The 72,089-nt window shown below is 43.0% G+C and overlaps 1 pseudogene; it reads right to left on the reverse strand.

Moving 5' to 3' along the window:
• Positions 1–3,328: 3,328 nt before the first annotated feature.
• On the reverse strand, positions 3,329–52,661 carry LOC147728370 (uncharacterized; annotated as a pseudogene).
• Between the last annotated feature and the right edge of the window lie 19,428 nt (positions 52,662–72,089).

Genomic DNA, 72,089 nt, shown 5'->3' on the forward strand with positions numbered 1-72,089 from the left:
CCCCTGGGCGGGAACCTCCATGGGATGATGCCCGCCCCCTCAGACCTTAAAAATAGCTGCTCACCGGTCATGACCTGACCGCCACAGGCCAGCATTGTTACCCGACGATCTGGCCTCCCCTACTCTAGACCTAACCTGGAGCGTGTTCACCCAGCGAATCCCTCCAACCAGGCCCAGACATTATTAGACCATAGGACGTTCCCTGCCTCCGTCAAGTGCACCCCATCCCCCAGGTAAAATTGCTCGCCCCAGATACACCCACGTGGAATCATCTGCAACCGGGGGGCTCGAAATAGTTTGTACAACTGTGTGTTGATCCTCTTTACTGAGTGATTCAACGCCCTGACCGAGTCCCCCCCTTGACACTGCCACCGAGGGATAAGTTGCGACCATACTACTGTGCAACCCGGGCACATCCTGGCCACCCACCCCGCAGTGGAGATGATCTCTTCAATGAGAATGCGCCTCCCCAGTTTGGCCAGATCATTCTCCCCTAGGTGAAGTATCACCACTGACGGGGAGGCGGGCTGCTGAGCTAGGAGTCCCTGGAAGAAGTTCCTAAACTGGCTGAGGCATAGACCCCCTCTCCCGAAGAATGAGATATCAAACCCCTTCAGCGCCGCCCTTTTCTTACGGTCTCCTGAAAGAAAAACATGTTCAGCACGCCTCACATAAGAGTGGCCTACAATCCAAGTCACCAGTGTCCTGTGTCCTCCACGGTGCTCCTGCTGTGATGTTGTAAATCGTTGACTCCCGGTAGTTAGTTCCTCCCCCGCGTCACAGGTTTGAGAAACTGCAAGAACCAGAAACATACCAGGCGTGAGAATCATCCTATCACAACATGTCAATTCGTACGTAACGTTTATAGCACTCAGATGACCATCTCCCAATTCTCTTCACCTTCTCAGCCAAGAGGCCCCCTAGCGCTGCTTCAGTTGCAGCCCCTATCCTAAAGGAGTGAGTGCCAAATTCTTTGGGATCCAAACCTGCCTGTCTGACCGCCAGCCCCAGAACCCGCCTAAACTGGTACCTAGTCAATGGTGTCCCATCGGCGTGACACAACAGTGCCCCCCCCCGCCGTGCCCTCCCGCTGCCTGTGGACAACCTCCACATGACTAACCGGGCAGCAAGGGTTGACCCGGGCCCGGTGTAGCACTATGGTGTGACCCCGAGATTCCTGGTCAGTCTTTGACCTCTGAATTGTCACCCACATCGTATCCTCTCTGATCCTGACGCTAGCCCGCTGTAGGCCGCTCAACTTATCTACTTTGGACCCTGCCACCAACTCTCCAATTCTCAGGGCCCCATAGAAAGCCAGGTAAAATGCAGCTTTGAACAAAAGTATCTCCCATTCAGAGCTACAGACCTTGTGCAATGCCAGCAATAAGGCCGTCAGCCGCGCCAAACCTATGGGCCTTCTCGTATCCACAGAGTGGCCCTGTAACCGGCGCCATCCCCTCATAGCCTTGCGCACCATAAAGGTATTAGTGGGGTCTCGCATGCCCTTCGCCTGCGCAAAGAAGGATACCGCCGCCCTATGTCTGCTTGCGGCTGCCACTGAGCGCCCATCCCTGTGCATCCATTCTAAATAAGCCGCAAAGCTGTCCTCGTGTGCCCACCTAACCTCCCATTCCTGCCCCAAGAAAGCACAGTAAGACAAAAACGCCCCTTGTTAAGCTGTCTTGGTCCTGGGGGCTAAGCTAGCAACCACGAGGTCCTGTAATCTGGGGCACCAATCCGCCAAAGTACTGCCGGGAAGTGCGCTGGCGAGGGGTCTGCTGCAGGAAGATGTTCCCTGAAGACCTGCATTTTAAAGCGAGAAAGGGAGTCAGCCGCATTGTTGAGGATGCCTGGGACATGTTTGGCTCTGAAAAGTACATTCCACTTTAGGCACTGCAACACAATCTCTTTTATCAGGCGCAATATGAACGGACAGCGTGCCCCCTGTTGGTTTATGCATTCCACCACTGTCATGTTGTCCGACCAGAACACCACTGATTGGTTACATAGGTGTTCTGGCCAGACCTTCAATGCCACCCAGACTGGGAAAAGTTCTAGGAAGCCAATGTTGGCAGTCAAACCCCATGCTCTCCATTCCTCAGGCCACCGTTGGGCAACCCACTTAGTCCCTAAGATGGCGCCAAAGCCCACGCTACCAGCAGCGTCTGTCCATTAACCCAAATCTGCTGATGTCGCGGGAGGGCCGGACCAGACTATCCTGCCATTAAAGTCCTCCAGGAATGCCATCCATATAAGCATGTCCTGGCGAACCTCAGATGACAGCCAAGTGCGGTGATGTTTCTCCCTTAATCCTCTCATAGCCTGAGCAATCGAGCGTGAGAATGGGCGCGCCATTGGGATGACCCGTAGTGCAAAGTTCAGTTGCCCCACCACTTCCTGCAGCTGCTGCAAGGAAACCTTACCTCTACACAGGCATTGACGGAGAGCTGCCCTAAACCTAGACACTTTGTCCTTGGGCAACCTGAAGCATCCCTGTACTGGGTCAATTTCGATACCAAGGAATTCCAGGCAAGTAGCCGGGCCGACCGTCTTCCCCGGCGCCAGCGGAACCCCAAAAGCCCGCATGAGCACGCAAAATTCCTGCAATGCCCAGGCACACTCCTGAGAGTCCGCCGCACCTAAGAACAGGAAGTCATCCAAGTAATGCATGACCTGTTGGTGGCCCGTCGCCTGTCTCATGACCCATTCTAGAAATGAGCTTAATGTCTCAAAGTAGGCACATGATATGGAACAACCCATGGGCATGCATTTGTCCATGTAAAACTTGCCCTCGAAAGTGAAACCTAGAAGGTGGTGATCCAATGGATGTACTGGGAGGAGACGAAAAGCGGATTCTATGTCAGATTTAGCCGTCAATGCCCCTGGTCCCAGGGCACGCAACAAGTCAACAGCCTGATCAAATGAGGCATACTTTACACTACAAATCCCTTCATCTATCGCTTCGTTCAAGGATGCTCCTCTTGGCGCGGACAGGTTGTGGATCAGTCTAAATTCGCCTTTCTCTTTTTTGGGTACTACTTCAAGCGGTGAACACACAAAATTGTGGACAGGCACCTCCTTGAAGGGACCAGCTATCCTACCTAATGATAATTCCTTGGTAATCTTAGCGGACACGACCGTTGGATTCTGTTTTACTGACAATTGGTTCCTGCAATTTGCGCTACCTGTGTAACCCACCGCCGGGATCCTAAAACCTTGTGAAAAACCGTCCTGGAGTAGGGTGGCCACCATATGGTCAGGGTACCTATTCAACCATGGGATCATTGCTAACACGTCTATAGGTGTGGGGGGGCCCAGTCCGGCTGAATTACTCTGGCTTTCCCCTCTCCCTATGACCGTGGTTACCTTGCTTGGACCTGCAAGCTGTCTCGGGGTGGGATGTGTGACCACAGACCGCACATGCGTGCCTAAATCTACAGGTGCCCTGGGCCCTTGTGCAGGAGCGCTTATTAAAGTCCCAGCACACCCCTTTTCTCTCTGACCCCCCCTATTTTTCCCTGGAACTTCATTCCCATGGGTAGATCGAAAGGGCTGTTGAGGCCTGGCGGAGAACACCCTGACTGCACTGGTGGCCTGGGATGGGGCTGTGTCACCTGAGAACTGCTTGTGCCAGGACATAGAATCTATTTTGTCCCACGCCAATGATGTATCAAATTCCTTGGCCTTCCTGAAATTAACATCATACTCTTTCCACGCATCCCCAGTGTATTGATCACTCCACCCCACAATCCTACTCTGGTAGCAAGCCATGGCTGCCTGCACATTTGGGGGGCGTTCGGCCGTGATGGCCGAAAGGACAGAAAAGGCCCTGATCCAATTCTTCAAAGTCTCCTCTACCCTGAACCTGGAGCACTGTGCCCTCCATTCACTTGGATGCATCCATTCCTTCAGTACCTTGGCCTGCTCCATTTCCCTATTGTCTAGCAACAACGAAAAAATGTATACATATTTCCCCGCCCAGATCATCTCTTTTACCGCCTGGGACACATGTTGACCCAAGTTTTCACTCCTGGATGGAACTAAACCGTCTCCCAAGAGAGGCAGTGACACCTCCTTACTATTTACGGGCACTTGGGCCAGTAGAACACTATCACCATTCGGCTGGGCGGGACTGGCACCTGCAAGGGAAGAAGATGAGGGCACCGCAATACTCTCCGCCGCATTTGCAGCCTTAATCTTCTCAACCAATTTTTTCGCTTCAGCCTCATGATCAGATGTGGCAAGACACACGCCCCCCTCTTGCAGCCACGGCAGCAAGGCCGTTATCTGAGACACCAATTCTGGGGAACTGGGTCAAGATTACCTGCTGGGACCGCATGCGCCACTGGGAGCATAACCGGTGGCAGAGGTGTAGGAGGCAAGGGAGCAGCCGGTGGCGGCAAACCCGTGACTGGGATTGGTACCACGGGTGAGGGGGCAGGCCCCACAGAAGGGAGCGCCGGCGGAGTGGCAGGGGACGGTGCTGCAGGAGCTGGAACTATAGGCATAGGTGCCAGAGGGGTCGGAACCGCAGGTACAGGTATAATAGGTACCGGAACTACTGGTTCAGGGGCGGGGGCATTGTACCTGGGCTTCTTGGCCTTAGACCTCTTAGGCGGAGTAACAAAACCCCCCCTTGGCAAGGGGGCCGCCCTCTGGCGAATAGGCCTACCAGATGGGCCAGGCGCATCATCAAACCTCTCATTGATGCGGGCCTCTAATTCATCAATTTTCCCCAATCGCTTGTTAATGTGGCTCATTTCACGCATCATGGCCTGCATCATAACCTCCATCCTGGACCCTCCTTTCCCACCCCTTGGCCCTGGCATGTTCTAAACCACCAACCACTGCCTACACTCTTAGTGATACAATTGAGCGTACGTACGTTTTGTACCTTCACCAGATGGAGGATGTCCAGGGGGCTGTAAGCACCATGCAACGGCAACCGCAACACCACCGGCTTATCCGGCTATGTCAGGGGTGAGTAAACCTAGTGTAGACCCACCCGGCGGCTACCAGGAGCAATGAAATGCTAGCCCCCCGGTCTCCTCTTACCAACCAATCTTGCGTACTCCCCACCGGTATTGTGTCCGCAACCGCGTCCTACGTCCACCTCCTTGAGCTGAACAATCGAAATGCAGCAATGCTCCCTTTAATCGCCTGCAATAGAAAATGTATCAATACCTGGGAGTATGAGGCAGAAGCAGTCGTTGAAACAATTATCTAAAGACGGTTGCAGTACCTGGAAGCTTGACCCCCTTTTATCCACCACCCTCAAGACTGTCTTTACAAAGGCACCAAATTGAATAATCACTCTGAGTGAAAGAACCCCTGCTTTCAATTTGAAAAACGACCCCGAAATTGAATAATTAACAGAAAAGAAGCATCCACATGAATCACCCCCAACAATTTTTTAGAAAGCTTCTCCAATGCAGCAATTAAAAGCAACCTTTCCCCTGGTCTCCCATCCAGGTCCTGCCCTGGTCGACCCTGCTTCGCAACCTACTTCAGTTCCTTTGAACAGCAGGCTAATTCCGTAGCGCGCTGTAATGCGTGGAGAAAGGAACAATTGAATAAGCTGCAATGTGGCAAAAAGAAATGTGAGGAGCGGAGAAGGCGGGGGTTCGGCGTGCCGATTCTGGACAGCTGATTTCTCTCCGTGGCATACTCACGCGGAGCTCCAGTAGCTGATACGGCACAAATTGCAGCTGCGCTGCGTCCCGCCAACTCGCACCCGCCGAGAAATACCTCGTTCCTTAAGGACGTTCCCCCAGCTGGAAAGTAAATAACGCGGCGATCTACGTGGCTCTGACGCCAGAAGATCACCGTGCAACCGCCGCCGAAGACCACCAACGACGCCTACACCGAGCTCGGGCGACCGCCGCTGCACACTGATGAACCTGTAATTTAAATCGACAAAATTATTAAAAACAAGAAACCCCGAGCGCGGGCCATGACACGCTGTGGGGGAGCGTCCAGGGAACAAGAGGGTCTCCCGGGCGCTCCCTGCTTCTTTATCCCCAAGGGGCCCGGCGGGGGGGTGGCTACGCCCCCTTCCCAGCCCCTCTTGCGGCCCGCCCCCCTGACCCGGAAGTCCTACTATGACATCTGGGTCAGGGAGGGTGCCGACCAATCGGTGGTGGGGTGTGCCCGGGAAGGCACGCCCCACCACCGAGAGGCACGAAGGAGTAGGCGGTCGCCGCGCCGCCATGCGGGCGGGAGGGCAAGAGCCCCCCCTTTTCATTTGGTGCAGTTTACTATGCAAAAATACCTACTAGCGTTAGCCGGACTGGAGCCATAGGACCCGTGGTAGAGGCCAGGGTTGGATCCTGGATGTAATTCAATGTATACTAGCAGAAAAGTTCAAAAGAAACTGACCAGAATAGATGAAAAATAGTGAGAGGATTAAGACTTTAAGAATATGATAGCAAGAACTTAAATATATCCACCAGAAAAAGATCTCCTATTAGAATGTTAATGGGAACGTTGAATTTATTTCCATTGTCATATGTCAAAGAAAGCACTATCATACGTGAGAGGAATTCTAAAGACCTGTACAGACTATGAAAGACGAACTGCTGTGAAACTCTCTCTAGAACAACTTTTCTTTTCATTAAAGTATACAACTCAATAAAAATATATTTAAAAGGATGTAATGTAGTACGGAGCCAGATTATTAATCTACACATACGCAACATTATGCTGGGACAGTGTTGCATGATAAAAAAAGAAATCTTGTCCGTTTGCATTGGCTGTGAACTGAGACATCTGGGAGTTTGTTACTTGAATTTGTGCATGCTAGTCCCAAGTGATGTGAACCGACCAGTTTAATGTTCCTCTCCCTTTTGTCAAGCACTGATACAACCAGGATGCCAGTCTTAAACTGAACCTTTGGATATGTTGACAGCTGGCCTAATATTGTGGATTCTTTGTGGACGAAGATATAGATTTTGCTACATAATGTGTTTATGCAGCAAGGTTTTTTCAATCTCCTCTAACGCCTGATCACTCTGTGTAAGAAATCCATCGACACCTGCAAAACTGCAGATATTTAAACTTGTATCTGTATTTTGCAATCCATGTGATGTCCCTTTCATATTCTCTTCCTTTTAAGAGATGTAAGAACAAAAAAAAAGTACTGTCTGGTCTCCTCCACCCTCCTGTGACGTAACTCAGTTTGAGAGCATGGAAGATCGTGTCACAGATGTCTCAACAGCCTTAGTCATGGAGAAAGTCTCTGCATCCATAGACTGCTCTCCTAGGTCATTTGCACGTCTTCAGAGTCTACGTCTCTGAGAAGAACTAACAATTTGGAAATTTTAGAGCAACACTTGCATTCTCCGGCCTTCCTTGTGTCTCCAAGGTAGGATGGAGAAGGTGGGAAAGACAGTAGACAATTCACCATTGTTCCACCATCTCATTTGGTTCCCTGGCCACTTAGGAAAACTAGTGGGCCATTGTCTGCCAAATCACCAAATTCATTACCTGGTTTTTCTCTTCTCTGGTAAACACCTTCAGTGACCTTTGCCTTGCTCTTCTTCTCCTTTTGGGCAGGGTCACTTCTGGGCTTCCTACCACTTCATCGGTTATTGTTCAGAAGAAAAATTAAAAAACATTATATAACGAATATTAATTATTTTTTGTTTTGTTACTTTCATTTCTATTTCTTTAATTCTCTTTGCTCTGTTCAAGGATAATTTACTTATGTCATAACGTATGGTATGTACATATTTGGTTATGTCCTTTTTTATATGTAAAAGATTTTGGCCTGACGAAACAATACATTTCATTGCCACTGTCGCAAAGCCCATGTTGGCATATTCCTGTCATTTGAAAGATAATATTTGAGTTGATAATCATGGTCTGTGACCCTTGGAAATGATTAGCCTGTTCACATTTTGAATCTAAGTGGATTAAGAATAACAAAATCATCTACAGCACCACTACCACCCACTCAAGCAGCAACCACAATTCTTGTCAGGGTGAAACACAAGCAAACCCCAAACTACTCTATGCTTAACCCTCTGTTAGTTTGTCACCAAAGCAGTGAGGCCTAATTTGGAGACAATCAGGTACATGCATCATTAGCGATTTTTAAGGAATCGCAAATAAGGAATCGCTAAACGGAATGCATGATAAAAACTGCGATTATTTAAGGAATCGGTAAAAATCGCAGAAAAAATTGCGATATCCATTTTTGCGAACTCGCAAATTGCGAAATCGCTATTTGCGAATTCGCAAATTGCGAGGTCGCGCTTTGCTGCATGTTGATGACATCACAACCAGGAAATGTGCTGTCCATGCCTCACTTTGATTGCTGAGGCTCAGGGGGAGGAGGGAGCTGGCTCTGGGAGCAGAGGAGAGTGAGAGGGAGAGAGACTGTGTACACCTGGAAAGAACTGCAAAATGGAAGCTGTCAAACAAGCACAGGACAGCCAAAGTTCAAGGAAGAGGAAAATTAAATTCTCTGAGAAAGAACTAGAGACACTAATTGAGGGTGTAGTGCACAGCAATGACAAGCTGTTTGGGAAAGCCTCACTGAAGGTTCCAGAGCAGGAAAAACGTAAAATATGGATCCGGATTCAGAACCAAGTAAATGCCATCGGTGTCACTCACCGTTCAACAGAGGAACTTAAGAAGAGATGGTACGATTTACGCAGTCAGGCCAAGGTGAGCATTGCAGACCGTATGAAGGAGGCACAGAAGACAGGAGGGGGCACACCACCACACACAGGAAACACTCCCATGGAGGAATTGGTGGAGTCTACCATCCAGCGTGAAGCAGTTGTTGGAGTCACGCAGCTGGACACCTCCGGAGCTGCACACACCTCTGAAGGTAAGAGAAATGCATGTCTCAATTGCCCCAAGTACATAAGGCAGGATGTCAGCAGAGCACAGCATAAGCACACACTGTAAAGCCTGTATACTATTACATTACTGAGGAAAGTGCATCATGGGAGTTGTAGTCAGGCTAAGTACTGACATCGACACACACAAAGATATGCCAAAAACTGTTAGAAATAGTGTAGCAGACGTCAAAAATAAAAAGAAATTTATTAATTGAGAAATGTGACATGACCTCACAAGCATACATTGAGGCCGTTTTGCACTGTTTCACCTCACAGATGCAGAACTCAATGAGGCCGGGGACATTGATGGTCAGGGAATGCAACACAGCAGCGCATCAGAACATGAGGACACACCAGCTCTGCCAACTACCCAGTCACGTGTGCCTCATTCCCGTAGGTCACCTGTCCCAACACTGCGTCCCATGGCTTCCGATGATGAGGGCAATGCTGCACCTGCAGTCCGTGTACGGCAAACAGTCATCGCAACACCCACACCAACACAGATCCAGAGAGGGTATTGTAGATCGCAAAGGAGAAGACACAGAGCAGGCAGACCACAGCAGGTGGAGGCCAGAAATCCAGTCTGGGGTGGCTTGGAGGGACAGATGCTCCGTTCACATCGCCTGCAGACCAAGAACACTCGGTTAGTAAAGGAGGAAATTGCTAAGATGTCAGGCAACATTGCTGTACTGGCCAGTAGTGTCCAGGAACTTACAAAGGTCATGCAGGAGGGGCATCCATCGCGCAACAGACAGCACCGCCAACTGATGCAGCAACTCAAACACCAAGGAAAGACCAACAATAGTCTGGCCACAGCCACAACACTGCTGGCGCATAGATCAGTGACTTTGCAGATGGATATGTGTCACTGTAGTGGAGATGTTGCCAAAGCACTACATCAAGTGACTAATGCAGTAGACATGATAAATGCATCCGGTAGGCAAGTGCACATGACTGCACAGGATGTCAGTAATGAGTGTGCCTCAAGCAGGAGCAGTACAACAGTGCCTGTTGCAAGTGCTGTGAGATGCACTACTCGCAGCGCTACCCCATCCACTGCCAACGAAAGGCAAGAGGATGCAGCGCAAGACAGACGTCTGGGTGTTCGAGGGAAAAAACCATCCTGACATTTTGATTGAAATGGTGATTTAAACATTGACACGCTGTGACCTAATCACTGACTCTCAAGTACATTTGATTTAATTGTTGTTATTTTTTGTTTATTCAAATGAGTATTGTGACATTAGTCACTTTGGCTGTTTGCTTCTGTTCCCTGGTCACAGTACATTTACATAAAGTATACTTTGCATTTCATTTAATGTGTTTGTGTCTTCATTACTCACCTCAGAAGTAATTCTATGTAATCTCCAATCTGCGCCTGCGGCCTTCGGCTGCGCCTGTGCCTTGTTGGGGAGAGTGGTGGTGTACCTTTTGGTTTCCATCCTCCGAGTCACTGTCAGACAGCTCCAGTTCCAAACCTCCCTTTGTCGCTATGTTGTGCAGCATGGCACATGCTGCCACTATCTTGCAGCATTTGACGGGACTGTATTTCATTACACCTCCGTTCTTATGAAGGCGTCTGAATCGGCTCTTGTGTAGGCCAAATGTGCGCTCAATCACGTTCCTTGTAGAGATATGTGCTGCATTGTATCTCCTTTGTGCGGCTGTGGCTGGATTTAGATATGGTGTCAGCAGGTAATTTCGCAATGCGTATGCGCTGTCACCTACATGTGAGGGTAGAAAGGCTGTCAGTGGTTGTTTGAGTTTTACGTTTGTACAAGGAATGGAAAGATGTTTTGCACAAAATTACCTAGCAAATGTCTCTCTCCAAACTCTCCCCTTGCTAGACGGGTCTGAATGCAACTTTGCCTGAAGATATACGAATCATGTGCACTGCCAGGGAATTGTGACACGATGTCCGTTATAATGTTCTTTGCATTGCACACCACCTGAAAATTCAGGGAATGATAACTCCTATTGCGATACATATATTCATGAGCTGCAGGGGGACATATCGCCACATGGGTGCAATCAATACAACCCAGTACTTGGGGGAAGCCAGCAATTTGATAAAACTCCTGCTTGGTCCTAGCTATTTCATGGGCTGTGGTAGGAAAACGTATGTGGTTGTGTATCCGTACCATCATAGCATCAAGAAAATCTGCCAATATTCGTGACATTGCACTTTGAGACACACCTCCTGCTACTGCTATGACTCCCTGAAAAGTGCCTGACGCCAGTAGATGTAGGCAACATAATACCTGCACATGCGTTGGGATTGCATTGGTCTTATGAGTCTGTTGTTGCAGGATAGGGTCCAATTCATGGATTACATCATGCATCATTTGGCCATTCAGCCTATACTTGTCATATATTTCATCATCCTCCTGACCAAGCAAAGTGACGCGGATTCTGAAGATGCGCTCATTAATTTGCCTCCCGCTCTGTTGAGCAGCTTGCAGCCTCATCCTCCTCGCCATCGGGTACAGAGCAGCCATTTTGAAAACTGGGGCCTCATTGTGGGTGTGTTTATATATGTTTCTGTTGGTCTTCAGCTGTTTCTGATTTGCACTTATTTTTACCACCTGGTTGGGCCCCTTCTTAAATTGCGATTGCAATTTTGCGATTTTTCAGTAAATCGCTAATTGCGATTTTTCATGCATTTGGATGGCGATTCCTTATTTGCGATTCTTTACTTGCGAATCGCAAACGGGAAATCGCAATGGTTTTCGCAGATTTTCTTTGCGATTCCTTAATTTTGCGAATATTTACCAATTTTCGCAGAATTAAGGTTCATGCATTTCTACACTTAAAATTGCGATCGCAAATGCCATATTTTTGCGATTCGCAACTTTACCGACTTCCTAAACGCTTGATGCATGTGCCGATGTTTAAAGTATTTGTGCAATTCACAAAAAATCATAAAGTGAAAACACAACACAAGAAAAAGTTCACCCTTTTTAGAGAAATAGAGTAACATCTAATACACTATTTGACGCTAAAATGATAAAAAATCCAGTTAATAGAAATAGAGATATACAATTTTAAAGATTTAGCTAAAAATAGTGCTTGAAAGCACAAAGCATCAACTGTGTTTATCTGGTCAGGCTAGACCGGGATAAAGTCACACGCTCAGGTCGAACACGATGGAACACTGGACGGCTATAGGGACCAATTTAGTCCAGCTGAACAATGCACCTTAAATCATTGTTGTGGAGCATTGCAAGATTCCGTGTTAAGGCTGCATCATGTAGCAGTGGGTGTGAGGTCCTGCATAGGCGATGAGTCACAAAGCAGCGGTTCCACAAAGCTGTGGAGCTGTGATGTGAGGTACTGCATTGAGGATGTGTCACACACTGGTGGTATAGGAGCTGTTAGGCTGTGATATAAGATCCTGCATCAGGATGCATTGTGGTGTGTCAGTTTTGCTAGTACTTCAGCTGGGCTGGCAGAGTACAGTCAGGGACTCATCAAAGGGTCCAGGACTAGGGTGGGCCCACTTGAGGGTTAGTATTCACAGCAGGCAGAGACCGGGTTCGGGTATCAAGGTGGGTGGATCCACAGCAGTCTTTCTAAGTTTTCCAAAGGTTCAAAGATTTACAAAAGAGTTTGGTCTGAGAGTCCAATATTTATACCTGGTGCTCAATTTGAAGTCGGATAAGTTATTAGAGTCCCCCACCACTACAGGGGTGTCTGGAATTTCCTGTCCCAATGCCTTGGCACCAGTTCGTCTGGGAGTACAAAAGACTAGTGTAAAACCCTTTGTGAGCGTGGTGAGGCAGAGTCTTTTTGACATGCAAATGTGATCAGTGACAGCTCCACCCTCCATCAAGTCAAAGATTGTCAATCGTGCCAACACTGTCTGGGAGTAATACACAAAGACCAACACCCAGCTACACCTATTCATGTGACCCAGGATACAGACTGCAGGCACCAAATGGTTAGGACATGGAAATACCAACTTTCTCAAAGAGGCATTTTTAAAATTGTTACTTTAAATCCAGTTTTACCAAAAAAGAGGTATTAAATTGCAATTTGTTATAGACCAACTCTACATTCCTACCTACTCCCAATTGGAAGTCATTGCTTATTAAATGTAATAAGGTAACCCAATGTTATTTTATAAGAGAGGTAGGCCTTGCAGTAGTAAAAAATGAATTTGAGTTTTTCACTACCAGGGCATGTAAAAGTTTAAAGTGCATGCTCTTCCTTTTAAACAAATCCTGCCCTATTGGCTATTTTAGGGCCTACACTAGGGTGATTTAAATGTACTAAAAAGGAAGGGTTATGCCTGACAAAATGTTTATTTTCACAGGTCAAAATGGCAGTTTAAAACTGCACACACAAGCTGTAATGGCAGTCCACAGACATACTTTAAAAGGTTAATTCAGTGGGTGGCACACTAAGAAGAACAGATCCACTATTTTCATTCAAATTACAGGCCTTGAGCATCTGTATTACCTCTTTACAGGGAACTTATGAGTATATTTATTGTACCAATTGGATGTAAGTAATTTTACTATGTTTAAAAGTGAGCAGAAGCACTTTGGCACTGGTGAGCAGTCATAAAGTTCACAGAGTGCTAAGGCGAACAAAAAAGGAATTCAGCAAAATAGGAAGAGTGACGGTAAAAGTCTGGGGGTAAACCGTAGCAAGGATGCCCGGTCTCACAACCAGATTTCTCTAGACACCAATATAGGAGGCATACTACCTGTCATTTTGTTGCCTGGGTTAATTGTATTTCATTAAAATGTTTACTGCTATTTTATGGTCAAATATCACAAACAATGAGACTAAGTGACATGATTTTAGGGGCAAGGAAGGGAAATGTGAATGAAAGGATATTATATGAGTTAACCTTTCTAATGGTAGTGAAGGCATTTTTGGAAGAAGGTACATTTATAGTCCTTTCCTTTAAGCCTCTTAGATCTGGATTAGAAGTAGAGCCCCCCTCCTTGAGCTGCTACAGTGGAGAAAAACATGCGGATCACTTCACAAATGTAACATTTTTGCAACTGAAGTAGTCTCTTGAAAGCAAAAAATTTTTTGGGTGAATGTGGCAATGGATATGTATTATTTGGATGCTCTGAGGGGAGACGTCAAACATATGACTACCCTGAAGTGAAACAAGCATAATTGGATTAGGCCTCCTGTCTAGTGGTGGGAGGCCTCTGGGTACCAAATGATGGTACATGAAAGGTAATTGATTATTGAGCCCAGGTTTTGTCCTTCTTCTTGTCACGACCAATTGAGTGGGACAGAAAAAGGCCCAAGCATCAAAAAAAAGCGGGCCCATTAGCAAACCATATAGTGAAAAAAGTGGTCTCCATTTGCAAATCAGGGCATTTTTGAACTTGTAAAGACAAGCTGTATCGATGTTTTGTGAGGTATGTGCAAGTACATCTGATTGTGCTTGATGTAGGCAATGTTTGTGGCATAATTAGGGAACTCAACTGTAAAAACCATTTCACCAGACCATAAACAGGACCACAAACAGTCAGAAAAATGGCCCTCACAATGACCTGTAAGACAACTGCTTGGGGCAAATTGCCCAATACGTCAGTCCGCCCGGGTGATCGCAACATATCTTTTGCTCCTCTTTGAGGAGGACAGCCCTGGAGAGATCTACAAGTTGCCAACTCTGTAGATGGCTATATGATTGCTAACATTAGATCAGTCAGCCTTAAGGGGGGTATTCCCTCAAACCTTTGTCCGGTTTCCCTCCATTTTTGCTGAACTTTGTATTTGGTGGCCTTAGGACTCTGTGCACTGCACACCCATGCTAAAGTGCTAGTGCTCACTCCTCTTACACCTGATTGGCATATTTAATTTAAATATAAGACCCTTGTAGTGTGGAATTTCACATAGCCAGGCACTGTAAACTAAATGCTACGACTGTACAGACAGCACTTATTTTGCCACCCCCTTAATTAGCCCTTTAAAACATGTCCCAAGCCTTCCATTGCAGCCTAAATGCAGTTTTAAACTGCCAGTTTGACTTGCCAATGTAACCCGTTTGTCATGCCATAAATTCTCCTTTTATTACGTACGTCATTCCTAAAGTAGACCCTAGGTAGCCCATATGGCAGGGTGCATTTAAATTTTTTAGGCCTGGGCATGTGAATTACATTTTACATGTTCTGGTAGTGAAAATCCCTATCTTCATTTTTGAATACTGTGAGGCCTACATTCCCCACAGAATAACACTGAGTTGCCTTGTTACATTTAATAAGTGCTAACATTGGATTGGGGACGGATAAGCATTTCATGTTTTGTATTAATGAAACTGCAATTAAAAATCCACTTTAAAGTTGGATTTTAAATTACACTTTTAAAAATGCCACTTTTAGAAATGTAGCTTATCCAGCTCTTTGCCATTTGGGCCTGCAGCCTACCGTAGGTCACATGACTGGGTGTAGTTGGCATTTAAACTTTGTGAATTCCTCTCAGTCACATTAAAGAAGGATAAGGTATGCCTGAACGGCAGGATGTGGTGATGGAGCGGAGCCCCATATTCAGAATAGCCTGCACTCTGCCGTAACACAAAGTGCTACTTACCAATGCATTGTCCATGCAGCCATCCTGAAACCAGGGTAGGGGGAATCAGGAAATTACAAGCACTCTAAAAAGCAACCTCTATAAACTTCTCCTACTTTGAAAAAGGCACAGATATACAAATAGGAACCTCAGACACACTCAGACACACTCCTCAGTTCAGTTCTTGGACCTGCGGATGGACCCTCAGAGTTCTGTTTGCTGCTGTGGCTTGCTGTTTACTTCATAAGACTGCTTTCCTGTACCTAGAAGGACTGATTTGCTGCCTTGAACCTGCCTTGAACTCTCAGAGGTGTGCCCTGCTGCTTCAGCCCTGCTTCTTCACCTGCACTCAGGACTATTAGAGTGACTGGGAGGGCTAGTTGGCTGGCCTCCTGTTCCGAGCCAAAGGGACATAACAGGCTCCCCCTGTCTATTACCCGCACCTGGTCACAGGATGAATGAGTCCTAACCTCGTAAGTCATGCCCCTCCAGTACTGGACCCTTGTCGTTCGTACTGTATGTATTCAGATGGCCAAAATACTAAACTTGGGACTTAGAAAATGTTGGGTTAAAAACTGCTCTGAGAACTAAGAGAAGAGCGAGACCAATCTGCACATCTATCTGTCAAAAGTACATCGATGGTCAGCCTCCTGCCTTGTACCCTGGAGATTTTTGACTTCCAAAAAAGTGACTAGGTCTGAACATAGAAGTCTTCATCATGACCTCGTCCAGTGGATTGCTGACGACAATGCTTCCTCCTCAGATACTGCCTGCAGCCTTGACCCACTGAACTTTAACTTCTCAGAATTTTTTCTCCAGTATTTCTTCTAAGACCGAAGGTAAGTGCCAACCGGGCCCAATCCATTTCATTTATTCAACCCATGCTCCATCAGGTTGGCCATATTTTTCTACTTTGACCTGTTTCACATAGCTAGATGTCCAAGGTTGGCACTTTGATCTTTTAGATGCTAGTTTTTACTAAGAACCTAAAAGATGTAGTTCTACTCATTGGATTGTTGGCGTTTTGGTGTCAAATACTTTATCACATTGTAATCTTTTTTCCTAAAGTGGTGTGGGTTTTTTCTTCTGTTGCATTAACATTTTTTTAACTTTTTGAATGTTGCAGAAATAATTTGCACATTGCCTCCAAGTTAAGCCTGACTGCTTTTGTGACAAGCTACCAAAGGGTCAATCACAGGTTATTTAGTGCATTTTGTGGTTCAGCATCACAGAGATTGTGCCTGTAGCTTAAACAGAGGTCACCCTCCCTTCAACGAAGAACCCAGTTTCTAACACCAACGGAGCAATTTTCCCCGTACGAATCGTACCCGTACACGTCCCCGTACGTACGACGAAGTACGATCCGTACCAGGAGCCAAAGACCGTACGAGTCGTACAGGACTCCGTACGACTAAAATATCCGTACGAGTCTCACTCGGAACCCGATGTACGTGACATCGCTACGGTTCGCGGCTGGTTTTTACGACCCAGCAAGTACGATTCGTGTCGGGTACGCAACGTACAACCCTTTTTTTTACGGGAGCTGGAAACAGCCGTAAACGCATAGTTCGCACCGAAACAAGTACAGAACGCCCCCCCCCGGAGACGCCGCGTACCCCACATGATCGCCGGGGTACGCGCCGTACCCCTGCGATCATGTGGGGTACGCGGCGTACACCCAGCGTACATGGGGTACGCACCGTACCCCATGTACGGTGGGTGTACGGTGCGCACCCCATGTACGCTGGGTGTACGCCACGTACCCCACATGATTGCAGGGGTACGGCGCGTACCCCGGCGATCATGTGGGGTACGCGGCGTACGGTGTGTATGTGATTGAGCGCTTTTCCGTACGAATCGCCCTTACCTGACGCCGACCGTACGAATAGCGTCCTGATCACCCGGTCCGGATCGTACTCGCCGGGTCGTACGGTGTGTTTACGAGTCGTACGGAAACGGCTACGAATACGAATCGTACGGGGGATTTTTTTTACCGGATCGGAATCGAGCCCTAAGTGTGTAATACTTGGTGCTTACACCATACCTTCTAAGGAACATGATCAAAAAAGGGTACATGGACCAAATAACTTCTCCTCGTGTTCAGCTCCATATGAGGTTGTCCTAAAATGCGTTTGGAGGATCTCACACCGGCTACTCTGTACCATTTGGAATCCATATTTACAATCTGCAGTAGGACCAGAGATCTCCTGCTACTACCTGGCTCTCTGAAGGCAATACAAAAAGACAGTTAAGCCTGTAGGCAAGCAAGTTGGGGGCTTGGAGGAGAATTCTGGTTGAATACCAAATTATTCTCTGAACAGTGGGCCTCCGAGACATTTATCGATTATATATCACTAGCTCTTTTCCTGATGTGTGACACAGGGTATTTATTTATTTATTTTTAGCATTTGTAGAGTGCACTGCAACCCTGCGGGCATCCTGGCACTGAGACATAAGGAGAGAAGGCTGATGTGAAAGGTTACATGGCTAGGTCAGAGGATCAGACTTTGGGGTATGTCATTAGGGATACTGCAACAGACCTGCCTTAGGTTTGGAAGGGATTTCTATAGGGATCTCTCAAAAGATTTTAAAAGTAAGAATACAAGCTATATATTAAATACGTTTCTTTTACATTATCCTAGCATATGGAAACACCAATGATCAATATAGTTTTAATTCAGAGACAACATAGGCAAACATGAAAACTAAATAAAGAGTGCTTATTTTCTGTAAGATCCGTCTCACTAAAACCACATTCTGTTAAGCTGTAGCAAGGAAAACATCCCAAAGAATTCCACAACTTCATCTTACGCAGTTTGCTTATATCTTACCCTCACATTCTATGTAGTTGAAGGTGCAGGGCATTAACTCATATGCATTTTATAGGCAGGACCCACATAAATATCTCTAAATTGTGGAATTTTTGTGATGTTGCAAAATGGAAAGAAAAAAAAGACTAGTCCATGATTCCCAAGATGCTGTCGGAAATTCGTTGTGAATATTACACATGGATGAACAAATGTATGCATGAAAATATAATGTAAATGCTGAGAAATTCTTCTCTCGGGAGCTGTGTACATGGTAGTATTACATAACACCTATATAAATCAACATGTGCACCCAGAAAAATCACAAAGGAGTGAAAATCCCACAGAACGAGTAATGGCAAGGCTATACTTTGTTGCGCTACTGTGCTCTTGCTGCAAAGACAAGAAGATAAACAGCTAGATTCATCATAGTCCCGTTTTGCGAGTCCTTAATAGCGATTATTAAGGAATCGTTATTAAGGACTTGCAAAACGGGATTCATGTAGGAATCGCTAAATAAATTGTGATTCCTACACATTCCTTATTTGCGGTTAGCAAATTGCTAATCGCAAATAAGGATGCGATTTAAAGGGTGCCAGACACCCTAGCACCCCTGAAATGTAATCTGCATTTGTGTTGCGCACACACATGTCCAAAGAACATGTGTGTGTGTAACAAGCAACTTAGAAAAATGCATTTAAATGCATTCTTCTAAGTTTCGCTATTTACCACGAGGTTTGACCTCGCTGTAAATAGCGGGCCAAAATTGCGATTTCGCAATTTTCGCAATTTTTAAATGCTTCTTGAATTGCATTTAAGGAATCTCTAATTGGGATTCCTTAAATACAATTATTCGCAAATATGCGATTTCTAGAATTGCGATTTTTGCATTTGGGATGATGAATCCCAAATGCAAAAATAGCGCTCGCAAAGGGCAAGATTCTCAGAATCTGGCCCTTTGCGAGCCGATTTCGGCTTGATGAATCTGGCCGATAGTTAGATAACAAGATCCCGAATTACAGGTTATGATGGAGAATTAATTACAGAAACTGACAGGCTTGGATGTCTGGGTGGAGTTTCAAGGAGAGGACAGTCATTCATTTTGAGGGATTTAGGCCCACAAGCATCAATATCAGCTTTTGCGATTTCTAAATTGCGATAAATAGTGATTCGCAATTTAGAAATCGCAAAAGCCTATGCATGATTATTTTTTTCATTTTTTATGCAATTCGGTAGAAATCGCTATTTTTACCGAATCGCATAAAAAATGCGATTTTCAAATTGCGAATTTGCAATTCCCATTCATTCCTATGGGCCAAAAGGCCCATAGGAATGAATGGGAATTGCGAATTCGCAATTTGAAAATCGCAAATCCTGATTGCATTTCAAGGGTGGTGAGGGGGGTTCAAATGAACCCCCCCTGCACACATGAAATGTTGTTTTCGCATCATGTTGCACACACACATGTCCTAAGGACATGTGTGTCCGTAACATGAATGTTTTAAAAATGCGTTTTTTACACTTTTTGCAAATTTACCGAGTAGTTCAACTACTCGGTAAATTTATCCCTCTAATTGCGAATTCGCATTTTAAAAAGTAATCATGCATTGCTTTTAAGTAATCGCAAATTTGCGATTTCTTAAAAGCAATCGCAATTTTAGAAATTGCAAAAATGTTGCGGTTTCTAAAATTGCTTGATGCATCCAAAAAAGCATTTTTGGAATCGCAAACGGCAGATTTTAAGGAATCGCACCGTTTGCGACTCCAAAAATGCTTGATGCATGTGGGCCTTAGTGACTGTGCCATCGTGTCAGTGTTACAACAACTGGCACAGAAGGTGTGGGAAGCTATTGTTAGTGGAAGATGTTGTAGGCTCGATAGTTTCTTAATTCTGGGGCTCCAGATCCTTATTGAAAGTGTTACCTGGGGGTCTCACATTACCATTTCGAGGTGGGAAGTCCGAGAAGAGGGCAGAGATTCCTTTGAATATGTGCAGGGTGCGTTGGGGCGTATGCAGAGCTCCAGGTGCAAGAATGCTGGGGGCTAGAACAATTATTGTGAGCCAGGGGAAATAGTGATAAACGTTGCTGATCACAGCCTTCGAGATCCGTAAAATAGCTTCTCACTAAAAGAACACGTAGGGTTTTAACACAAAATATGATCAGCAAGTTTAATCCAACATATTACGCTTGTTGCTCAAATATTGACATAGTTGAACGGTACTGCACTGAATTGCATCTTAGGAAGGGCTCGCGAGACTTTTAATTTGTGACCTTTATGTCCACCCGCAGCAGACAATTTTACAAAATGAACTTTCAATCCAACCTCTACATTATCATGGCCTGATCTTTAAAACCTGTATTCGGAGATAATGATTTAAGACAGTGTAAATTTAAAATTAGGCCAACATTTACTAATCTCGTCCTCTCTTTCAAGGGCTTCTGATTGGTTTTGGTAGAACGTCTCGCACCGTGGAAATATTCACCAGAACAAAAAAAACATGGAATATTCTACCCGTTACAATTACAAGCTTGTAAACTGAAATGTGTTGTTTTAAAATAATAGGTCATATCTAAGAGAAAGTGTGAAGAAGTCATCAGGAACTCACAAAAAGAGGTGACGTGAATAGCAATAGGAAATCTGTGAACTGATATTAGGATTTGAAAACTGTCTTCAGTTGCTTGAGGTCTGAGCAGAAATATCAAAGCAGCAACATAGAAAAGGTATGCTCATGCCACTAATATTTCTCTAAGTAGATTTTTTCTCACAACTGAACTTAAAATCACATGAAGTATTTTTAGATCCTTTGGTATAGTTGAAGGGGGGATATTTGAGAAGAAAAATCAATAATTTGTCAAAGGGCAGATGGATGAGTGCATGGATGAATGCACGTACGAGTGACATAGTGATTGGGAAATGTATACATTTGTGAGAGCACAGTTGAGTGAAATGAGATGATAGAGTTATAAGTGAGCGTACATGCATGAATAAGTATGTTAATTGATGAGAGAGACTATGGATGGTCGAAGGTGCTGTGCTGGCTGTGGTCCATCAGCATTACTTATAATGTGATGCATGCAGAGACTTTCTGGTGGTGTCCCTTTCAAAGTATGACAGACTTACAGAGAAATGCTTAACCGAGCATTCTTACTAAAGTAACCCCGGCGATAAGCTTTAGAAGAATAGCATCCTTTTTGGCATGAGTTTTAATGAAAATATTAGTAAGATGTAGGGTTCTTGTAGTACTTTCCTCACGGAGACAGTATATTAAGAGCCCCTCGCTGGTACTGTAAAAGATATCTCAAAGTGATCAGGGAAGTAAGACCCAAGTGATGGCAACCTGTGCTGCTTTGGTCTTGTCTGACGTCGGAAGTGTGCAGAATTACACAAAGCACAGTCTGAAGAAGGTGACCCCTGTGCTGCGTAGTTGTGGCTGCCAGTGGCCTGAACCAGCCCAATGGGTCTGCTTTTGAGACCATGCTACCAACTTGTATTGGATTTCAGGCTCTACAGATCCAATGATAGTAGACAGAGATTAAAAAGGGCACTCCCTATCTTCCAGCAAGCAGAGACTATGGGGCAGATGTATCAAAATACCTATTTGCGATTCTCAAATAGCGATTTTTTTGAGAATCGCTATTTGAGAACTGCAAAATGGTATGTATATAAAAAATCGCAATTTTTTAGCGATTTCTTAAAATTCCTTAATTGCGATTAGCAAATTGCTAATCACAATTAAGGAATAATTTCCCATTCATTTCTAATGACCAGGAGGCCCATAGGAATGAATATGAAGTTATTCTCAATATGCGCGTCGCAATTTGAGAATCTCAAATTGAGAATAATTTCAAGGGGGCAAGGGTGTCATAAGGACACCCTGATGCACCCCTGAAATTTACATGTGTGCACATATGGTGCACATACGTGCCCTAAGGGCATGTATGTGCACCAAATGGCACCTTCACAAATGCCAAAAAGTGCATTTGTGAAAGAAATCGCAAATTACCACCAACTTGGTGGCTTTATTTCGGATCATATAGAAATCCTCCCCATACATTTGTGGTTTTGAGTGAATTAGAGGTTAACTGGAGGATCTTAAGAGACTCTTTGATCCTGGATCACTGTCTTCATATACCATGGCTGAATTAAATTAAAACAATTCTTGGCTGTACTGGGTAAATCGCAGCTTTTTAGTGACCCAGGCTTGATTTCTAAACCAGTTGTTGCATGGGTAAAGGGGTCCTTTTTGGGATACATGCAAGAGAAAAGGGCCAAATGTTCACTGTCCAAAAGCCTGTGCTCCACTATGGTATGGTGAAATCTCCAATCAAGATAGACTTGTATTTCATGCTTGATGTGCAGGATTTTCATAGAAGACTTTTAAATGTACTTTTATCTGAATCTTTTTCCACTATTATCAGTGGGATGGTATAAGTCTTCGGACCCTCGGTTATGCTCATGTGTCATGGCATCTGCACAATTCACTTTACATATCACATTCCTTTGTCCCAAATGGGCTACTTTCAGATACATGTATATTCGTCCCCTTCTTCTGCACTGGATTTTAAACAGGCAAAACTGGCCTTACCATATCTGCAATATTTTGATAATTTGAACATTTCCTACTATGTAAAGTGGTTTTCAGCGGGCGTGCTTCGTTTTCATTCTTGAAATAGATTTTTAACAATTGGAATTGATTTTAAAGAAGATATTGAATTGTTTTTATTTTACATTTATGATTTGCTATGTCAAATCAAAAAAAGATATTTTGAATTGACTTGACTAATTTTATGCCCGACATTACAGCACAACTGTATCTACCTCACAAACTCAGTGGCCAGGTAGGAGAACCGAGAAAAATTCTCAGTGCATTGAGGAAATCAATCCTGATGTCTGGTGTTGAGGGATCTTAAAGAAATGGGGCTCATTCCATGTGTATGGTGGGCAGTGACACTGCTTGAATGAATAAAAGGTAAACAAAGCAAGTTATATGAACAGTTATCAGCTATACCACATCGCAAAACCTATTGAAAGTTTCACATACAAAATATTCAACAACTCACATAATCTGGTGGAATCTAAATTTGCCTAGCATAGTAACGGTAAGTTTAAATTCTATTAAGGACACGGAGGTGAGGATTATGCTTCTCTTCCTTCGCTTTATTTCTATGTCAACCACACAGCAGCCAGAAAAGCAGTAAAGATTACTTTTCTTCAACAACAGAAAGAAAAAAACATCATTTGATCTCAACAGAAACAAGCAAATTTTCCCCATAAACATCAACTCCCATGGGTCCATGGGGTAGTGCAGTAGCCGAGTCCTTCCAAATTGTCCATGAATCCTAGAAAGCTCCTCCATTTTGTGAATCCCTCCTCTTTCTTCGCGCAAGTCACGCCTGAACGTTATTGGTCCTGCTTAGCTCCATCATTTCCTGCAATATAAGGAAACCATGTGAGATTATTCCTGATCACTATCTCAAACCGGCAGCACCAACATTCTTTGAGTAAAAGCTTTCAATGCGGGTAACAGATCATCTGACAGAAAGAAAGTTTAAATCAGCTTACTTATGTAAATACGGGTGGCTTCGCAACACCTGTGCAATGGGAGGGATAATCCTCACCTCCGTGTCCTTAATAACATTGAAACTTACTGTTACTGTGCTAGGCAAATTGCGATTCTATGGCAGGACCGGAGGCTCAGATTATGCTAGTTCAAAGCTTACTTACCACCAACTGATCCACATCCACCACCGGTTTGAAGTAAAACCTCTTAAAGGTGGAGTCGGAAGACCATTCCGCTGCACGCATAAGATCTTCCAACTAGTCCCTAGAGAGAAATCCTTGGAGGCCATTCCGCCCTTAGCGGAATGTGCCCCAAACCTTTTTGTATCAATACCCGCCTCTTGCATGACCCATCTCACCCACCTAGCTATAGTGGGTGAGGAGACAGCATTGTGCGGTTTTCGTAAGGCAATAAGGAGCTGCTGTTCGCTCGGAGGGCGAAACTCAAGAGTCATTTCCTCATATATTTTTAGACAGTTCACCACACACAGTTTGGGCACATCCGAAAAAGCTGGATATAGAATTGTCCTTGAATCTGACTTGGTACGATGGCCCATTGTGAACGTAACCCCTTCCGGGGAGTAGACCCTCGCAGTAACGTCCAAAGCATGAATGTCAGAAACCATGCAACAGGAAACCAGGCATAACAGCATGGTCAGCTTAGCGGAAACTTCCTTCAAGTAAAGATACTTATTAGGCTATCAGGATAAGAAAAGATTCAAGACCAAATTGACCTCCCAGAGGACCGAGGATCGAGGTTTCAGGGGCAGCGACAACCCGATACCCTGCCAAAGCCGATAGACGAACTGAGGTTCCCCAATCGGGGGCCAGTCTACTGGACATTGAGCTGCAGAGATCGCTGAACGAATCGCATTATTAGAACGGTAAGCCAGACCATCCATAGCTAATTCTGCCAGAAAGTTTAACATGGGAATGACGCCTGTGACTACGGGATCCAGGTCCCATTAAGGACACCAACGCATCCACTTATTCCACGCGGACCAATAGCGTTTCAATGTACTTTCTACCCTGGCCTTTGGCAAGAGACTTTGAGCCGATCCCAAAAGGCCTGGGAGCGCCCAGCATCTCCTGAAAGCTTCCATGCCATGAGGCGCAGATATCCTTGGAGAATGAGGTGATGTTGCTCCCTTTCCGGGTTCAGAAGAAGATGAGGAAGCAGGGGGGAGTAGGATTGGAAAATCCCAAGAAAGTTCCAGAAAAACTGGAAACCAAACTTGAGACCTCCAACATGGCGTCACCACCAATAAATCTGCCCCCAGAATCTGGATCCGGGCTGCCATTCCTACCACCATCGAGAACGGTGGGAAGGCATAACCCCTCTCTTGAGTCCAGTCTTGGATAAAAGCATCTGTGGCCTCCGCTAGTGGATTGGGCCTCCAGCTAAAGAAGCGCCGGAGCTGATGGTTGAGGCAGGACGGAAAGAATTCCACAGAGAACAGACCCCGGAGATCGTTCAACTATTTGAAGACCAGAACATCCAGCTACCACAGGCTGGAATCCTTCAGATGCCTGGAGTGCCAATCCGCCACCTGATTGGCCTGGCCCGGAAGGTACTCCGCCGTCACCGAGACTTGGTGTGCCAAGCACTATTCTCAGAACTCCTTAGCAAGATCTGCCTAGGCTCGGGACCGAGGGCCCCCAGACGATTGACTATGGACCGCTGAGATGTTGTCCATTTTCAGCAGTACACACAAGCTCGCTTGGTGCCTGGTCCAACAGCGGACGGCGAATGAACCCGCCAGAAGCTCCAGGCAGTTTATATGCAACTTCTGCTCTTCTAACGACCAAACGCCGCCTGTAGAGAATTCTCCGCAAGGAGCATACCATCCTGCTTGCATCTGATTCTATGACTAGGTCCGGAGCCGAGCATCGCTCGACCATTCCAGGCCTCCATGTGTGTCAACCACCATGACATCTCTCTTTGGCCTCCACCGACAGGGGAACTGCTTGATCATATGATAACCCCTTCCTGAGGTGATGCGTGTTCAGGTGCTGCAAGGCACGATAATGGAGGGGGCCTGGGAAGATTGCCTGGATGGAAGAAGAAAGGAGACCTACCACCCGGTCAATATGACGGAGGGAGGTCTGGGGCTTGGAGATGGTCTGTCTCAAAGTGTGACGGATCTTGGCCATCTTGCGAGAGGGAAGACTCAAGGAAGAATGAACAGAATCAACGACAAATCCAAGAAAGACCAGACTTTGAGTCGGTGATAGGATCGATTTTGTCCCGTTGATGACAAACCCCAGGCTTTCCAAGAGGGATACCGTCTGCTGCAACTGAGATGTCAGCTTTTGGAGACACTGTGCCTTGAAAAGGATGTTGTCTAAGTACACAATCATCCTTACACCCTGACCCCTCAAGAACTCCACCACCGGGTGAAGCACTTTTGTGAAGCACCAAGGTGCTGAAGAAAGCCAGAATAGAAGCCCGGTGAATTAGTACACCTGACCTTTCCAGAGAAACTGGAGAAAACGTAGATGGGTAGGATGAACCAGTACTACCAGGTATGCATCTTTGAGGTCCAACCTGACCATCCAATCGTGTGGCAGGAGTACATCCCAAAGAAGATGGATTCCCTCCATCTTGAAGGGCCTGTAAACCAACCCCCCTACCGCTTCAAAGAAGTCATTGTCTAGAGGTAGGTATTGTGTATCTTCCTCCTCCTTACAATAGCTCCCCTGCTTCCTCTTGCCCTAGGATACTCAGTAGGGGTCTACTATACTGCAGGAGCGTAAGTCTCTCACAAATTGGGCAAACAGCTTATATCAGATTAAGGCAAAAAGTAAAGACCTCTTTTTTAAATGTATTTGCGGACCGGCAGCGCCTAGGTTAAATGTTGGGGCAGATCAAAGAGCTGCAAAGGTTTCAGCGCAGGCAGGCCGCTGTGGGTGGCACACACACCCCGAGCGCGCAGGCCCTCAGACTCTGACAAGGACTACCCGCCACCCACCCACAATTCTGCCCGCAGGCGATATTTGGAGAAAATCTTCTGTAATACGGACACCAGCAGGCATAAGGCTGTGAAGTTGCGGGACAATAGGGACCCCGAAGGGCGTTCTGGTGTGGCAGCAGGGGTACAGGCTCCGGCGAACTCGGCTCCCTCAGCGCGGCTCCTCTTTGAATGACACCCGCACGGTGGGAGCAACAAGATGCACGGGCTCCCCCTGGCCGGCAACAGACACCGCCTCAAGTGGGACGGCCACGTAAGGAGCGAGGAACTGCTCCCGCGGCCGTAAGGGTATCTGTAAACAAGAAACAGTCACTTCAATAAATACGTAGAGACATGCTTGCCCCCAGCTAACGGCCCAATACCCTTTATGAACCACAATTAGTACTGAATCAACCAAGCAACCTCAGAGATACGGAAAAAGAACTTAACTGGCTGTGCAGCAGCGAAGAAAGAGGAAGGCTTCACAAGATAGAAGAGCTTTCTAGGATTCATGGACAATGTGGAAAGACTCGGCTACTGTACTACCCCATGGACTGATGGGAGTTGATGTTTATGGGACACATTTGCTTGTTTCTTTTTAGATCAAATGATCATTTTTCTTTCTGTTGTTGAAGAAAAAGTAATCTTTATTGCTTTTCTAGCTGCTGTGTGGTTGGCATAGAAATAAAGCGAAGGAAGAAAAGCATAATCTGAGCCTCCGGTCCTGCCATAGAATTCAAAAACTCCCCTCAGACTTAATACGCAAGCCAGAACATAATATTGTGACCACTCACTACAGGCTAAATGAAACACCAACTCATTTAGCAGCATCACAATAAAGAGGAAATACCTGATAGGCTGCCCCAGAATGTGAATGACACTTCTAGTGAGCAATGGCTGAATGGGCCGCCAAAATTGACGAATGATCAAAGTGGATTGAACCAAATCCTACGCCATGTGTATTTTTTTCATAACATCCGAGTGGCAGGCAGTTAAATCTATCTTCATTCCATTGCCTCTTATTTGTCCTCAAACAATAGCATTACAGGTACAATATTATTATTAATCACAAAATGAGTAATGATTACGCAGTAGAATATATTAAATTCTACTGGGACAAACACGATCTGACCACTTCCATGCTTCAATGAAGGTGACTTGAATTACAGAAGAATGGAGGGCTTAAATAACAGCAAGAGACAGTTATTGAAATTCCTCAAAACTAAAACAGAGACATGAAAGTGTTAAACTAGATATTTAGGGCACTGTATGTCAGTGTTGTCCTTGCAGATGGCATCCCAAATGTCTTTGTCAAATGTTCTCAATTCTTTGCCTGAATTGTACAGCATCCTCAAATTAGTGTGAATCTCCTGAGTCCTTTTGAGCATTTTGTTTTTATGAAGTTTGGCATCTTGAAGGATCTTGCACGCATGTATGATTCTCCTGACCTTCTTGGTTACAGGCCTCTGATTTTCGCTTATGGAGAAACTGTTTTAGTATCACTTTCCACTGCAGTAGATCTTGTGATCTGTTTTTTCTTTCTTTTGTGAACAGGTCCTGTTAGACCTCAGCGCAGTATGGCATTTAACAGTCATTGTGGGCCACATACTCTAGTGAATGGTAACAGTGCTGGGGTTGTTGAGTAGGGGCACATTTTTTGGAAGTTGTTCTCCGGTACACTACCATAAAGGTGCACATACAAACATTATTTTGCATATTGGGCTCTTACTTATTTTGATAGTGGGTCTTTTGGCCATTTATATGTTCTGGTAGGTTGTATTACTTAGCACAACTCTTTTAGTCAAATCATAGCTTAGCTAAATCGGAGGAACCATTATACTGATGCAGTTGGTCCCTTGATATTACACATGATAATCTAAATGCTTGAGAGAGAAACTCAATCGAAGCATTTACCATAGTATACTATTGACCATAGATAGGTCTCATTGCTAAATGAAAATTTGGCAACTTGCACATAGCATCTAGAAGTGCTTTGGGGGTTGGTTATCTGTCCCAGAAGAGCTGGGCACTGGTTTTCAGTATCAGCTGTGCTGGGAGTGTAGAATATTTCACTTACCTGTATTAACGCCACTTTATTTTGTAATGTAAAGAACTTACTGGACATGCAAGTTATTAGTTAATATTTAAAGCCTTTCTCTATTTCTGAGTTTGTCTCCCCACAGCAAGTCCTGAAATAACCTTTGACTGCTCGATTTGCCCCCATGAGAGAGTCAAGTGTCGAATGGGAATACCTAATCAATGCATTTTACTCTAGCGGGATTGCAACATCAGAACACTAGTGTAAAATGACAATAATCCTACCAGTTAGCCCATAGTCATGCCGAACTGTCCTCCCTGTGATGTAAGCAATCAAGTCATTTGACCTGGTTATGGGATGTCCCTGCAAATTATAGGGGTAGTTCTAAGACTCAGGCGGGACACAGGAAAACTGAGGCTGAGATGGTGATGGACTGAGACTTCATTCTTAGTATAAAAGAGACACACGGAATATGGGCAGAAGGGAGGGCTGAAAAGGGAGTGACAGCAGGGCAGATGAACAGAAGTAATGGAGGAGAAACAAACTCAGGGTCGGATCAAAGGCTCAAATTTAAATGGAGGAGTATGGAAAGAAAATAGGGCAATTAAAATACAAAAGAACCTAGGGGCATATCAACAAGGGCCTTATATCTGCTTTTTTGGCTTTAAGAACCAAAAAAGCGGAGTTAAAATTATCACCATGTTTAAAAGTGGGTGCTAACATGCATTAGCGCATGTTAGCACCCGTTTTACCAACGCCTCGCTTTGCATCTCTCATGAGATGCCACGTGGGCATCAGTGGGCAGTACTGCATGTGAATTGTCGCTGATGTGAACATCACGATGTTTACAAGGAGGCCCACGCATTTTAGCAGACGTTAGTTTTTGGAAAAAAACGTGTTTTGTGCAAAAATCTAACATCTGCTAAAATGCTGACTTAGTTATACTTAACATTGGGGGTGGATTATGCTCATACGACCACATGGTCGTATTAGCAAAGTATTGCCGTTTTCCATGGAACATCGCTGGAAAACCAGCAATGTTCCATGTAAAACACTGATATCACTGGAATAATTATCGCCATTGCGCTATGCGTTGTTAATACAGCGCTAGCATTGCGATCATTTCTAGCGATAGCGGCCAACATAAAAAATCTCACGTTAAGCACGCCCATCGATAACTATCGCTGCCGATTGATAATATGCCCCTAAATGTACTAACATGTATTTATGTAACTAATTAACAATTTGGTGTAGGTGACAACACACAAGGCAAATCACTTTATAACAAGCAATTATGTTAAGCTTTAATAGCACCTCTAATCAGAAACTCTCTTGAGTGTCAGGCACAAACAGTTTAATTTAGCTTAGGATGGTCAACGCAGAAAAATATCACCTAGAAGTTTAAGCACAACAACAATTTACACGTACAGTTGTATCTACTGGACCTTAAATAGAAATATTGCAAAATGCCTTTACTCTCACAGACTCAACTTCACCATAGTAGCTGGGAGAATTCCGATTTCTGCTTGCCACAGGCACTACAAGCTTCTTCAAAAGGATTTTATAACAGTAGTCTGGTAGGTAGCCCAGTTTCTGAAAGTCATAACTGAGGTTTTTGTAAATACTAAGGTGCAGATTTACTAACATTTCACGTAATGTGGTGCAGCAACGCAACTTGTTGGGCACATTGCATGAAAGGAAGACATCCAAAATGCAACAATTTACAACTATATGACACATTTCTACTGCCTCCTTGCACTGGGGCGCTGTATGCTGCCAGCACTAACCCAGGTACCCTTGCACCATTGTGCAAGGGTGCCTATTTTACAGGTAGGATTGTTTTTGTGCAGGAAAAGACCCTTCTTGCACAAAAAGAATTCTTAAAGGCTTTCCTTTTTCTATGTGCGATAAGAAATGAATCCCACATAGAAAAATGATGTAACGAGGAGAAATAAAATAAAATAAAGATATTTCTCCTAGCTACACCTGGGCATGGGAGACACACTCACAGGTTTACAACCCTTTGTAAATCTGGGAATGTGCCAAATCCATGGGTGAATGTGTGGAAAGGCCCACACTACTTTCATGAAACACCTCCCTGCCACAAGGTAAAGCGAAGCAGCGAAGTGCATTGCCTTGCGTTATCTTAGATTTACTAAACCACACAGAGCCACACAAGGTGGGTTTGTGTGGCTTAGTAAAGTGCACTTAAAGGCTTGCATTGCACTGTGCTGCCTTGCGCAAGGCCTCAGTAAATCTCGACTTAAGTGGGGTGTGTAGGAAATTAGGTTACTTTTTGAGGTGGATGAAACCTCACTCAAACAGCAACCACAATTTGTTTCAGGGTGAAACCCAAGCAAACCACAAATTAACCTGTGCTCAACCCTCGGGTAACCTGGCAAAATGCAGTCAGCCTTAACTTAGAGGAAATGTGTAAACAAAAAGTAACACATGACAAATTCCACATCAATATATAAAATAAGAGAAAAATGTAATACATTATTTGACACCAAAATGACAAAAATTCAATTAGTAGAATCAAAGACACGCAATTTGAAAAAATTAGGTAGAGAAGTGCCTAAAAGTACAAAGCACCCACAAGGGGTTATGTGGTCACACCAGAGCTGGACAAAATCACAAGTACAGGTCAATCATGATGGAATGTAGGCCAAATATAGTTCTGATGAGCTGTGGCTATGATTCAAGGTCCTGCATCAAGAAGACATCATGCAGCTGTGGTTCAGAGAAGCTGTGGGGCTCAAATGTGTGAGTTCCTGCATTGAGGATGAATCATACAGTGGCATTTCCGAAGCGGAGCTGTGAGATGAAGTGTATGGCTGTGCTGGTTCTGCTAGGACCACAGCTGGGCTAGAAAAATACCATCAGCCCTACTTCCAAAAGTCCAGGGCGGTGATGGCACCACTTGGAGGGCAAGACTCACAGTGGAGTCCAGGTGCAGTGGTCTGTGGGGTTGGAGTCTTTGCTCTCCCTGAGACTCTGATCAGGAGGCTAACCAACTAGTTCTTGAAGTCATTCTAGTGGTCCTGAGCTCAAGATGCAGGTTCAGTCCTTCTCCGGCAGAATGGCAGCAGCACAGCAGTACTTCTTGCAGCAGAGCAGCACAGCGGTCCTGAGTCTTCCACAGCTCTAAAGGTGTACAGAAGAGTTGAATCTGAGGGTCCAATATTTATACTTGGAGCCAGCGTTGAAGTAAGAGATGTTTCTACAGGGTACCACCCCCAGAAGTGTTTTGGGGAATTTCCTTACTCCCTGTCCTAGCCATAGTTTTGTGGAGGCACAACAGACTAGGGTGAAACTCTTTGTGAGTGTGTTAAGGAAGTGGCTTGTTGATGTGCAACTATGGTAAGTGACAGCTCTTCTGTCCTATTTACCTTACTGTCTGGGAGCAATACACACAGACCAATTACCAGCTACACCTATTCTTGTGACCCAGGATACAGGCTGCAAGCACCAAATGGTTGGGGCAAGAAAATGCCAACTTTCAAAAAGTGTCATTTTCAGAATGGTCACCTAAAATTCAACTTTACCCTTAAGGGGGTTTAAAATGAGTTCTTTAGAGACCAAAGTAACCATTGGAGTTATCACTTATCAAGTCTAATAAGACAACCCAATGGCATGCTATGGAAGAGGTATGCTTGCAGTAGGAATAAATAAATATAGGAGTGTTTTCACTACAAGGACATGTAAAACATAAACATACAAATCCAAATCTTTATTGCATACACCATGCCCTATTGGCTGTTTGAGGCCAAACCTAGAGGTGACATATGCATTAAAAAGGAAGGTTTAGGCTGGATAATATTTTATTTTGCCAGGTTGAAATGGCAGTTTAAAACTGCAAACAAAGTATGGAGTTAGAGGTCCAATAGCAGCATTTTACGTACAGGGGCTAGGTGCATGAATTACCACTTTACCAGGGCCTTACAAGTAAATTTAATGTGCCCATTTGGTATAAGCCAATCTCACCATGTTTATTGGGGAGAGCGCAAGCACTTTTTCACTGGTTAGCAGTAGTTAAGTGTGCAGAGTGCTAAGGCCAGCAAAGACAAAGTCAGCAAAAACAGGAGGATGAAAGGAAAAAGTTGCGGGAAACCACACAAAGGATGTCAGGTCCAAAAGGGTATAATCATATCCTACAGCTGAACAAGTCAATTCACGCTGAGCAAGATGTTTTCTTACAGGTCGTTAACACAGGCGCAATAATGTATTTTAAATTGGGCCGTCATAAAGACTGCACAGCGGCAGTGAGCAGTCACTGTCGCATTCTAATAATACTGACTTCAGAGCCAGAATGTCATGAGAAGGTGAATTGTGTGTCTTGTAAGAGGTGGTTCTACTACTCGGTGGTATGAATGTTCTCTTGTGAATTGAACTTCATTCCTATTTGTATCGGTTTCACCATTTCATTTCACTAGGGGCGAGCGATGTGTCTCATGAACGACTACCTCATGACAAAATTGCAGAGAACTTTTAAATATAATAGTAAAAACTAAAAAAGCCAAGGGATCTATATAAATGATTACCAATCAATTCAAGTGCATTTAAAAACTATGTATTTGAGCAAATCTTAGATACATCATTTGTTATATGAAATCTATAACATTTGGAAAACACTGCATATCTATTTTGGATAAATGCAAATACGAGATATGTGAAGAAGCAAAACCTTTAGAGTTTCAATGAAGACTAACAGAAAACATTACAAGCAATTGCCAGATTAATTTTATTTTACCTTTTACATGTCCCTCTCCGGTTTTTAGGATTAGTGAACATCTAATGCGCCCCTCGCGGAAAAAGCATTACTTTAACTCATTTTAAACATAATGGCACAATGAATTCATATCAGCAATATAATAAACACAAGCGTATTCACTGAACCACCACCTGCAAATTCTGCTAATAGTCATGCACACTTTACGACAGTGTTTTATAGATATTTAATTCATACGCTGAAAATTATGTACTTATCGTTCGCACAGCTAAGAGACCAAAGCGATAAGGCAGCTTCTTAAACCCACAGTTCTGCCTATTGTATTTCAACTCCGTCCTCGACAATCTGCGGGAGGATTTATTTTATGTTTCTGCTGTAGGTGGCCAACCCCCCGAGATATCCAGCAGTAAGATTACACACACAAACCCATGCGCGCTCTGACATTTTCTGAAGGAGAGAACTGCAGCGCCTTTCTCCTATTTTATCGTCCTTTCATCTGCTCTGCTTTTCTTTTCTATCTTGGCAGCTGCTCTGATTGAGATATGGTCTGTCTCTGCCAGAGTTCTGGATGTGGACGCTGCTGATAGGAAGATTCATTCTTAAACACAGCCAAAAGGAGATATGTGGATTCTGATCAAATGTACTGCATATAATTAGAGAAGTCGAGGAGACACATTTGCCCGCTGTATCTAAGTCTGTATGGCTCTGCGGTTGAAGCAAGAATGGTAGGACAAAGCACATCGTGTATCAGCAAATCTTAGATAAAACACATAAAAGAAGACGGTTCAAAGATTTAGTAGAAGAGTAAGCAAACAGAGATTTATAAATTAGAAATCATTCCTTTTAAAGTCATTTTATATCTGTTCAAACATAGTTTCAGATAAATGTAGATGTGTTATCAAATTTTTGTGAGCGCATGGTCAATTCTCAGATTTTAATCAGTAAGTAGTAAAAATAACACAATAAGGGTCCCATTTAAAAAAGGCAGCCTTTAAAACAGGCATTTGCAATGACTTTGAGCTATTGGCATTGTAAATGACATTGCCTTTTATTTATGTTTTAGGTTTTAAAACATAAATAAAAGGCATTGTCATTTACAATACTAATAGCTTAAACGCTCCTAATGCGAGACCTATTGCATTGCAATAAAGGACCTTCTCGACCGCTTGTTAGATTGTAAATATCAGAGGAAGAGACCGGCCTGCGACATCTTCAAAGTAGTGATAAATAGTGTTGTGAAGAAGATTTGTAAGTGTTGTAAAATACACAGACACAAAGTGTGAAGTGAGAGTTACAGATGATCTGAGCTATAAACACTAACATATTGCTCCAACACCTTTTGCTCTCTGAGTACACTGTACGGCTCAGGAGGAAGAGCGGGTGGGGGGGCTATTTCCTTCCCTCTCTGTGATTTGAGTGTGCAGTGTGGCATTGCATAATATCATTGCTATCTTTGGCCTAATAAAAACACTCCAGCTTTTGTAGGGTCCTGGCTTCTCCTCCTGGTGCAGGGCTGGCTGTGCTTTATGGTAGGCATGGAGGGAGGGAGGGATGGTCTCTTCTGCAGCACCGGCCTGGTACAGTGCCCCTGCTATTAGTGAGCGAGAGGAGCTGAGGTGGTGGTATTGATGGTGGGGGTATTGTTGGTGGTGGTATTAGGGTGGTATTGGTATTGGTGGGGCTGGTATTGATGGTGGTGGTATTGGTGCTGCTGGTATTGGTTATGGTGGTGTCAGCACTCGCTATCAGCACATAAGATCGCAAAGTTTATTGGAGACCAACAAACAGCAAATTAACATGCAGCACAGAGACATCAGCAAAGCCACTGAATGTCCAAAGATGTGACATTGGTGACAACTTTTATAGACCAAAACCACAAAGGATGCAGCATCATTACATACATAGCACAAATTAAGCCCTAGTCATTTGACCAATTACTAAGGGTCTGAAACAGTCATATACGATGTAAGGTCCGAACCATACTGTTGGTGACCATGTGACCCAAGTAGGCAGCTTCTGGGACTTTCCACTGTAATGTAATATATAAGTCTGGTGCTTTTCCAGTTAATAATTGCTACATAATAGAAAGGACCAGACATATTGCAAATTGTGCCATGCTGAAATGTCTGGGTCTATGTGAGAATCTTCACTGTCACGTATTATTCTTGATCAAACCTTGGGTTACAAAAGTAGTGTCTCTGAAGCAAATGGAAAAAGTACAAGCATTTGTGCACTGCTTTTTATGTCAACTTAGCAGTGCCTAAAGCTTACAGCATTTGGTATCATACAATAAAGATGGCTTCCACATTGCGCCATCTGATGCCAAATCAGTATCTTCTAACCCCTCACCTCACCTCCCTGCCGGCCATGGATGAATGGTATTTCAATGTCCTTTGCAAATATTAATATTAGCGCAGTCACTATTATCCCTGGGACAGGTATCAATATTGCTCCTAACAATGAGGGCTATTTTCAGTCCGTTCTTCTCGTACTTGGCATTGTTCCTCTCTTCTATTGCATAAATCACCCAATCCAAAATGTCAAGTCGCATGTCTGCGATATCTTGTGCTGTTTTTTGATGTCCAAAAGAGGGGAACAATGTTTTGCAAGATAAGGTCTCTTAACCCACTCAATAGCGGAGGATTTTGCACAGTTAGTTCCAGCACACTATATAATTTTTTTCCAGGACCCAATAACCTTACATGAATTATTAGGTGTTACTCTTCTACCCTCACCTGTATAGATCTAAGCCTTCCAGATCTTGTTGCTGGCATTTGTCGTAATTGTGGTCTACTTAGGTCATTGCATACCCTTAACCAAGTGTTCAATTCAGTTCTATGATGTTCCAAAGCCTTGTCCTTGATATCTAACTAGCGGGTGATGCATCGCTGTGTGCCTAATTGGAGCATCACCAGCAACTCTAACCAGCGGGCTCTGCACCTCCTAGAGGTCTATTGGTGCAGATGCCAGTCAACCATTTAGAAGAAAATGTTGGTGCCTTGATGATGTACTGTCAGAGGTTACTAGCACATGACAGTTGGCATTCCCTTGGAAGGCAGAAAGACGTCTTTGGAGGAGGAGTGATACCTAGAGGCATGGACTTATCGTGCGCAGTAGGTGACTGCCTTTGGTGTCTTCTGTCTTCTGTTGGAGGTCTAGCCTGCTCCGAGCAGGTATCTGCCTCTTACTTCTTGTTGGTCTTGTGTTGTGTGGTGGATCTAAAGTTGTACCTGAGAGGTGCCCCAGATGTCACTGGTGGTGCTGGTGGAGCCTATTCTCTGCTGTCTGGCCCTTCTTCTTTCTTGGCGTGGGAGCGGTGACTCCTGGTCAGCCCTTGGCACTTGACTGATGATCGGGTGTGGTCCCTTCCAACTTGGCTGGAGGCAGTGCCGTCCGGTGAGGGAATTTACCCAGATCCAATCATCATGCTGCAGGTCATGTGGCAGTCGAGTTGCTGCTTCTGGAAGAGCCTGCAGAACCTGGCAGTGAAGATAACGTAAGATCTCTGTTAATTTCTTGCAAAAACATAAAAGAAGGTTGTCTGTTATTGATAGTGGAGCTTGTGGACATATGGCCTACAATGTTCATGGGGTGGCCAAATATTATTTCGTGGGGGCTGAGCGTTGTTACCCTATCTGGCATCCTTCTCATTGCCAGCAGGGCTAGTGATAGTGCATCTACCTATGAAAGTTCAGTTGATGTACACATTTTTCCAATCTTATTCTTCAACACCCCATTCTTCCTCTCCACCGCACCCGCTGTAATTTCTGTGTGACCCCAAACCCCTTTCATAGTTCCGCTATCAGATGGGAGATAAATGCAGGGTCATTATCTGAGCTCTAGAGGGATGGAATCCCAAATCGCGGAATGAGTTCTTTTCGAAGGCATTTGGCCCCAGTCTCTGCATCACAGTTCTTGGTGGGATACTCTTCTGTCCACTTGCTGGACATGCACACTATTACCAAAACATATTTGTACCTTTGAGTGGGGGGCATGTCTATGACGTCCATCTGGAAGCCTTTCAAATGGTTAGTGGGGAGGTGGAAAATGACCAGGTGCAATTGGTGTGCTATTGTGCGCAAACAGTGCATTGTCTGCAAAGTCTTTCTGCTATTTGGTGGAACTTGGAGTTGCCCAACATAGGGAAAACAGTCTGATCATGCTATCTCGGCCATCATGTGAGGGACCGTGAAAAAGGCGTATGTTAGAAGGAAGCATTGCTGAAGGCAGGCATATCTTCCAATTGGGCCTTGTCCATAACCCCTTCTTTGTTTGCACACATCCTCCCTTGGCCTATTCCTCTTTTTCATCCTCCTCTACCTTCCTCTGAAAATGTATTGGGTCAGAGTGTAATGAGTCACTGTTATCTTTAGTGTTCTTCTTGCTGCTTGTTATTTGTACAATTGCTAACTGGCAGCCTTTCAGTGCTACTCTCTTTCCTTCCCCATCAATAACTGCGTTGCCCTTCGATACATAATCTTTTCATGATGTGTGTGCTGCACATTTTATTATGGCCACTTTGGATGGTCTTAGTAATTCTTGGAGGAGGTCACTTATCAACTGTGCATGTTGTATTTGTTGGCCTGTTGATGTGAGGAATCTCCTCATGGAGAGAGAGGGAGAGAGACAACATTTTAATAAACACAGAAGGTCATTGTTAATGCCTGACCTAATTAGGTGCCCAGTTATGAAATAAAGTGCACCCACGTTCTTTCATTAAGTGCAGATATACAACTGTTGTTAATTCACAAGACTCTACAGAAGTAGGCCAAGAAATTGTACTCCTAGAAAATATTGTGAACTTCATTTAAGCATGAGCAAATATTCAGGTGTGGATCTGCTCATGCAAAAATCTGAGTGTTTGCAAGTTTCCTTTTGCTCCATCCCCTTTTATCCAACCTCGGAAGAAGTATTATGTCTGCCACTTTTGGGATTAAAAATCCACATTGTCTCAGCATGGGAACATTTTACAGAGAAAAGCTGGTGAAAACTCTTAAAACATGCAAGTTAGTAGTTTTGCACATACTCCAAACGGCATTTCAGCCCTGTAACTTTTTTCTTACCATTACCTTCAGCCCCTGTATGTATATCTGTGGCACGTGTCAGCATAAGGTAATAGTTAGTATTCAAACCCTACTATGGAAGGAGCCCTGGCATAATCAGAAATGCTATTTTAGACATCTTATATAATGATATTGCTGCAATAATTTGTCGCCGCATTACATGGCACAAAAGGGACAAGTGTTTTTTTTTACAGGACACCTATTCACAAACACCCCTCAAGACTGCACCTGTATATTCCAATCCTTTGTAGCCGCTGGCGAATACACTGCTTTAAAAAGCATTTTAGCATATTCACCTTACAATATAATTGGTTATATTTCTTTGAAGAACCTAGAAATGAAAACATTATTGTACATTCTTTTAGATGCATACATAACATAGTACTTCCCCTTGCGCCATTCAATTAGGAACAACCCTTATAATCTTTCCCCCTTCCAGTACTTTTCTAGCTGTGCCCACTGTTAAGAATTTTGCAGTGAGCCTGTGTTGTTGCTGAAACATGAACCAGAATTAGAGCTAAATCTCCATTGTGGAAAGATGTGCCTCTTAAATCACGCTAAACATTTGCATAATTATCTGTAGCTAGCACACATGCATTGCGCTTTACCAAACACCCCCTGTCCATGACCCATTGCTAGGTGAGAAGTCAGTAAGAAATCCGTAGTGGTGCAATGTGTGGGACAAATTGTCAGAACTATAGAACATATTTGCACCAGTGGAGCTTTCTAACCAGATATGAGAGGGTGAAAACGTTTAGCATTACACATTACAGAAGAATGAAAACATTGTGCTTTTGGGGATGGGCAGTTACTTAACCTGACCAAATTGCCAAATTGCGTGATCCTGATATATATATATATATATATATATATATATATATATATATATATATATATATATATATATATATATATATATAAATATATCCATACATACAGGCACATTTTTCAATATCACATACAAGAAAATATAGGCCTCAGTAACTTAGCAATTTACAACATCTTTGTGTATAATTGGAACCCAGGCCACCTACATCATTCATATCTTAGTTCAATACTTGCATTGTTGTCATGGCGGGGAGAGAGTCAATATGTTCAAATGCATACTTTAAAGACTAGCACTTGAAACATGGAAAATAATTATCAATGCACTGAAGTAACCCGATGTGGGGGACCTGTGGATGTCATCACTCTGTTAATATACATATAAGAATGTGCATTCCCTTCCATTCTCCGCTACGAATAATACATTTTGTTTTAACCAGTTCTGTTCAAACCCACAGAAAACTGTTGTAGTGTGTGGTTTTGTCTTGGCGCAATCCCCAGAATCTGTGGCCAGCCCACGATCGTTATTTCAAAGCCAGTCCAAAAGAGTTTTCTTTAACCCTTTAATGTATCCTATCATCAATGGCCATGCTGGCCATTCCTCAGTACCTATTGTTTTATTTATTTATTTATTTTTAAAAATTTCAATCTTTGCATTCTACACAATTATCAAGCATTCCCTTCCACCTATATGCCTCCCTTCCTGTCTAATTAGTTCTGTCTACCCTCTTGTTTGTTCTACACATAATTTCAGAAAGTCGTTGGTAAAGGACATGAGATCTGCTCTGTACTATGAGACATGTACAAATGCCACTTTATTTTCCTTCTCCCCCGGTGAATGCAGCACATTTCACAGGGGCATTATCAATGTGGTGCGTTGTGGGCACTTGGAAAGAAATCAAGGAACGTAAATTTGGCTATATCCAAACTATAATATGGAGAGAGAGGGCTGTGGGCCTCAGGACCGTAGCCCATTAAGACGCTGTATTGTTTTTTATTTGTCTGTGCATAATTTTAACAGCTAATTTTTCTTTCTGCAGAACTTGGAAGGCGGACAGGCTGCTTCATGTCCCATTGTTACAAGAGAAGTACAAGAGAAGAAGTATTTGAAACATCCTGTCTAAAGTTCTATTTTGTTAATTTCCTCATTCATGAGTTTGTGCAAAAGTTCTGTTCTACTTGGGGCAGCTCATTGCGTTGTGCCCCTGTGGTAGAGAATGTCAGTGCAAACATATATTTTTGGCGTGGGCAGATGTATCCTTTCCCAAAAAAAAAACACATTTACTTTGCACTGTAATGGTAAATACACTTCAGCGTGTCCCCCCACTTCCTCCCAGAGGAGAAGCGTTCTCACTCACTTAGTTAAGATAATATGCCACGATGCCAAAGCAACAAAGTAAACCGTGAATGCTTGGACTACATCCAAGAGACTGCAAATTGGACTGAATTCCTGAGTTCATTGTTGGGATGGTTCAATACCTCATCTGAGGTAGAAGTGTTATGTATTTGAATTTGTATATGAACGTGATATGCAGGTTGAAAGAAAAAACTAATAAAGAAATTATTTTTTTTTAAAAGTCTTCATCGTACTGTACACACCTTACTACATTTGTGGTCATCATTCCAACAGGTAGCCAACACAGAAAGCGCCATCTTTGAATGGTGTCAAAACTCAAGAGTTTGTTACACCTCTCTGATGATATTGTTTGTTTCAAAATACACTGGTCCAGGATATCAATTATAAGAGGGGCCTTAGATTGTTTTTTAATTTTAAATGACATGTCATCTTAATTTGAAATCATGGACATATTGTCCCAATTATTATAGTCCCTCTTCAGTGATTTTCTGGCTAGTTATGTACTCAAGAAATTATGGTTAAATAAATGGGATAACCAAACAGTGTATCTCCAGTATAAACTAAATATATGTAATTTCCCCGTGATGACTTATATCATAAAAAATACATGCCTAAAAAGGGGAAAAAAATGCTTTTGTCTTATTACCTGATCCCACCGGATTTCATGGTTTAGACCCTGTATAAAGGTGACCAAAGAAAATATCCAATAAACGAATCTTCGTTTTCTGGCAGCTTCAGAGTCTAAGCCCAATTTGCATTGAATTTAAAAAAAAAATAAACAATTGAATATCACCTACAGCATGATTCATTTCGATGTAGTGTTGTATCATTGGTGATGTAGTTTTCTATGTGCGTATGCTTGACCTGTGTTCTGTTAATCGTGTATTTAGGGTATGTGCCGTCTCACCCACATACCCATGCCACATGGGCTGATCAGTAGATATATAACATCTTTGGTTTTACAATTAGTCAACCCCTTCGCAGTTCGTCCATTGAACTGGATGCTGGATGTTTCCAGTGCCAGCACACAGATCTTACATGTACTACATTTGCAGTTTCCTGTCACTGGCCGTAGCCCTTCAATACTTCTCTGTATTGGCTGTTTCTAATGGGGCATTCTTGATCTAACCACAAGGTCTTTAAGATTTCTGTTGTTGCGATACGCAAAAAGAGGTTTGGGTATTTTATCCTGGTGCTCTTTGTCATCATTTAATATATACCATTTAGAGCAGATTATTTGACACATTTGTATCATTTAGCATGGAGTGACATGTTATAAAGACCTGAATATATGTACAGTTGCAGCGGATGCTAAAAAATTGGCCGAAGGGTATGCAGTTTTTTTGGGATGGGGATGAAACCTGTCATAATGTAATAAAGAATTACATACTGTGGATTTAGTGTAAAGATCAACCGCCAGATGTCCTGTTACATTTTTGATAATAATAACCAAGAATTCTTCTTGAGTATTGCTTAAACTAAATGTGAAATGGATGTTATTGTCACATAGGTTCAGCCATACTTACAATTCTGCCAGGATAAGCTCTGTGTCTACCCATATAAAGAAGATGTCATCTATAAAGCAAGACCCCTTTATCACTGACTCGAAAAATGGGTCTACTTCCTTGTGAATGAATTTACTCTCAAATTGGGCCATATAGATGTTTGCCACCGTCGGTGTGCAGATGCTCCCATACGTACGCCCTTTGTCTGCTCATATAGCTGATCATTGAATTCAAACACGTTTTCCTCGAGGACCTTTTTCAGGCAACCGAGAATGAAGGTGTTGTCACATTTAATATTAATAATTAGAATAAACTACTTTACTGCTTGTAAAGCCCCCTGTATAGGTATGTTACTATATAGGGCTTCAAAGTCCAGTGTGACCAACCATTGTGAATCAGGATTGAACGGGATACCTTCTACAAGATTTATTATGTGTCTGGTATTCTGGACATATGCTGATGTGTGAACTACATGGGGTCAGAGGATGGCATCTAAATATTCATTGTCCACGTATAGGAGTACTGGGATGGACGTTCCTCTTACACGCGGAATATCTGCTGTTGCTTTAAGTAGATTGTCCTCCAAGGAGTTGATATATAAAGTAAAAAGCATAGGGGCCAAAATGCACCCTTGGCGCACCCCCTGCCTGATTTAAGCCCTGTTGTGCATTTCCCCTAACCAGTCATCCTTATGGTTGCTGTCAAATCCCTATGTAAATCGGCCAAAAAATACACCAAAGCCCAATCCAGGCCTAAATCTAGAAGGATAGTCCACAGCCTTGACCTATTGAATAGGTCAAAGGCCGTTGACAAATCCATAAATGCCAGAAACATAGAACCTCTAGCTGCGGTTGTGCATTTATTTATAATTACATGTAGATTGAAACATTGATCCTCTGTGCCTCTGCCGGCTCTGAAGCTGTATTGCGCGTTTGAAAGAATGTCTTTCTCAATGCCCCAAGCTGGTATTCTGGCTAGAATTACCTTCCCCAGGATTTTAATCGAGGAATCTAGTAAGGATATAGGCCTATAACACCTTGGGTCCCCCCTTTGACCCATTTTAAACACAGGGATAAAGATGGAGCGTGACCATGAGGTCGGAAACCCTTTGACAGCCGATGAAGCAGATGAGTTAAAAACATTTGCTAGAATTATGGCCCAATATTTAGGGTTTGATTTGTACATGTCAGAGGGCACACTATCCGGGCTGGGAGCTTTATTACCAGCCCTGCCTTCGATCGCTTTCACAACTTCCTCCACAGTAAATCTCAGGGGCAATGTAGGAGACTCAGCTATGGGGGGGGTTCAAATATTTCTATTTCCAAATTGCTACTATAAATGTGTACAAAGTGGACTAACCAGTCCTTCTCTGGAATGTTAACTTCTAAAGATGCATTTTCGGAACCAGTAAATAGCGGGTTATTATTAATTGCCCAACACTTAGAGCTGTCTCTCATTGTAGCCTTATCCATTAAAGCAGCCCAAGCCTCTTTTTTGATTTCATTTTTACGAGTCTTTACATATTTATACTGTTTCCTAAACAGCAATACTTGGTCTTTCTCCCTGGGTTTCTTTTTGAGGGCCGTCTTGAGCAGATTGTTGGCTCTTGAACATTTGTGGTCAAACCAGCCCTTTGCTGGATGGGCCTTAGGTTGGGACTTAACAGTAAGTTCATTAGCCACCTGACAGCAGATCGCTTAAAAGGAGGTAATAACATCCCCTCCATACTTAAGGGGATCAGCACAAGTATTTAATTCGGTCCCTACCTTCAAATTAGTCCTATTAAAAAAATCATCAGGGATAACTTTATTCCATTTGAGTCCCCTACCTTGGTCTTTATTTATAACCTCAGTAGGGATTTCTAGAGCAGTCTTTTTATTAAAAAATGAAAAATTATTATCTAGTTCTAGCACTACCGGGTTGTGGTCGCTAAAAATTGAATGTATAGCATTATAAAAAAGAGTGCAGGAGATATGAATATATAATCTATAATTGATTCGCTATCCCTAGCTCTGTATGTTTCAACACGGTCACTCCTTTAAAAAAAACCAGGCTCGAACAAATCAGTATTAGAGAGCAGGGCCACAGAGCTTCCCCCTTGGCAGAGTGTTCAAAATGTTGGGGGATTGAGTTATCGGGACCATCAATGTCTCCATACTGGCAGTTTAAATTACATAAGTGAACATTAAAATCACCCATCAAGATATAATGGACAAAAGTGGTTTGATTTTCCTTGTATATTAATACAAATTTTTACATTGAGTTGAGATGCTCATTAGGGGATTTGCCTTGCATTGAATTATAGAAGTTAATAAAGAACAGTTTTGTGTTGTTTGTCAGACTTACTTCCACTATTAAGTAATTGGGGGAAAAGGAGTCAAGCACTTTAGCTATATTGACTGAGATCAGGAGTATAAGACCCCCTCTATCTCTCCCAGGTTTCGAACTATGGGCAGCTATGAAATAGGATATCAACCCATTAACCCAGAAATTAAACTCTCTGTCCCATGTCTCCTGTAGTGCAACTACATCATATTGTTTAGGAAGATTAAGCCAGACAATATCATCTCTTTTTGTGCGTAGCCCTGCTACATTCCAGCTTAGCATTTTCACTATCTCCCCTGTCCCTTCTGTGTAGCTTGCTATATTATGTTGGGTAATAAGGGGTGAAGTAACTAGGCCAGTCAGTCAATAAATCTCCCCCAGGTTGGACAGAGGGGAGAACCTATTTGATAGAGCCAGACCCTCCCTGGTCTCCTTGTTGGAAGAATCAAAGGGGTTAGTTATCAGCCCCGCTTTTTGTGTTACCCAGCTGGATTGTTTGAAAGCATTTGTTTCGGTTGGCTTACTTAGGTCACAAGATTTCCAATCCCTATATCTTTTCTCTCCCGGGTCACTTTGTCTGGCACGTGGGTAAAAAAAGCCCAATGGCATAGCTCTAATACCTACACTTTCGGGATCTAAATTTGATGCATCCCAGAAAAGGCGTGTAGCCTCATCCGGTTTGTTGAAGTTTATAACAACGCAGTCACCATTTAGATGTTTATATATGTGACCCAACACGTCTACCCATAATTATACTGGAGGAGATGTTTTTCCCCCCGATGCAGTTTTCATTGCACCAGTTCTTTAAGTTTGTCATCAGTGTGTCCGAGGATTCTACCTCTCCAGCTTTCAAAGGGGGGACATTAACTAGTATAGCAACAAAAGAGGTAGCTTCAGGGGGAAGATTAATATGCGATTGGGGTACCAAAGTTATATCATGCCAGGGATCCCTCCTAATTTGCAAAGGCCCCATGGGACAGTTGGGCTTTTTGGGGCCTGAGCCTAGCAACAGACCCTGGAGACGAATACCATTCCCGGGTGCTACAGTATTGTTAGATAGCACAATTGGGTTATTATGCTTGTTGCCCGGTAAGATTGTGGTCACCCCTTTTGTACCTATAGCTTTATCTCTCTTAGGCTTTGAATTAATTAAAGAAGTATCTACTAAGGGGTGGTGAAGTTGTTCCTTTGCTAGTACAGAACTATTCAAGTGCTTACATTTTTTTAGAATCTCTGCTACACACTCATTCAAAGTTTCAATAATGTCTTTTGATATTTGTATTAATGTAGCCTCCAGTTTCTCTGCAAAAATGTTCTCCACCAAAAGTCTTAAGGACTCTTCTAAGTTACAGGGAAGCGTGGGACCTCTAATTTGCAGGCTTTCATTAGGCAGCTTCGACGATGGATGCTGCCTCTTCCCACGCTTATTCACTTTGTTTTGTACTCCCCTTGATTGCGCCGTCACTACCGGCGTGTTAACTGAGTTAACCTCCTCATGGTTATGTTGGGGGATAGAGCCCGGTGGTGTAATACTCTTGGGCAGGTCAATTATGAAAACTTGACTCCAAGGGGATATGCCTACTAGGGGGGCTGATAGTAGTAGGCAATTCCTGTGAGTCCGTGATAGTGCCTTCCAAGACCAGTTCACGTTCTTTGTTAGCGATTTCAGTGGTCAATGCTCTGACAGCGGATGTAAGGTTAGAGATAATGCTAGTAGTGTTTCGTGGAACTTTCGCCTTGACACCCCATCCGGAAAAAGATGTTTGTAACTTTTGCTTACCCATGGTGGCGCAAGCTTGTTAGGGGGGTGGCCCGACCAGGCCCCCGCCGACCTCGGACGGCCTCAGACGGCCAGCCCTCTGCCCGGGCTCCGCCCGGCGACACTCGCGCCCGTCCCGCAATGCGGGGGGAAGTGCTGGCGTTTATGCTCCTGTGTCCGGAAGTGTCTCCTGTCTGGCGGCGTCCCCGTCAGGCAGGGGACGCTGGGAAGTGTAGTCCTTCACCTCGCCTCAGCCCCTCACAGCTGGCGCGTGTGTGCTGCGGTGGCAGGAGTGAACAGCGCGATTCGTGGGCCTCTTGTTGCTGCCCCTCAATGCTTGACCACCAATGCAGGTATTATCTCCCCTGCTCTGCCGAGGGAAGTGCTGGCGTTTATGTGCCTGTGTCCGGAAGTATCTCCTGTCCGGCGGCGTCCCCGTCAGGCAGGGGACGCTAGGCAGTGTAGTCCTTCGCCTCGCCTCAGCCCCTCAATACGGCCGCGTGTGTGCTGCGGCGGCGGGGGTAAACAGCGCGATTCGTGGGCCTCCTGTTGCTGCACCTCAATGCTTGACCACCAATGCAGGTATTATCTCCCCCGCTCTGCCGAGGGAAGTGCTGGCGTTTATGCGCTTGTGTCCGGAAGTGTTTCCTGTCCGGCGGTGTCCCCGTCAGGCAGGGGACGCTGGGAAGTGTAGTCCTTCGCCTCGCCTCAGCCCCTCACAGCGGCCGCGTGCGTGCTGCGGCGGCGGGGGTGAACAGCGTGATTCGTGGGCCTCCTGTTGCTGCGCCTCAATGCTTGACCACCAATGCAGGTATTATCTCCCCCTGATAACTGATATAAAAGTCAACTTTCTCATCCAGATAAAGTTGCCAGCAATAATGATGCTCGGGCATGCAAAAACCGGCATTTAATCCAAAGTCAAAGCTTTATCTGGTTTCACTTGCATTGTCATTCCTAAAATAAATCCAACTGACATACGTGCTCCCAGTATGCTGTGATCATGGCCAAAGGGAATAGACTCTCCTATTGAGACTTCCCAGAGATCTGTAAAAATAAAAAAAACACAAGTGTGACTTATAACATATAAAAACAGTGTCTCACATACAATCTTAAAAAACAATCATGAGAGCGGTTATAGTGCTAATTCGGCAGTGAACTCTGGCCTAGGTGCACAGCAAGTTCCTCGTGCAAGTTGTGCCCCAGTGGTTGTGTGGTTCTGTATTTTATAATCAATTTTGATTCTAATCTCCTAAATTCTTGGATTCTGTCACCTCCCTTTTCCCTGATTGGTACAGTTTCAAGGACACAGAACGATAGTAAGTGGGCATTGCTTTTGTGGTACATAGCGTAATGTCTTGCTATGGGATACTACTTATCCCCTTTGGTAATGGCACGCATATTTTCCAGTACCCTCTTTTTTGCCTGATGTATCGTGCTACCAATGTAGTACAAGTTACAGGGGCATTTTAATGCATAGACGGCATGATCAGTGAGGCAGGTGACATGCTTATGAATTTTAAAATTGTCACAATCATTGGATAGTTTGACTTCTTTCAGATTTTTGTTGTTGTGGCAGGCCTTACATTTGCCGCAAACATAAAAACCTTGAATCGTGCTAGTTTTCTTGCTTTTCCCTGGTACTAGAGTGGTGCACAGCATGTCTTTGAGAGATCTAGGTCTTCGGTACGTAATCTGGGGGTGCTCATCAACACTGTTGGCCAGATCTTTATCAAGTTTTAATATGTTCCAGTATTTCCCCATAGCTTGTCTCACTTTACTCGATTGTTTGAGATAATCAGTGATGAATCTGCAAGTCATTGGTTCAGAGACATCATTGTTAACATCTTTAATGGCAATTAAACTCTCTCTCTCCCTTGTATTCACTGTCATAATCGAGTAAAGTGAGACAAGCTATGGGGAAATTCTGGAACATATTAAAACTTGATAAAGATCTGGCCAACATATCTCCAATAAGGGACTGGATGTCCCAGCATGCACCACACATTATGTACGCACTGTTCATGACCCACTGGGGGTCCAACATGCTTAAAAAACGTAATTGCGTGATACTGGAGCTGCCCATGAAAAAGAGGAACAGTCCTCAAACCGCTTCGGCAATGAACCTACCTGAAATGTAGATGCTGGTTCTCTCCAGAAAATAAATACCTTTGGTGTTTAACAACTGCTGCGAGTGCATTTTTTAAAGCTCCTGGGACTTTTGTTGCACAACTATTTTCACGGCTGCCCTGCTGGAATGCAAAGTCTCCGGGAAATTGAAAGGTGGGGCTGCGCGGCGTGCTGAACTTTTCCAAAGCCGCGATCAGTGCAAAAGCTGTGAGACAATTCAACCAGCGTGGCATTTTGGGGCCCACTGAAGGGCTAATAATACTCACTCAATTTCCAGTATCACACGGAGCTCACTGGGAGTAACAATAATCTCCAATTAGGGACTGGATGTCCCAGCATGCACCATACATTATGTACGCACTGCGCATGACCCACTGGGGGTCCAACATGCTTAAAAAACTTAATTGTAGTCTTCTGCGTGATACTGGAGCTCCCATGAAGAAGAGGAGCAGTCCTCGAAACACGTCGGCAATGAACCTACCTGAAATGTAGATGCTGGTCCTCTCCGGAAAATAAATACCTTCGGTGTTTAACAACTGCTGCGAGTGCATTTTTGAAAGCTCCTGGGCCTTTTGTTGTATATGTATATATCTATATATGTATATATATATATATATATCGACAGTCACTCCTGAAGAACCACCTCCGAACCAGCAGGAACGGCGAAGCAGGAGACAGACCACAGCTTTCAGGAAAAAGATTTATTGTTCCAGATTATTCTGTGAGTAACCAGACATGACGCGTTTCGAGCTAAACAGCCCTTGTTCACATGCAAGGCAAAAGTGCAATGATAGTGCTTATAAAGTGCTAAAAGTGCTCCGCCCACCATTCTGTTTCCCAGTGAGTCACGTGACTCGCATCACAATGGAAAACAGACTATCTCAAAAACGTATATAACAGGTATGTTGAACTTGTCACTGTGAATATTTACATTTCCTGCATCAATGCGCAATGTGTAACAAAGATCTAAAACCAATATTTAGAATCCATTTCAAATTATTGTACACACAAAAAATACATATTCTGAGGACATTTGTCCAAAGGAAGGAGTTATAACTGGATGAATCCAGATAGCAAGTATTCACAGCTGCAGAATGGAGCAGTCAAATTGATCGTAAAGAGATAGTCAAAAATCATAAGGTGGCCAATATATACCTAATCATTACAAAGGAATCAACCTTTGACAAAGAAATATTGGCATGGCAGAGCCATATAACTAACAACCACAAACATGCTAGGACAAACCATGCCTAGTGTGCAAAGGAGGCTAAAAATAAAGTGCATACTGTCTGTTCAACTAGATTAAGCATATCAAGTTCATGGTATTATGTACATAGAGCACTAAACAATGAAAAAACATTATTATTACCCATGATAAAATCAGGAACTATATCATGTTTTTCTGTCTAAAAAGTGCAATCTTAAAACCATGAAATTCATAAAAACCACATCCAAAAAGAACATAACAGACTATAATACAAACATTAAATAGTGTTAAAAGTGTAAAAAACGTGAAGAGAAGATATATCAACCCCAGATATAAAATTGGGGATGGCACACTATAAGAAAATTCAAAATACACAACACATAAATATGCAAATAAATAATCCTATTATACATATAAAGTGCTATGAACAGATGAGTGTCATATAAACCATGAAAGACAACAGGGAACCTGACTGTCTTTCAGCATTAACCAGGATCAAAAAGAGGCTCATACTATCAACATCCATCCTGTGTTATATATTGAGTTGTACTGAGCAACAGGGGACCTGACTACTCGTGGACACAGGACAGATAATCCATACTGGAGAGAACCGAACAGCTCATTTCGAATCAACAGGTATCACAGATATGGGCACGGGAAGCAAAACATGTAGCTGGAGTTCGTAGTACTTCTAGAGAAAGTTGTAAAAATCCTCAGTGTTATTGAGGCCATTAGGCCACTTACTATCGAACTCGAGTATAAAGCGAGTTTCGAGCTGTCGTAATAACAGCTCTCTGTTCCCTCCCCTGCGTAAGGGCAATACAGATCCTATTACAAAGTATCTCAAACAATTGAGATCTTTGTTGTGCTTAGCCGCGAAATGGCGTGCTACAGGATATGCTGTATCTGTATGTAATATGGCCCTTAAATGCTGGAGAATCCTGACATGCACCTGGGCAGTAGTACTACCGATGTAATGTAGTCCACAGGTGCACGTCAGAACATAGACTGCAAAATCTGTTTTGCAGTCATACCTGCCTTTGATAGGGATGTCATTAGAGCAAAATGGAATACGATAGTGAGTTTTGTTCTCCCCAAATTTACATGCTCTACAGTGTGAACATTTCCGAAATCCTGGTGTGGCTTCAACCATATTTCCTTCTGTTTTAATTCAGGACTGGAGATGTCAAGATAACTACTCATGTTCCTTGCTCTACGGAAAGTCACCACAGGTCTAACAGGTAAAGTAGGGCTTAGAATATGATCAGTCAGGATAACAGGCCAATTTTTTTGAATATTTTTTTAATGGCCTGTTGATCACTGCTGTATGCGGTGATAAACCTGGGACAAGTGTGGGTAGTGGAGTCAGACATCACGGATATATTGGCATTATCAGCATTGGATGTTGAGAATAGACTCTCTCTACTTCTCAACCTTGCTTTAGCCAAAGCTTGGTTGAAAATGTTATTGGAATAACCACGTTCCAAAAATCTGCCTCTGAGATCAGTGATACACTTATCAAATTCTAGTGTAGAGCTGCAAATTCTTTTCACTCTCAAGATTTCGCCAAGAGGGATACTGTAAATAGTATGGTTCGGATGGAGACTGGAGGCGTGTAGCAAGGTGTTGCCTGATGTCGGTTTGCGATGCAATGTGGAAAAAAGTTTGTTTTGTTCCACATAAACCTGAACATCAAGGAAATCTATTTGGCAAGCACTAATATGTGAAGTAAAGTGGAGGTTTAACACATTGTCATTGATCTCAGTAATAAACAACAAAGCTTCCTGTTCACTTCCTTGCCAAAGAATAAAGATATCATCTATGTATCTCAGATATTTGATGATCTTTTCTCTCACCCAAATTGCGTGTGTAGTGCCCAGGACCTGTTCCTCCCACCAGCCCACGTGCAAGCACGCGTAGCTGGGGGAGAAACAGGAACCCATGGCCACGCCTCGCAATTGCCTCCATATGTCTTTCCCAAAGGTGAAAAAGTTGTTATTGAGACACCAGTGCATAAGTTCCATGATGACTTTATTATGTTCATAGAAGTCCGCAGAACGAGTGTCTAAGAAATGTTTAGCAGCTCTAAGTCCCTCTACATGGCCAATGCTCGTGTAGAGGGATTCCACATCCAAAGTGATAAGCAACATGTCCTCCTGCCATTCCAAGTCTTGAATTTTCATCAAGAAATCGCCAGTGTCACGCACATAGCTGGGTAATTTCTTGACTAGGTCCTGCAAAAAGTGATCAACATAGCGGCTAACATTTTCCCCTGCACTGTTGATCGCCGAGATGATAGGTCTTCCAGGGGTCGGCGAGACGTTTTTATGTATTTTCGGGATTAGATAGAAAACAGGGAGGACGGGGAACTCTTTGTGCATAAATTTGTACTCCTCACCTGAAATCAATCCCTCTCGCCGAAATCTGTTGAGCATTTTTTCCAACATAGTTTTGACGTTGAGATAATCTTTCTTAGTTGCTTTGCAATAGCAAGTGATAGTATTCAATTGCCGCAACGCTTCAGTTACATAGTCCTTTTTATCCCAGATTACCAAATTGCCTCCTTTATCCGCTGTTTTCACAACGATATTTGGGTTACTGGATAGTTTTTTCATAAGTGCTATGTACTTGGCCTGTTGTTGGTAGTATCTGCCTTTATTCCTTTTGCAAGACTTTATGTATAATGACTTGATATCGTTGGTTATACATTCATGGAACGTGTCGATACCATCTTTGGCCATTAAAGGTACAAACTTGGATTTGTTTTTAAAGGGCGTGATGCCTGCACCCTTCTGGTGGATGTTAATAGTGGCCAGTCTGGTTTGAGTGTTACTTTCTGACTCAGAGATAAATGGTTGAGAATCAGTGGCTTGACAAAGGTCATTAAGATCTAAATAGGTGGATACATCAGCGGCTCTTACCTCCAACCCCCCGTCCGGGGTGTTGACATCAGTTGGAACCGGGATCACGGTATTAGACTTCAAAGTTTGTGTGGCAAAGTATTTGCGCAATTTCATTTGGCGTATAAAGCGATACACATCTATACGCGTCGCTGCATAGTCAAACACTGTTGGCCAGATCTTTATCAAGTTTTAATATGTTCCAGTATTTCCCCATAGCTTGTCTCACTTTACTCGATTGTTTGAGATAATCAGTGATGAATCTGCGAGTCATTGGTTCAGAGACATCATTGTTAACATCTTTAATGGCAATTAAACTCTCTCTCTCCCTTGTATTCACTGTCATAATCGAGTAAAGTGAGACAAGCTATGGGGAAATTCTGGAACATATTAAAACTTGATAAAGATCTGGCCAACATATCTCCAATAAGGGACTGGATGTCCCAGCATGCACCACACATTATGTACGCACTGTTCATGACCCACTGGGGGTCCAACATGCTTAAAAAACGTAATTGCGTGATACTGGAGCTGCCCATGAAAAAGAGGAACAGTCCTCAAACCGCTTCGGCAATGAACCTACCTGAAATGTAGATGCTGGTTCTCTCTAGAAAATAAATACCTTTGGTGTTTAACAACTGCTGTGAGTGCATTTTTTAAAGCTCCTGGGCCTTTTGTTGCACAACTATTTTCACGGCGGCCCTGCTGGAATGCAAAGTCTCCGGGAAATTGAAAGGTGGGGCTGCGCGGCGTGCTGAACTTTTCCAAAGCCGCGATCAGTGCAAAAGCTGTGAGACAATTCAACCAGCGTGGCATTTTGGGGCCCACTGAAGGGCTAATAATACTCACTCAATTTCCAGTATCACACGGAGCTCACTGGGAGTAACAATAATCTCCAATTAGGGACTGGATGTCCCAGCATGCACCATACATTATGTACGCACTGCGCATGACCCACTGGGGGTCCAACATGCTTAAAAAACTTAATTGTAGTCTTCTGCGTGATACTGGAGCTCCCATGAAGAAGAGGAGCAGTCCTCGAAACACGTCGGCAATGAACCTACCTGAAATGTAGATGCTGGTCCTCTCCGGAAAATAAATACCTTTGGTGTTTAACAACTGCTGCGAGTGCATTTTTGAAAGCTCCTGGGCCTTTTGTTGTATATGTATATATCTATATATGTATATATATATATATATATATATATATATATATATATATATATATATATATATATATATATATAGATATATATATATATATATCTATATATATATATATATATATATATATATATATATATATATATATATATACCACAACAACAATGACGAATTGAGCCCGCACCGCTTTTCTCTGGTGGGCCTCAACGGGGTTTCGCCTTGCCCCTGTAAATCCGCCGAGAACGTTGTCGTATCTTTAATCGGCTGCGGCTGCGAAACGCGTTGGGTGTGAAACGCTAATAAATTTCACTGTGAAATGCAAATGGGCCTCAACTTGTTCTCTTTTTGATTAAAGATACAACAAAGTTCTCGGCGGATATATATATATATATATATATATATATATATATATATATATATATATATATATATCAGACACAGATTCCCGGTACACGCTAGTACCCGCTCTCGAGTGGGTCGTCTCTGGGGTCCCGGAAGCCCAATTTATTTCTCACCACGTTCTCCTTTTCGAAAAAGTACGTAGACGACACACCAGGAGTTTGCTGTGCTGTGGAAGTTTATTGGCAGCAAAAACAAACAAACAACAGTTTGTTTTTGCTGCCAATAAACTTCCACAGCACAGCAAACTCCTGGTGTGTCGTCTACGTACTTTTTCGAAAAGGAGAACGTGGTGAGAAATATATATATATATATATATATATATATATATATATATATATATATATATATATATATATATATATATATTCCGCTCTGTGGGGATGTTTGGGGGCTCATGTTAGAGCCTTTGGGACAAGCAGTAATTTGAAAGTGCATCCATCCAGGATAATATGGACTACATCTCCCACAAGCACTTGCTTGGTATAATACAGGGAGATGGTAGACGTCGTGCACTTTACTGCTGGCCCCTGATGAGGAAAATAAATTTCCGAAACGCGTCAGGCCTATTACAAGCACGCAACTGCCCATACCAACTAACGCCTTGGTTAAGGCGCACACAGGCTCGAGTGCTACCCGCTTTTTGGACAACCCCACGGAGCGGAATATATATATATATATATATATATATATAACGCTCAAAGCCTTTCTTAGTTCACAAGAAAAGAAGCAGCACTCATAAAATGAGAGATATCACGGTGATGATTTAATGTGGGGAAAAAGGAAAGCGTTTCGGCGTAAGCCTTCGTCAGTGTGTCACTAGTGACGTGCAAACAGCAAGTTAATAAAGTTGTTTTACAATCATTGACAGTGACATAGGACTTCGCCCCTTTGCACCACTACGGGCGCCATTTTTGAATGGTGTTCTATCCATTTACAGGGGTATAGTTTATATAATGTCCATGAAATATGACGCTTCAATAAAGCCGTGGATCGGCTAGTGTCCTATGTACAAAATGTCAAAACATGATTAACAAACTTATACCAGAAATAACAATGCAGTTCATCAAAAAGAATATGTCATGACATGTATGACAGAATTTCAGAATTGTAGAAGTTGTCAGGATTATCAAAAGTTCTCAAAATTCATCAAGCTTATCAACAAATAACATCTTAATGACCAAATGTATTATATAAAATATGTTATATAAATGATTTCCATCTGATCGGTAAGTGAATTCCCAAATCATCTTGCAAAGAAGATAGTGCTTACTCATATAGCATCATCATTCTTATTCTTTGTCCATGATGGAAATGATTAGTGAACATAACCACTTTCTCTTGATTCCAGACTCTGTCTGTATATACATATGTACATGTCCAGAACCCTGCAATTACTACACAGATGGTAGATTAGTGCAGGGAACTACCCTCGAAAATTCCAAACTAAGTAAAGAGAAATGCAAGATTTATAAAAGGCAATCATACAATTCATAGTTCTTAAGAGACAGCATTACACAGAACATTCTCCGGAGAGCCTACAAAAGTTATGATTTCATTTGCCTAAATGGCATGACAGTTCCTCTCCACTATTGAGTCCTCTCGGGTGTTTAATGGAAAGGTCCACAATATATCTTGATTCCAACCTATGGAGTCTTCTAAGCCGATCACCTCCTCGTATATTGGGTGGAACAACATCCAATCCAAAGAATTGGAGTTTGGTACGATCTTTGCCATGTTCCTCGGCAAAGTGCTGGGCAACCGGATATGCAATGTCAACTTTCTCGATTGCCTGAAGATGTTCCAGAATCCTCAGTTTGAGTTCTTTGATTGTGCTGCCCATGTAGCGTAAGCCACACGGGCAGAGCAAGCAGTCCACTACAAACTGGGAACTACACGTTATAAACTGCTTGATGGGCACTATGTTACCAGTATCAGGTATACTGTACGATAGCACTCTTCTGCTACCATTACAGGCCTTGCAGCGCCCACAAGGAAAGAACCCCGACAGTTGTTTCAAGGTGTTGGTATATATATATATATATATATATATATATATATATATATATATATATATATATATTCACTGAAAAAACCATAGGTTTCACACCAGTTATAGTTAGGAATTAGCATTTAAAAAACCTATTAAATTCACTGACAAAACCATAGATTTCACACCATTTATAGTTAGCTGGAAATTTTACTGACATAAAACCATTGAAATTCCCACGTTATAGTTAGTTGGACTCACTATAACTTGCGCGCCTGTAATGCACTGCTGATGACGTCACATATTACATCACTCATGACATGGTCAGTGACATCACTCATGACATCACTGATGACACCATCCAGTGAATGTGTGTCTTTCTGAAAAATACATTTGTTTTATATATGTATTTGTAAAGGTCGATGGAAGAATAAATGTTTAAATAAGTGTGTAAATGGATGTTTTTTTTAAAAAAAAATTGGTTGGGTAACTGGCTTATTACGTGTATCTTAGTGAATACATATATTAGCGAGTATTGTTTAAATATTTAAATGTTTGTATCAGTGTTTCTCTTTGTGTATAAGTGGCTGCAGGGGTTGGTGACTGACTCACTGTTTGTATGTGTTTTGAAGACAGCATATGTGCAGGACTGTATGGGTGGATGAGTGTGTATATGTGTGTGTTAGTGAGTGAATGACTGTCTCACTAGTGTCTTCATTAGTAACGACATATGTTTTAACCTAGTATATGTGAGTATTGATGTATATAAGTGAGTATAGTATATATAGTGAGAGATTGTAGGAGTTCCTGTTTAAAGAAGTATGTGTTTCTATAAGTGATTGTTTAAGAGAGTAAGTATGGGTAAGTTTCCTTAGAAGTAAGGTGGTAGTGTGTGTATAAATGTATATGCAAATAAATGGATGTTCAATAGTTTATTTGCATGTGTGAGTATGTGTGTGAGTAACTTTTGGATGACTGCTGATGTGTAACAGGATGTATAGGTGTATCACTACATATGATGAGTGAGTATATATATGAGTGACTATATAGAACTGTTGGTGAATGAGTGGATGTGTATATAGATGGTGGAATTACTGAATTGGTTGTTGTTACTGGTTTGGGTATCTCCATTTTTTTCAAAATGTTTGTTTCTATTTTTGAATATGTGTTTCAAGCGTTACATTACACTGAAATTAGGTCTGTCACTCTGTCACAAGGATGGTGTCATCAGTGATGTCATGAGTGATGTCACTGACCATGTCATGAGTGATGTAATATGTGACGTCATCAGCAGTGCATTACAGGCGCGCAAGTTATAGTGAGTCCAACTAACTATAACGTGGGAATTTCAATGGTTTTATGTCAGTAAAATTTCCAGCTAACTATAAATGGTGTGAAATCTATGGTTTTGTCAGTGAATTTAATAGGTTTTTTAAATGCTAATTCCTAACTATAACTGGTGTGAAACCTATGGTTTTTTCAGTGAATTTCAAAGGTTTTTTAAATGCTAATTCCTAACTATAACTGGTGTGAAACCTATGGTTTTTTCAGTGAATTTCAAAGGTTTTTTTAATGCTAATTCCTAACTATATAACACCTGAAAGCCCACCAGGAATCTCCAGTATGCGCCAGGGGACTGCATTGCAGAGAGGTGTAATGAAGCCACAACCCTTTTTACACCTCTCTGCAACGCAGCCCCCGTGCATGTTTGAAGAGGGGGAACTAATTCCCCTTGCATACTGGGGGCCCCTGGGGGCCAATTAGCCCACCTGGAACCTCCAGTATGCGCCAGGGGCTGCATTGCAGAGGTGTAATGAGACTATGCCCCTTGTTACACCTCTCTGCAACGCAGCCCACTGCCGCGTTTGCAGAGGGGGAACTAATTCCCCTTGCATACTGGGGGTCCCTGGGGTCAACTGGTCCACCAGGAGCCTCCAGTATGCGCGAGGGAGCTGCGTGGAAGAGAAGTGTAATGAGGCCACACCCTTGTTACACCTCTCTGCAATGCACGCCACTGGCGCATTTGTAGAGGGGGGACTAATTCCCCTTGCATACTGGGGGTCCCTGGATCATATCTGCCCAAACACCGATATTCCGAACGATTGTAAATTACTTTTCTTGAGAAACATTTGGATTTGGATTATCATGTCCTATACTTTGGAATTTTTGAAAGACTGACTTTGAGGATGCTGTAAATTACTCAAGTCTGCCCGAATTGTGTGGGTAAAATTGATACCTAGTCACTTTGAATAAGAATATACTTATGTCTCGTCTAACATTTGGAAGAAATATCTAGTTATATGACAACTGAATACCGACATAACTTGAAGGAAATAAGAACGCCCTGAAGAAGTTCTGTTGTACAGAACGAAACCTTTCGGCTGGCTGTGGTACATAAACTTAAGGAAAATAAAAGCATTTGAATATACACCAAGATTCAGCGCTTCAATAAGGACTCTAAGTGATATGATTTGATTGGACTCATTGTGAAAGTGGTGCTGTGCCAAACTTTGGAATATTCTCCACTACTCTCTACTACTTACTCTCTCCTACTCCACTACTCTCAAATACTCACTGTCTACTACTCATTCTCTACTACTCTACTACTCTCTACTACTCTCTCTCTACTACTCACTCCCTACTACTCGCTACTCACTACTCCCTACTACTCACTATCTACTACTCTCTACTACTCACTCTCTACTACTCTCTCTCTACTACTCACTCTTTACTACTCACTACTACTCTCTACTACTCACTCTCTACTTCTCACTCTCTACTACTGTCTACTACTCACTCTCTACTACTCTCTCTCTACTAGTCTCTACTACTCACTCTACTACTCACTCTCTACTACTCACTACTATTCTCTCTGCTACTCATTCTCTACTACTCTCTACTACTCACTCTCTACTACTCACTCTCTACTACTCACTCTTTACTACTCTCTACTACTCACTTTCTACTGCTCTCTACTACTCACTCTACTACTTACTCTCTACTACTGTCTACTACTCACTCTCTACTACTCACTCTCTACTACTCTCTACTACTCACTCTACTATTCACTCTACTACTCTCTACTACTCACTCTCTGCTACTCTCTCTACTGCTCTCTACTACTCTCTACTACTCACTCTCTACTCTCTATTACTCACTCTCTACTCTCTACCTCTCTACCTCTCTCTTCTTCTCTCTCTACTAATCTCTACCTCTCTACCGCTACCTCTCTACCTCTCTACCTCTACACCTCTACCTCTCTACCTCTCTCTACACGCACACATATACACATATATGCATATATATATATATATGCATATGCATTTATATATATATGTATGTGTATGTATAAAAAAAAACAACAAAACATTTTTTTTTTTAAACAGCTACTTTTAAAACTGTCATTCTTTTTCCCCATGGTACTCTCCCCGGTACGCTTACCGGTGCGCGTACCGGTGCGCGTACCGGGCGCTCACCCCGCGAAAATCAAAAAATTTTTTTATTTTTTTTTTGCTCCGCGGGGCCCTTTTATGGCCCCCACATCAAACCTAGGGGGTCAAGGGGGGTCTACTCTGCCCCCTTATGGTCATTTCTCTCTTTGTTTTGGCCACCTCTCGTGTCTCGATCCTACCGAGACACAAGATGGCGGCCGCTCCGGACTGTTTAGAATGTTTACAGACACCCCAGAGCCAATCAGCTTTCTGCGCGCAAGTCGCGGTAAGCGCCCGGTGCGCGTACCGGTGCGCGTACCGGAGCGCGGCTATAGATATATATATTTTTTTGAACCTTAATTACTCAAAATCCACTGGAGCACATATCTTGAGACATAGCAAAGGCACATCGGGCTACCAGTCCCTACAATTTTGCCAAGTTTGGTGGAAATCCATTCAGCCGTTCGGGCTAAAAGTGAAATCGACCGCCCTATGGAAATTAACATGGGGAAAACGCGTTTTGGGACCCCCCTTTTATCTCGGCCCCCGCTTGACGAATCCCCCCCAAACTTTCAGGGAAGGACCGGAACGCCGCGAGGCCATTTTGAGGAAATTTTCAGGCACATTCGTCAACCGGCGCCAAAGTTATTCCAAATAGAATTTTGAGATTTAACATTGAAAAAAATCCTAACTATAACTACCTACTGGCGACCGCCAGTAGGTAATATATATATATATATATATATATATATATATATATATATATATATATATATATATATATATATATATATATATATATATATATATATATATATATATATATATATATATATTCAATGAAAAAACCACAGGTTATAGACTATATATAGTTAGGAATTAGCATTTACAAAACCTTGAAAATTCACTGAAAAAACCATAGGTTATAGACCATATATAGTTAGGAATTAGCATTTACAAAACCTTATTTTACTCGCACAAAACCATTGAAATTCCATATATAGTTAGTTGCACTAACTATATATCGCGCACCCGCAATCCACTGCTGATGATGTCACATATTACATCATTCATGACATGGTCAGTGACATCACTGATGACATCACTGATGACATCTCAAATGACATCACTGATGACATCACTGAAAACATCTCATTTGACATGACTGATAACATCACTGATGATATCATTCATGTGATAATACCATGAACCTCTTCAGACTCTAATATAACCTTAGATACAATCAGTGTAAACAGACAGTCACAGACTGTCACTCATCCATGGAGTTACTCACACACCTAGTCAGTTATGCCAAAAATCAATCACACCTCCATTTTCTCAACTATACAGTTATACACACCTTACTTATTCAAACATATACTAACACATATTTACTTTACTCTCTTATACAATCTCTGATACATGTTCACAATGATCCATACAGCCACTCACACATTCACTGGCTCTTATGCACAGTTATTTATAGATGTCAACTCTCACATGTACTGTGTTTTACATATGTACTTATTTTGACATGTAGCACTGAGATATCCATTCACTCACTAATACACTCATGCACAGTCAACCGCCCATACAGCTGTTTGCACATGCACTTTTGAATCTATACATATAGTGAATCAACTACTCACACATCTATGTACAGAGTCACACACCTTCCAGCCACCCATACACACACACTCAGTTTCCCATACAAATACTTGGACAACCAATCAACCCATACAGTTACTCATATAGCTACTGATCAACATATGCAGCAGTTTGTAGAACAACAGATATAATGATGCACAAATTAAAACAGTTTAGTCACTAACCCATGCACTCAGTGAGACACATTTAATCACTCACTCAATCAGTCAGTCATGCACCTACTAAATCCTTCATCCAGACACTTATACATCCACTCATTCTTCAAAATATAAGACATATTTTAACTTTACAGAAACATACAGTCACTGGATGTTGTCATCAGTGATGTCATCAGTGATGTCATTTGAGATGTCATCAGTGATGTCATCAGTGATGTCACTGACCATGTCATGAATGATGTAATATGTGACATCATCAGCAGTGGATTGCGGGTGCGCGATATATAGTTAGTGCAACTAACTATATATGGAATTTCAATGGTTTTGTGCGAGTAAAATAAGGTTTTGTAAATGCTAATTCCTAACTATATATGGTCTATAACCTATGGTTTTTTCAGTGAATTTTCAAGGTTTTGTAAATGCTAATTCCTAACTATATATAGTCTATAACCTGTGGTTTTTTCATTGAATTTCATTGGTTTTTTAAAAGCTAATATCTGTAGCTGTAAAATATACTCTTTATTACGTGACGTATCACGTAGCCACGTGAGACGCCTCATGACGCGTCGCCTCTGCAGCGCAAACCAAACCCGTAACGTAAGCGCGCCGGAGCACGCTTACAGATATATATATTTTTTTAACCTTAATTAGACAAAATCCACACATGCACATATCTTGAGGCCTTGCAAAGGCACATCAAACAAACAATCCCTACCGCTCTGGACTGTTTAGAATGTTGACAGACACCGGAGAGCCAATCAGCTCCGCTTCGCAAAGTTCCGATACGCGAAAAGTTCGCGAACCGGAGCGCTACCCGGAGCGCTGTTACAGATATAGCTGCCCGGTTAGCTGCCGGTTAGCTGCCTGGTTAGCTGCCCGGTTAGCTGCCCGGTTCGCGTACCAAGACGCGTCTCTACGGCGAAAAAATCGAATCTTTTTTTTTTTTTTTTTTAGCTTAGCTGCCGGTTAGCTGCCTGGTTAGCTGCCCGGTTAGCTGCCCGGTTAGCTGCCCGGTTAGCTGCCCGGTTCGCGTACCAAGACGCGTCTCTACGGCGAAAAAAAATCGATTTTTTTTTTTTTGCCCCGCGTGGCTCTATAATATCCCCCTCATCAATCCTAGGGGGTCAGGAGGGGTCTACCTTGCCCCCTTTCCTTCATTTCCCCCTTCGTTTTTCACCACATCTTGTCTCTCGAGAGACAAGATGGCAGCCGCTCCGGACTGTTTACAATGTTGACAGCCAATCAGCTACTCCTCCGACTCACGTTACGCTGCCGGTTAGCTGCCCGGTTAGCTGCCCGGTTAGCTGCCCGGTTCGCGAACCAAGACGCGTCTTTACGGCGAAAAAATCGGATTTTTTTTTTTTGCCCCGCGTGGCTCTATAATATCCCCCTCATCAATCCTAGGGGGTCAGGAGGGGTCTACCTTGCCCCCTTTCCTTCATTTCCCCCTTCGTTTTTCACCACATCTTGTCTCTCGAGAGACAAGATGGCAGCCGCTCCGGACTGTTTACAATGTTGACAGCCAATCAGCTACTCCTCCGACTCACGTTACGCTGCCGGTTAGCTGCCCGGTTAGCTGCCCGGTTAGCTGCCCGGTTCGCGAACCAAGACGCGTCTTTACGGCGAAAAAATCGGATTTTTTTTTTTTGCCCCGCGTGGCTCTATAATATCCCCCTCATCAATCCTAGGGGGTCAGAAGGGGTCTACATTGCCCCCTTTCCTACATTTCCCCCTTTGTTTTGGCCTCCTCTTGTCTCTCGATCCTACCGAGAGACAAGATGGCGGCCGCTACGGACTGTTTAGAATGTTGACAGACACCGGAGAGCCAATCAGCTTCGCATCGCAAAGTTCCGATACGCGAAAAGTTCGCGAACCGGATCGCTGCCCGGAGCGCTGTTACAGATATATATCTTGATTTAAACGTTAATTTCTCAAAATCCACTGAAGCACATATATTGAGACCTAGCAAAGGCACATCGGGCTAACAGTCCCTACAATTTTGCCAAGTTTCGTGTAAATCCATTCAGCCGTTCGGGCTAAAAGTGAGTCCAACCGCCCTATGGAAATTAACATGGGAAAATCGCGTTTTGGGACCCCCCTTTTTTCTCAGCCCCCCCTTGACGAACCCCCCCCAAATTTCCAGGAGCTGCTCAGAAACAAAATGTGCCATTTTCCTGAAAATTTCAGCCGATTCCGTCCACAAACGCCAAAGTTATTAGGCATAGAATTTTCAAAAGTCCCATAGAGAAAAAATCCTAACTATATATACCTACTGGCTATCGCCAGTAGGTAATATATATATATATATATATATATATATATATATATCACTTCCCCTTTGTCACAACCCTTGGTAGTTATTTCTGAAGTTTGTTTCAAGCTAAGCAACACTTGATATTCATCTTGGTCAAGATTATATGGTGTTTTTGGGACATATTTGGTGGCTGAAGTTAGTTTCTGGAGACTACCTGTTTGAATATTATTGCTTCTGGTGGTATTTTGTCTGTTGTGGGTGTGAAGGTAGCCTTTAAAGCCAGACATCCTGTGATTCTGGGCAAACCATTTAATCTCCCTCTGTCTAGCAAAAATGAATCTGGCCTAATGTAACAAAACTGGCGCATATGTAAAGCGTTCTGATACCCAATATCTCAGGTCTAGTTTGTGCTATAAAAAATATATTATATATCTACTGATCTGCCCATGTGGCTTGGAATATGTGAATGAGACTGCAAGTACTTTAAATGCACGCTTAACAGAATGCAGATCAGCCATACCCACAAAGAAAACTACAGCACCAATGGTACAACACTACATCGAAATAAACCACACTGTAGATGATATTCAATGGTTCATTCTTGAAAAATTCAATGCAAATTGGGCTTAGACTCTGAAGCTATCAGAAAAAAAGGAAATTTATTGGATCTTTATATTGGACACCTTTAAACTGGATCTAACCCAGGAAATCCTGTGGGATCAGGTAGTTAGACAAAACCATTAATTACCCCTTTTTAGGCCTGTATTTTGTATGATATATGGTATCATGGGGCAATTACATATATTTAGTTTATAGTGGAGATACACTGTTTGGTTATCAACTGTATATCACCATAATTTCTTGAGTAAATAACTAGCCAGAAAATCACTGAAGGAGGGACTATGATAATTGGGATAATATGTCCATGATTTCAAATTAAGATGACCTGTAACTTAAAATTAAAACCAATCTATGGCCCATCTTAGAACTAATACCCTGGACCAGTGTATTTTGTAACAAAGTATATCATCAGAAATGTGTAACAAACTTTCGTGTGTTGGCACCATTCAAAGATGGCACTTAAAATAAAGTCCACTTTCTATGTCCGCTACCTGTTGGAATGACGAACACAAATGTAGTAAGGTGCGTACGGCGCGAGGAAGACCTTAAATAGAAAGGGAACACAACTATCCTATCTCTATGGACGGATCACGTGATGCAGACCTCCATTTAATTTAGACGTCATACAAGTACGAAGAGTCTCCACTTCACGTTATTTTCTTAGAGTATACAAACTGTAAGATTAAACATTCAGTCCATTTGGTCTGCATCAGAGCTCTATATCCTGAGCTACATAGATGAATTGGTCTGTACCATACTACTTTTGAGTCACCTTTAAATAATTATGTGACCAGTGATTACTGAACTCGTGATTATTATGCCTCGATTCCAGCAACCTTGATACATAGCTATAACAATTAGCCCATGCATGTATCACTGAGTGTTTGATATTTACACCTAGCTCAAACCCAATATCAAATGATAATTTTACATTTCCTTTATTTGAGATAGGGTAAAAGTGCAAGTCTTATTGAGTACTCTTTTTTTCGAGTCTTAAACCAGCATGAACTATCGTTTTTTGAAAACTGATTAGCACTATCTATTCAGCATTGAGGCTCATTTGGGATACATGCCTGGCACCTGTTAGACTACTTCAATTAATTATAAATGTCACCGTGAACAAGATCTAATTTAAAACACTCAATGCTATTTGGTCCCTACACACAGATATATACCGAGTTCTTATCGCACATACCATTTGCTGTCTCCTACATTACTCGTCCTGTGGTTCTGCTGGAGCAACCAAAAAATTGGCGAAAGCACCCCCAAAGGGGTTGGGGTAACCACCAATGCACAGGTGGTGCCTGCTGGGAAAAATACTGAGCTGCTGGACCTCAGCAGAAAGCAATTGAGTGCTCGCACCAGGAAGCCAAAAGATGGGATGTCTCAAACGACCATAGAGTGCCACTACTACTGCAGAAGAAACCCCAAGGCTGCCTATTGTCACCTACAAGTATACCACAAATGGAATAGACTGTTATCAGGATAACCCCTGCAGAATCCCAAAACACAGAGCAAACCCCAGAGTGTCCTAACCAGCAGTGAATCCAGGACCTCACCACCATCACCCACTGTGCACTTGCTTCAGAGAACTCACCAGATATGTAAAAAGGTAACATCACAACCGTAGGGACAACTCAAAACCTTTAATTTAACACCATATAGTAGGGAGAATTCAAAATGTTTAAGTTCACACAGGAAATCCTCAGGATGGCTGTGCTATGTTGATCAGAAATCTACACTAGAGTTCTCCATCTAGGTGCCCTAAGGATGCCCATGTCCCCCTTGGTCGGGTTAGATGACAGCATCGCTGGGGGGAAGACAAGGGAGCAGGATGGCCCCCACGGTGCATGAAAGCGGACTCCGAGATCCTTATGCCCATATCAACAGGGTGCACTGCAGTTCAAAAGGGCCCCACTCTCCAACGTCTCTCAGGCCTCCTCCAGATGGAGGCCCCCCTATAGCTCCAAAACTGGTGGAATGCTCCGGTGGTGGAATCCGGACCTTTCAGGAACTTTGGGGAATGGGGTTCACGAAGAACACTAGAGCTCCACGGGTCTCACACTGCTCCAGCACCGGGTCAGTAAATAAATCCACTAGCGAGCAACTGTTTTTGTTCACTTAGTCACCATACAATAAGCCCTCAGCTACACACCTGAATCCTTTCTGGGGGAAAAGCATTCGGCTTCATCCTCCTCTCCCTCAAAATGCCTCCAAACCCTTCTGAGGTTGACCGTTTGGATCGCACCTCGCCAAAAGTGATAGATCCGGAACAAACCAGGTCCAGGGGAGAGGGGAGTTGTAGGAGGCAGATTGTCTCCACAGTTGACCTACTCAGTCCGTGTCCAGGGTATGGGGTGTGCACGCTAGCCATGCTTAGCTGGTCAAAAGGACACTCATGGGGCCCCATGAGGCAGTATCCAAAGAGGTGGATGGCTCGATCCCAGCAATGGCTATGTCCAAGCCGGAGGGGCCCAGAACAGCATCCCAGCATCCTGGTGACAGACCCTCAAAGCCCCAAAAAAAGAACTTAGCCCATGGGTCCAAATCCACTGGAAAGTCCCATCAAGTTTGTTTATGCAACCTCCATTATGCCATACACCTAAAGTCCCAGCGGGACCCATGACTCTTTCTCAGAAGACTCTGCAAGCAAACATAGCCTAAGCGCAATTTTTTCTACTGCAGGTCCCCAACAAGGTGTCCACACACGACCTTCTAAAAACCTCAATTATCCTTTGTTAGAAGTAGAAATGCCCAATAACTTGGAATAGCCCACCGGGACCAACACAAAAGAGCTCAAAGGTTCTCAAACCCACTCAACCCTACCAGAAGAATGACAGAACCTTGAAATTCAGCGCAACTAGAGAAACCTCATTCCATGACACATGCAACATGCAGCGACCCAAGGGGCATGCATGTGTCAACAGGAACATAACTCTAACAATTAAACATCTGCCTCTCATCACAATTGTACGCAGCGCAGATAGGTCAAAAGGACACCTCAGCACCTGCTAAAACATTGTGCTCTGAATGGAAAAGCATGCAGAGAAAATACTAGCCCAGCTGTAGCAAGGAAAGAGAGCAGAAACCCATAATTTTATCCACATTAAATTAGTTTAGAAAATCCTCAGTTGTCCCCAAAATTCAAACGCTCACAGAAAGTAGTTTAAAAACCTTAAAAACATCATCAATGCAGATATAAAAATCATCACTTCTCTCCAATCTCAATAAGAAATTTCACTCCCCAGTAAAACCATGTAGCCCCCCAGTAAAAGCATATAACAACATTGTTTTACAGAATAAACATAATGTTCCAATAAATTGGCTAACAAACGTGTTTTTCTCAGTTAACCTAAAACACATAGCTCTTACCCCACAGGACCATGAGCAAACTATAAGTGTCCCAACATAGCTGTAACTCGCCATTCCTCTAATCCAAATTCTCAATATGTTCAAAATACCAGTTGCTCAAGTACTACAGAATTCAATTGACTGTGTGGTTTTGTTTTTAAGAGAGACATTCTTTCTGCACCGCATAAAGACAAAAAAAACCCTGGATGCCAGACAACAAACATCAGACATCAAAGCACAGACAACAGCCACCTGACACCGGACCACAGACAATGTACAACAAAAGACAGACCCAGATGACTGACATACCTTCAGAAGATGATTTTACATTCTAAAAATGCTTTTCAGGTTATGTACCCTTATCTTTTTGCACATGCTTCAGAGCTTCCAGGCCAATCTGGAATTAACAATTTACATGATTTTGCAAACTCAACTTCTAAATTCTTGCAAAGCATGTGTAGAGACCTCTCTCACCTTACCTATACCTATACTAAACCACTAGTATTTTTCACGCATTACACAGTGCACTCCTGCACAACACATGCAATCAGCATATGACCAGTACAGGTTCACAAACTACAAGTAGGTCATGTTATGTCTGTTCAGTGATACCTCACGCCGTGGGCACACACAGGTTGTACTTATCACAAGAGATAGCCCAGGCAAAAATCCAACTGAACTGAGTAGAACCCTGTCAATTCATACAATCCCCCACGAACCCTCCGTTCTTCTTCTCTGGCATATTGTTCTGTGCCCAGAATCAGACTCGCTACAATGGGTGGCCGGTCTTTTGCCTACTAAGGCCCTACACTTTGGAACTCTCTGCTCCGAATATACGGACTGAAACCAACTATGCCAGTTTTCGGAAAGCCATTAAGACTTGGCTCTTCGACCAATACATTTTGACCGATAATGTTCCAGTAAATTTCTGATTCAGGTGTCTTTCTAGCACCCTGCCTTTCCAGCTCCGGGAAACCCTTTTTGGGTAGCTGTCCCGCTCAATAAGCTCAATTAATAAAAAAATAAAAAAATATGACCATAGTAAACATCCCTAGGTATGAGCCCAACCCCACTACACTGTATGTTTCAACTGAGTCAAGTGATATCAAATCCGAAGTAGACAGGATGCGCAGGAGCAGCACTATAGTTAATGACAAATGGACACCGGGCGTGGAATTCTAGTCCAGGGCCGCTCATCTCATTCACACCGGGGAAGTAGGTCCGATGGACGGGAGACAAATGCACCCCATGTCAGGAAATCTGTGAAAGTAAGTTCAATAAGTATCCATGGGTGGGGGGAAGGGGCAACTTCTAATTGTCCTGAAATGGAATTCTATTGGCAATATAGGGACCTTGTCTACACCCAGATCATCCCCGGGTGATGTGGCCTCTGTACCCTCACCACTATATACACTCCAACCCTGGTTATCCCTGGAAAAGTTCTGTATGAGTTGTCTTAAGCTGCATCACAAAAGAAAACAACTCTGTTGCATGAGGCTCAAAGGAGAAGAATTGCTGAGTATTTTAACTGGGCTCAGCACAAGGACATTCCAGTAGAACTCATGCTGTTCACGGAAGCTCAAGTAAACACCAGAGGATCAATACCCTTTTTACCATGCAAACAAAAGCCAACTCCTGCTGGTTACAAATAACCAGATGGGAAATAACATAACTAACGAACAGCACTGAGCTCAGCTTAAACGCTATCAAAGAGGAGGTGAGAGCCATTCGCCCTATGGTGATGCAACATCAGTATGTGTTGGACTTGATGACCGCTATGGATGGTGGGGTGTGTGCCAAGATTGGTGCTTCTTGTTGTCCTTTTATCCCTAAGAATGACCTGGATAATGGGTCATTAGCACATGCTATCGATGCAAACCGACATGATAAAGGAGGGAGGCACCCTGGAGTAGGACTTGTTGCATAGTATTTTTTCTTGGATCCCATTATGGGCATCCAAACAATTTACATTGTTTCCACCAATTCTCATTGCTGTACTTCTTTTATGTGATTTCCTACAAGTAGGTATTTCAGCACATTAGGTAGTATGCACATTGCTAGGGAAAAGCAGCCAACCAACACTACTCACACACACACACACACACGTTCAAATAACATAACTGACATGACATACGAGGAATATAGACTAGTTGAAGAATTAACTAGAGGGTGGAATATCATAATGAGTGAATACTATGCCAATGAATGTAATGATATGTTGAGGCGGACAACTGAAATATTAGTAAATGAATTTTGAACGAATACCACAGCTTGTACCCACACAATGCCCATCAATGCAATGTCAATGTATACCGTAACTTGTGCCTACACATCAGCAATAATGATACCATTGTATGCCATGATACATGGTCACACAATATTATTACCAAAAGAACAAAGTCAATGTACATTCAGACCAGAGAAAATATAAACATATTAATACCAGTACGAACGATATCAATGTACAAAATGACAACTGTATGTGTAATGTTGATATTATATGAAAAAATGATGGCAGTGGCTGCCATATTATTTCTAGGAGTTCCAATTAACTCACATCATTGCTGTTAGATTCACCCAAGATGACATCTGCATTAACTTTGAGTCAAAAATACTTGGTCAGACAGGTCCTGCGACCCATGCCCACCTCTATCGAGTAACAGGTCACAGGTGGGGCCTCCCAAAAACCAAAGACAAACATGCACCCATGGAAGATCCTGATCAATTCCACAGATCGATAGTTGTACCACCAACAAGTATGAGATAATTGACACCAATAAAACCCATTTGGCCAACATGTAGATAGGCACACCCAACCAATTAGGACACGACAGGCACACCACATGTAATGATCACACGCTCATCATGCCCGAAATATGGACACATACACATTAGCCCACACTAGCTCTCCATGAAGTTGAGAGCCATCTGTGTACTTACTGGATTCCCGCAATTGTTGATGTATACCTGTGATACTTTTTTGAAATGTAGAAAATAGTTTTTTGTACCTTACAAACTCCAAAAATTCATGGCCAAAACGTGTACATCAAAAGATTTTGAACAGGTGCATACTGTCCGGTCTCTCACGTCCGCAGCGTTTAATTTAGACAACTTGTTCCTGTTTGTTCAATTAGCTTGTTGTCTTTTCATTTACTCAAGGTAAATTCACATCCAAGCAACACCACCATGGAAGACAACGCTAAACCATGAACCACTATGCAAATTTTTTAAACATCATTATATACATCAACACAACGTGAAACATCACAACTCTTCACATATGTTTCTAAAAATAACTATTTAACAAATCAACACATGACAACATGGTGTGCACATGTTCTACCATATTAAGACACTGTTTATATTTAAAAGTTCTGATTTTGTTTCATTTCTACTGAACAAACACTGCCTCCTCATCCAAGATGGTGGACAACCTCTGCGAAGAAGACAGTGAAATACACATTAAATTTTCTCCACAAAAAATAATTATAACTTTAGTCACATTTTGTTTTAGAAGAAACATAGGGCCCGATGTAGGTAATTCTAATTTACCACTTCTAAAATACCGAATCATACCGATTCGGTATTTAAGAAGTGGTAAATTAGAGAGGGGGAAATGTAGGTAATACAGAATCGGTAAATACCGAATCATTAAGATTCGGTGTTTACCGATTCTGTAAATACCGAATCGGTAATGCCCATTGATTCCTATGGGCATTGAAGCCCATAGGAATCAATGGTCATTACCGAATCGGTATTTACCGATTCGGTAAATACCGATTTTTGCAAGGGTGCAGGGGGTGTCACTTTGACACCCTCTAGCACCCCGAATTCAGGCATGTGTGCCATGTGGCACACAGACATGCCTTAAGGGCATGTCTGTCTGTCACATGGCAGAGGTGTGCATGCACACATGTGCATGCACACCTGGATTCGGTATTGTACCACCCAATTGGATTGGGTGGTAAAATACCGAATCTGACTTGCCTTTGGGACTCAGAAGAGTCCCACCTACATATGGAAGTTACCGAATGGGTAAAAATACCGATTCGGTATTTTACCGATTTGGTAAATTTACCGATTCGGTAAATTTACCGAATCGGTAAAATAGGGCACCTACATCAGGAATGACCATTTACCGGTCGGTAACGGCCGATTTTGGTAAATGGCCACCTACATCTGGCCCACAGTTTACAACACTTATTTTAATGTAAATTATGGTTTAGCCTTTAAAAGCATATAAAAAGAGGCGTCAAACATTTTGTAGTCACTGGTACATTGCCTTCTGACATGGCCATGGTCACAACAGACTAGCAGGGAGAGACAAGCTATGAATGACTGCCATCTATCTTGGAAAGTAAGTATAACTTGCAAGATTTATAGGTATAGAAATACATATGTATTTTATATGAGTGCACTATGTTTAGGAGACTGGAATTTTTTTTGCAGTTGTCCCACCACTTTGTACCTCCTTTATAGCTATTGGAAGCTGATTTTTTACTATGACAG

The sequence above is a fragment of the Lissotriton vulgaris genome, chromosome 3_1 (genome assembly GCF_964263255.1).
Source record: "Lissotriton vulgaris chromosome 3_1, aLisVul1.2, whole genome shotgun sequence".
Lineage (NCBI taxonomy): Eukaryota > Metazoa > Chordata > Amphibia > Caudata > Salamandridae > Lissotriton > Lissotriton vulgaris.